This window comes from Tasmannia lanceolata, unplaced genomic scaffold (assembly GCF_043159265.1).
Source record: "Tasmannia lanceolata isolate RefF3 unplaced genomic scaffold, GAP_Taslan_0.1 ptg000015l, whole genome shotgun sequence".
Classification (NCBI taxonomy): Eukaryota; Viridiplantae; Streptophyta; class Magnoliopsida; order Canellales; family Winteraceae; genus Tasmannia; species Tasmannia lanceolata.
In genome coordinates, this window is record NW_027518692.1 from 26225602 (window position 1) to 26276254 (window position 50653).

The 50653-nt window shown below is 39.4% G+C and overlaps 3 protein-coding genes and 2 non-coding genes across 5 annotated transcripts; 2 read left to right on the forward strand and 3 right to left on the reverse strand.

Moving 5' to 3' along the window:
• The first annotated feature begins 1459 nt into the window (after window positions 1-1459).
• LOC143845799 (dicarboxylate transporter 1, chloroplastic-like) lies at window positions 1460-12650 on the forward strand. The gene is made up of 3 exons (XM_077354208.1): window positions 1460-2775; window positions 7172-7393; window positions 12029-12650. The coding sequence occupies exons 1-3, from the start codon at window positions 1657-1659 to the stop codon at window positions 12389-12391; spliced, it is 1704 nt and encodes a 567-aa protein (XP_077210323.1). The 5' UTR covers window positions 1460-1656; the 3' UTR covers window positions 12392-12650.
• A 1650-nt stretch (window positions 12651-14300) lies between these two features.
• TRNAY-GUA (transfer RNA tyrosine (anticodon GUA)) lies at window positions 14301-14385 on the reverse strand. The gene is given in 2 exon segments: window positions 14301-14336; window positions 14349-14385. It is a non-coding gene; the product is annotated as a tRNA-Tyr (tRNA).
• A 1596-nt stretch (window positions 14386-15981) lies between these two features.
• TRNAS-GCU (transfer RNA serine (anticodon GCU)) lies at window positions 15982-16063 on the forward strand. Its single transcript has one exon. It is a non-coding gene; the product is annotated as a tRNA-Ser (tRNA).
• A 2758-nt stretch (window positions 16064-18821) lies between these two features.
• Window positions 18822-22079, reverse strand: LOC143845831 (transcription factor MYB46-like). Its single transcript, XM_077354235.1, has 2 exons — window positions 21729-22079; window positions 18822-20070 (listed from the first exon to the last, which is right to left on the reverse strand). The coding sequence occupies exons 1-2, from the start codon at window positions 22019-22021 to the stop codon at window positions 19419-19421; spliced, it is 945 nt and encodes a 314-aa protein (XP_077210350.1). The 5' UTR covers window positions 22022-22079; the 3' UTR covers window positions 18822-19418.
• A 22935-nt stretch (window positions 22080-45014) lies between these two features.
• Window positions 45015-47025, reverse strand: LOC143845728 (chalcone synthase 1-like). The gene is made up of 2 exons (XM_077354138.1): window positions 46603-47025; window positions 45015-46235 (listed from the first exon to the last, which is right to left on the reverse strand). The coding sequence occupies exons 1-2, from the start codon at window positions 46784-46786 to the stop codon at window positions 45220-45222; spliced, it is 1200 nt and encodes a 399-aa protein (XP_077210253.1). The 5' UTR covers window positions 46787-47025; the 3' UTR covers window positions 45015-45219.
• Between the last annotated feature and the right edge of the window lie 3628 nt (window positions 47026-50653).

A 50653-nucleotide genomic window follows, 5' to 3' on the forward strand; every position in this document is an offset into this window, starting at 1 on the left:
TTGCCTCCGAGGACAGAAAAAAGTCCCATGGGGGGAAGATCTCGATGGTAAGGTTCCGTTGGAGAAGATCTCGTGGTTCCCATTTCTTCCGCATGGAGGGGGAGATTGTTGGGGGTTCCACCTAAAATAAAGATCCCACATCGAAAAAAAATGAGAGGATGTGGTGGGCTTATGAGGGAATGGGCACCATCCCCTTAATAGCTAACTTTTAAGGGTGAGTTCTACCCAGGTCTTGACAGAAATGGTGGACACACAATGACTTCTATTAGTCCGGGCACATATCAGATGACTAACCATCATATGTTTGGCGTTTCATGGAGGTCTTGCTTTTCCTTTTTAGCATGCTTTGGGCATTTTAAAAGTCACATTCAATCAAGAGCGAAGAGCTATAAAATTCCAAAACTAAAATTAGTCCTCCCTTAAATCAAGCAATGCAGGGGTGAACTCAGGTCAGGTTGAGGCCAGCCCTAGCCCCACCCAAGTTAGCATTACCTCAACCCTAACCAGTTCCTTGGGTCGAGGTAGGGGAACCTTAACCCCCACCAAAAAAGTATAACCTTAAGATTTAGAAAATATTGATAAAATTATGATAGTGGGAGTTGGGTTTGGACCGGGTCAAGTTGCCCAAGGCCTCAACCCTAACCCAACTTGAAATTAAATTGGGTTTGCTTTTCGCAACCCAACTCGACCCAATTTCGGGTTGATCCTGGCCCAACCTGCATCCCCAAGCTACAAATTCACCATCTCAATCCTGAACCCTCTTGCAATTGTAATTAGACTAAGTTGATGATGCATTGCCTTAATTGCTCAAATTATTAATAGTTAATGTAAGCAACATTGGAGTCGTGAGGTAACCAATCGATTGATCCAATACAGATAGTTTATACTCTTGATTTTCCATTTTTAGTCTCTAAGCACAATCCTAACCCTCTGTTTTTTACAGGAATTCTATACTCAAGGACGCCCTTGCAAAAATCAGATGAAAGGGTGCCCCTATTGGCTGCACGTCACCACTCTTTGACTTTGCAAGTGCAACCAATGGGCGGCACCTCTTTCAAGTTTCAACTGATTTTTGCCAGGGTTAGAATCATCTGACGACACTGACAAATGAATGGTCTGGATCATCCACATTATTTCCGCTTGAAGACAAAAGAGAGACTTTATGCAGTGGGACCTACATCCACGTGTCAGTCTATTATTGTCGCGTCGTTATTCTATTTCTGTCTACGTTGTAAGTGACGCAAAGTGAAAAACTGAGTTGGGTGGAGCTGTGTGGTGACAAACGAAGGTCATTTCCGTCATTTCACTATTCTCAATTCCCAAGAAAGATCTCCTCCTTTCATTTTATTATTTTATCCGACGCAGAGTCACGCAGAACACCATTCATTCCCCTCCCCCGGCGCATTTTAGTACCCACCCTCGTACAAAATCCTGGCCGGCTCGTAATTTCCGACGGACTTCTCGAGAGGCCAAAAAATAGAAAGAGAATAACAACACCTCTCATTTTCCAAAGCTCCTACATTCCAATCCATCCGATCAAGATCTAACGGTCTAAGTACTTCCCTCGCGTTCCAATATAAATTAGACACACATTTCTCTGTCCTCATTTCCTTCCATGCTTCTTTGAAGTGGAAAAAGCTCTGAAATCCGCCATTAATGGCGTCCATAACCCTAATTTCTTCCTGCAACCTAGAGTTTCGCCCTCTCCCCAATTGCAGATCCAGATCCATCAATTCTCCACTTTCCAAACCTAAAATCCTCCAAAACCTCTCCAGATCTCACCTCTCCCCTCATCAAAATCGCATTTTTTCTCCAAAACCTTGCCCTAATTTTCTCCCTTCCAAACCCTCTCTGCAACTCCCCAATTCCACATCTAATCTCTCTACACGCCTCTTCCAAATCCGTGCCTCCACCTCCTCTCCCGCAATTATACCTTCAGAGCCATGGCAAGGCGCGTCTTTGAAACCCTTACTCGCCTCCATAGCCACCGGAGTAATCCTCTGGTTCGTTCCAGTTCCGGCCGGCGTGTCAAAAAACGCGTGGCAGCTCCTCGCAATCTTCCTCGCCACAATCGTCGGAATCATAACCCAACCCTTACCCCTCGGTGCCGTTGCCCTAATGGGACTCGGCGCCTCAGTCCTCACCAAAACCCTAACTTTCACGGCCGCGTTCTCAGCCTTCGGAGATCCGATCCCATGGCTCATAGCCCTCGCCTTCTTCTTCGCAAGAGGGTTTATCAAAACAGGTTTAGGTAATCGCGTTGCTTATCAATTTGTTAAACTATTTGGTAGTACTTCATTAGGGTTAGGTTACAGTTTAGTTTTCAGCGAGGCGCTTCTGGCCCCTGCAATTCCATCTGTTTCTGCCCGCTCGGGTGGGATTTTTCTTCCTCTTGTTAAGTCCCTTTGTGTGGCTTGTGGTAGTAATGTGGGAGATGGGACTGAGAATAGGTTAGGGTCTTGGTTGATGCTTACTTGTTTTCAGACCTCTGTGATTTCGTCTTCTATGTTTTTGACTGCAATGGCGGCGAACCCGTTGAGTGCGAATCTTACTTTCAACACGATAAACCAGACAATTGGGTGGACTGATTGGGCGGTAGCTGCGAGTGTTCCGGGTTTGGTTTCGTTGATTGTTGTTCCATTTTTATTGTATTTGTTGTATCCGCCGACTGTGAAGAGTAGTCCTGATGCGCCGAGACTTGCAAAGGAGAAGTTAGAGAAGATGGGGCCAATGTCCAAGAATGAGATTATAATGGCTGTGACTTTACTTCTTACGGTATTATAATTCTTCCTTAAAACTTCTTTATTTTCTGTTATTGTTTGTTTACAGTCTCCATCTTCTTTCATGTTTTCACTTGTTTAGATTATGTCATGTACTAGTTTTTTAACCCCCTGTTTGTTTAAGATTATGACAACTGATTGTGAGTGCCAAACCGATTATTGGACTTCAAATTAACGTAATTGGAGTCCAATAATCGGTTTGGCACTCACAATCAGTTGCCATAGTCTTAAAAGAGCAGGGCCTAAGTATAGTTTGCCCATGTTGGGTTGGTGGCTTTAAGATGGGGAATCTAGTTGTATAGGTAAACTGCTTTTGAAATTAGGATGCGATTTTTTATTCCTTTGATTAGAATAAACATGGGTCTAGTGTTACTATGCATTATCAGTATATCCTTTATTATATTATTGATTTATTGGTATGCTAGAGCAAGTTTCTTGGCTTTGGTTTCTTAAAAATCATTTCCTCATGCATCTCAGTAAATTTTCTCCATGGTTAGCCAAAAAATCATCTCATGGCAAAAATTGTATGGAAGACCTTATTTTTAAGTTTTAAATTTAGGAGCAAGTCAAATATTTTGTACAAATAACATGGAGGCACCAAGGAGACTTTAGAGAATCCCTATGTAGATTTTGTATAGCATGGGTGTTTCCATCCAAGATTTCTGAGCTTCTAGAGAATTGGTTGTTTTCTCCATGGAGAAAAAGAGGTAAAATCTTATGGAAATCAATTCTACTCACTACTATTTGGGTGCTATGGAAAGAGAAATGCCAGGGTGCTTAGGGGTCTGGTAAAGACTCCTCGATTCCTTTTCATCAAGGCGATAGCATTGATGATTGCATGGGTAAGGATTCTACCTAGCTTCAGATTCGTATCAGTAGATTCGTATCACCACCCTTGGAGTGACATCTCAAGCTGAATTTCGATGGCTTAGCCTGGGGAATACCAGGAGCAGGTGTCGTCCTTCGTGACCAAGTCGATCGAACTAGCTGGGCGTTGGGCGTTCTCAGGCCCCATTGGAATGGTAGATTCCAACGAGGCGGAGGTTAGAGCCGTGCATCAAGGAATTAGGTTGATTGACCATGACATCCTCAATCAGATAATTGTAGAAGGGGATTCACATAATGTGATAACATGGTTGAGGAAGACTCTTCCTTATCCTTGGCGCTTTTCAACTTGGATGGATGAGATGATTGATCGAGTAGAGGGATCCTCCTCTTTCCATCATGTAAGTAGATCAGCGATTAGTGAGGCAGACAAGCTGATGGAGCCTCTAGGCCCGCCTTGGAATTGTTTGATTTTCTTCCCCCTTGATTTGGGTTCTGTTGTTTTTTTTCTTCTCATTCTTGGGTTGTAGTTTAATCCTCTCGATTGCCGGACTGATCTCCGGTTCTTCATTCATTTAATCCAATTCTTTATCATTCAAAAAAAAAACATGGAGGCACCAAGGAAGACAACAGTCATGGTTGACCAAAGATTTCTCCAGTGTAGCAAGGCAATTGTCCACATCATCACTTACTGGCCCGTTTCAGGGTTTTCAACCTTATCTATGTTTCATTTCTTTTTCTATCTTTTTTGAATGGCAACCCTACTTATGTTTCTTAAGGAAACCATGAAATGTCCAGCTTATCCATTGAGCTTTCCTCATAAAGAAAAAATCTTCCAGACTTATGAGTCTAGCTTCTCTCCACTCTGGTTAAAATTAATGCCCCAGACATAACTTTTGTTATGAGCTGCGAATTTAGTACTAGTAAACTTGCTTCAGAAATGCATACTGGTCTATAACTTTTTGTCTTAAGAAATTCAGTCGAAATTACTGAGTAATTTCTTTTTGGTGAATGACTAAGAGGATAAAGACCAAGCCATTCTCGGTGAGAAGTTAACACAAGAATTCAAGCATTCTTGTCTATTGAGTTGCATTCGTTTTTTCATTCAAACAATTTACCTTTTAAAAAAATTGTCTATTGGGCTCTAATATGCAAGTTCTTTGGCACTCTTGCAATGCAAGACCAACGTCAAAATTCGTAAGGAGATATAGAGGTTCCCATGCGTTAGATAAAAGCAGTGGCTAATATATTCACTTACAAGTGTTCCCTAGATCACTCCCACTGTTGAATCCATTGAAAACCAAGTTGTACTTAGCTTCCGTCATTCTATTGTTCCCACTTAACTTTTTGCTTCTAAGCTTCACACTAAAGTTCAACTTTGATGGTGGCTTATTTGGAAAATATTATTCCCACAGGCATAGGGGTTCTTCATAATGATAGGGGAAACAATCAAGGTATACCTTGATGCATAAGAATCAGATGTTCTAGTGAGGCCGAGGCTTTTGGGCTTCTTATCAGGCTTCAAATCTTTCATGATGAATTTATAGGAAAACTATGGGTTAAGGTTGACTATCTAATGAATTGCTTGGATGAAAGTGCGAAGCTAGGATCTTGGAGGATAGCTCACATTGTTGATAAAAGTTCAGATCATGGTGGAGGAATTGATGATACTAAATCGGATCTTGTCCTTTTTAGTATTCACACATTTTGATAGAAGCCAAAATGAGGCCATCGAAAACTATTGAGGCAGTTGTATCTAGATGGGATTTTAGGTGTGCACAAGCTCTACCCTTCTGTGTTGAAAAGAGAGGAAAGGTTTGAGTTTAAGGGTTTGGCTGCAAGTACTTGACTCTTTGATAACATAATAAAAAATAATATTTCTTGGAAAAATAAAAATAAAACACTTATAAAAGTAATCCATACCCATTTAAAATAGATGTATATTACACTTGCTTTGTAGGGCATCATCATGTTACAAGTTAGCAGTTTATCTTTCCCAACATCCAATTAGTAAGTGCTACTAAAAACGCAGTAACTAAGTCATTATTCTTGTAAATCACTAAATCTCTATCTTGAACCAATCCTCATGAAAACACTATGTAACTTGGAAAAATTGCATGTCTTTAAGCCTAAACCTAACAATAAAAGGCTAATTAAAGCTTATATTCATTTGGAAGAAGGAAATAGATAAAACAGAAGATAAACAATGCTCCTTACAACCATGAGTTGTTAAAAAATCGTAGAAAATGATGATTTGGGCCAGGCTTTACTCAACGGATACTCATACAAACTTGTCAATGCAAATCAAATCAAGCTGATTTGGGCCAGGCTTTACAGGCTACTTGCTAGGGTCACAAATATCATCAGAAGAATATCGGATCAACCACATAACCTATTTATACATCAAAGGAGATGATGTGGTCTTTCTATTTGCAGAGCATTGAGAGGCCATGGTTTTAAATTTCGGTTTCGGCTAAAATTTCGGACTTATCTGAAACCAAAATTTCAGCCGAAATCCCGAAATTTTGGGCGAAATTTGGTATTGCTGCACAAAATTCCGTTTTTTTAGGACGAAATTTCGATCGAAATTACCGAAATTTCTGTAATTTCAACCGAAATTCTCTAACCTAATTTTATTTTATTTTTTATTCGAAATTTCGACGAAATTACTGAAATTTACGAAATTTCGTAGTACCATTTCGTTTCGTTCCTCACTGAAATCCGAAATTTTAGATTTCGGTCGAAATTTAAAACCATGTGAGAGGCATGTTATGGTCACACTGAAGTGGAGAGGCCCCATATTTGGCATTCTAATATTGAACTTTGATGTTTCCTGCCTGGGTAATCTGGAACGAGCAGGTATTTGGGGCATAATAAGAGACCATGAAGGAGTAGTAGGAGTGGTATTCTCTAGGATGATAGGGGAAAGGGGCTCCAATGAGGCTGAAGTGTTCATGTTAAGCAATTAAGCTGCTCATCTTGATCTTGAAGGACCAAGGAAGATTCCCTCAACGTGATAAGATGGATGAGATCAGCTTAGCACTTGTGACACCTTCCTGGACCTGATTTGAAATCCTTCTTACAGCAAGAAAACTTGAATCTCTATCCCAAAGTTCATGACAACAGACGTAAAAATCAGAGAATAATACAAGAAGATATGAATAATACATCTATGTTTATCATGTACTTTTTACCCATGAAGTTTTCGATAGGTAAGGAAGTCGAATTAAGACCTGCATCATTTTGCTTATTTGTAAGTTAAGATGCCCCATTTCTCAAATTTGTTCTGTTGTTCTTTTACTTTTTTTTTCCCAAGAATTTTGCTATTAAGCTTGTTCCCCTACAGTTTATGTTATGACTGTGCTAAACATGTCTGAAAATTTATTAGACAATAGTTCATTTATAGTTGCTGTATGTCACTATGTCTTTGGACACTCATGTAAGACACAACACGCATACATGGACACTCTCACTAGCACATAACACATCCACACATCGAAAGTCTTATCTAGGCTGACAAAAAGGTTCTTTATCTCGGTAATAGTTTCCTTGGTTTTTTCCCGCAGGTGGGGCTCTGGATCTTCGGAGGAATGCTAAAGGTGGATGCTGTTACAGCTGCTATTCTCGGATTATCTGTCCTTCTCATAACTGGGGTTGTGACATGGAAAGAGTGTTTGGCTGAATCAGTGGCCTGGGATACCCTCACCTGGTTTGCTGCACTTATTGCAATGGCTGGCTATCTCAACAAATATGGTCTCATCTCCTGGTTCAGCCAGAGTGTTGTCAAGGTTTGTTTCCTTTATGCATTTCTTGATATTAAACATCTAATCTCCCGTATATAAAATGTGTGCACGTGTGTACGTGTGTGTGTGTGTTAGATAAATGTATCTAAGGGATACCTCAGATAGCTTATCTGAGCTGTCGAGTAGAAATAGGGTAGGTGCCTATGATGTTTGGGTGATGTTAGATATTGATTCTATAGAACCTAACATATATAGGGTGTTCTAAAAAATCATCTCCATAGAATCATGCCAACCCTTGGTTTGTGGAGGTTTAAAATGGACGGCTATAAAATGTGTCCATTTTGTGCCTCCACAAAGTGAATGGTTAGGATGATCCTATGGAGATGATTTTTAAGGAACACACTATCTATGTTAGGTCCTATGGAACGAATGGGTTGGATGAGGCAAACAACATGGGTGATGCCATATTTATACTCGACAGCTCAGATAGGCTATCTAAGGTTCATCACCCCTCTATATTAGATAAATGTATCCCTCGAATAGCTTATCTGAGCTGTCGAGTAGAAATAGGGTAGGTGCCTATGTTGTTTGGCTTATGTTAGATATTGATTCTATAGGACCTAACATAGATAGGTTATATATATATATATATATATATATATATATATAGAGAGAGAGAGAGAGAGAGAGGAAAAGGAGTGTGCGGTCGAGCGCACCTAAGCTTAGGTGTGGTCGAGGGCCCAAACACATGGGTTCCACATTTTTTGTATCAAAACCATTCATTTGCAAGGCCCCGTCATAGATAGGGTGTGTACAAAAAATCAGGTCCATTGGGTCATCCTAACCCCTCCAAAAGTGGAGGGCAAAAATGGGCAGATTTGTGGCAAATGGTGTCTGTCCATTTTGACCTCAACAAATGGATAGGTTAGGATGATCCTATGGAACTGATTTTTTGTACATACCCCATCTATGTAAGGCCTTTCAAATGAATGCTTTGGATCATCCTAACAAAGTGGGCCCACATGAGTTTGGGGCCCTCGACCGCACCTAAGCTTGGTGCGGTCGACCGCACAGTCTTATTCCTCATATATATATATATATATATATATATATATATATGTGGGGAAACGTTTTCTGAGCGATACCTCAGATAAGTTATTTGAGCAAGAGCTCAAAAAATCATGTGGGCCCACATTTTTTGGATGATCCAAAGCATTCATTTGATAGGCCCTTACATAGATAGGGTGTGCCCAAAAAATCAACTCCATAGGATCATCCTAACCCTTCGATTTTTGGAGGTTAAAAATTGACAGATTTGTGGAGGTTTATACCCATCCACTTTAACCTTCACAAATCAAAGGGTTAGGATAATCCTGTGGACCAGATTTTTTGTGCAAACTCTATCTATCTTTGGACTATCCAAATGAATGCTTTGGATCATCCAAACAATGTGGGCCCATATGTTTTTTTGAGCTCTTGCTTAGATAACTTATCTGAGGTATCGGGCAGAAAGCATTTCCCCTGTGTGTATATATATATAGGAAAAGGTTTCTGAGGTATATGGTTATAGTTAGGATTATGGGTTATGGTTAGAGTTATGATTTGTGAAGGTTTTGAAATGGATGGCTAGAGATTAGGCTCCTATAGATCGAATGGTTAGGATTATGGTATGGAGATGGTTTCTTAGGAACACCCTATCTATGTGAGGTCCTATAGAATGAATGGGTTGGATGAGTCAAACTACATGGAGATTGTGTATTTATTGTGGCTTGCTTAGGCTGCGCGATACCTCATAAACCTTTTGCTGATATATATATATATATATATATATATATATATAGAGAGAGAGAGAGAGAGAGAGAGAGAGAGAAGTGTTCCTGCGCAGCTGCTTCAAAAACTCATGTGGCCCCACATTTTCTTGGTGATCCAAAGCATTCATTTGAAAGACCCTTCCATGGATAGGGTGTGTACAAAAAATGAGCCCTTTAGGATCATCCTAACCTTGCCATTTGCGGAGGGAAAAATGGTTAGAAAGTGTATGTCCATTTTCCCTTCCACCTTTGATCAAGTTAGGATGATCCTATAGGGCTAATTTTTTGTACACACCCTATCCATGGAAGGGCCTTTCAAATGAATGCTTTCGATCACCCCAAAAATGTGGGCCACATGAGTCTTTGAAGCAGGAACACTATTCTCATATATATATATATATATATATATATATATATATATACGGAAAAGTGTTGCTACTCGGTCTTGTAGCTAAGCTTATCTACTCGGTCGGGTTAAATACAGTGGGGGCCCACATTTGTTTGGGCGATCCAAACCATTCATTTGAAAGCCCCTTACCTAGATAGGGTGTCCACAAAAAATCAAATCCATAGGATCATCCTAACCCATCCAACAGTGGAGGAAAAATGGACAGACACAGTTTGTCCACAAATCTGCCCATTTTTCCCTCCATTGTTGGATGGGTTAGGATCATCCTATGGGTCTTATTTTTTGCGGACATCCTATCTAGGTAAGGGACTTTCAAATGAATGGTTTGGATCACCCAAACAATGTGGGCCCCCACTGTATTTAACCTGATCGAGTAGATAAGCTTAGCTACAAGACCGAGTAGCAACACTTTTCCTATATATATATATAGCAGAAGAGAAAAGGAGAGAATTATTTGAATTTCTCCCAAAATTCTATGAGAATTACACATCACTTTTTTTACTTTTGAATTTCTCCCAAAATTCTATGAGAATTACAACCTATGATGTGGTCCGTACAGTTCTTTGTGGGCCCGTGCATCGCACGGGGTTTTTTACTAGTATATATATATATATATATATATATATATATATATATATATATGAGAAAAGTGTAGCTACACATACTTGTAGCTAACTTAGCTACACCAACGGCTTAAAATACAGTGGGCCCCACATTGTTTGGGTGATGCAAACCATTCATTTGATGGGCCCTCCCATAGGTAGGGTGTGCCCAAAAAATCAGCTCCATAGGATCATCCCATCCCTTCAAACTGTGGAGGCAAAAATGGACAAATTTGTGAAGGTTTTTACACATCCATTTTTGCCTCCACAAATCGTAGGGTTGGGATGATCCTATGGAGCTGAGTTTCTGGGCACACCCTATCTATGTGAGGGCCCATCAAATGAATGGTTTGCATCACCCAAACAATGTGGGGCCCACTGTATTTTAAGCCATTGGTGTAGCTAAGTTAGCTACACGTATGTATTTTAAGCCGTTGGTGTAGCTATATATATATATATATATATATATATATATATATATATATTCTTTGTTGTTTCTTTCTTGTTGTATGTTAAAATCACATCTACAGGGTCACATAACAATCTAAGCGTATATAAACTTTGTACTAATTCATTATGACATAAAAGCTCCTCAACTTCCACAAGTGATTAAGTCTATGCTTTCTCTAGTAATTGTCTCTGTCATCTTTTGATTATTTCAGCTCAAATTTAGCCTCTTGGTATGCTCCAAAACCATGAAATTGACTGAAGTGGATGAGTTTTCTGAACTGTTAAATATGAACAAAACTGCATTCTAAAGTGTTACTTTTTGGCCTGTGAATAACCTTACCATGCATCATACAATCCATCTGTAATGGCATCTAGAATAAGGAAATTGCCAGTTAATTGATATGCAAATTTTATTCATTGGTACAGGGTCTCATCATAACATCCTAAGGGCATATGAACTTCTTACTATTTCATTATGACTTATGACATAAAAGCTTCCCAACTTTTACAAGTGATGTCTAAAACCGCTAAAAAGTGATGTCTATGCTTTCTCTGCCATTTTTTTTATTTTTTGAAAAAAAGAGATAACAACCCCCCCCCCCACACACACACACGCACGCGCGCACGCAAACACACACAAGTTGCCAATATCAACCATGGTTATTAAGCATTAAGAATGAGGAACATCTCACAAACTTGCAGCCATTAGTGACTGAAGCTGACTGGACTGAATCTCCTCCACACAGTCTGTCCACTCTAGTATTTTCTAATTTTAACAAACCATGATATCCACGGAAGTGGGTGAGTTTTTCTGAACCGTTAAATAGGAACAACACTCCAAATGATTTGAGGATGGTACCTTAATTTATGAAGTTTTTCTGCCTATGGAGAACAACAGGGCTGGGACTATCACTCCCTGCTCTCCGGATTGCACAAGTAGTCTGGTACCTTTATAAAAATAAATTTCTCTGTATTTATTAAATGTCATATACATATAATTTTCTGTTGGGAAATGATTTGAGGATGCTCAGGGAGAACGGAAGGCTGGGACTATTACTCCTTTTTGTGGGCCACAGTGCACAAGTATTTTGGTACCTTGTAATTGTAAATTTTTATATTATTAAATGCCTTGTAGATGTAAATTTTTACCTTACATATCCCCCATTTTTTTAAATGAATAATGTTGATTCATGGTGTCTTCTTGTATAGTGTACCAGACTACAAAAATTATACATGTCCTCAGTGTTGGAGATTATTATTATTTCTATAGACACTCAACAAGCAACACTACACTAGATTTGGATAGAGGAGGGTCATGAAAGCATATATTGTGGCACATTTAGTTTGATTTCTGGCATTTTGTTTGTAAAGTTGCAATTGATTAACAGGAGAATCTGTTTTATCGCAGTTTGTAGGGGGACTTGGGCTGTCGTGGCAGCTCTCATTCGGCATTCTTGTTCTGCTCTACTTCTACTCACACTACTTCTTCGCAAGTGGTGCCGCCCACATTGGTGCCATGTTCACTGCCTTCTTGTCAGTGGCTAGCGCATTAGGAACCCCGCCATTGTTTGGGGCCATGGTCCTTTCCTTCCTCTCGAACCTCATGGGTGGCCTCACCCATTATGGCATTGGGTCTGCCCCAGTTTTCTATGGCGCCAACTATGTCCCCCTGGGCAAATGGTGGGGCTATGGGTTTCTCATCTCCATTGTCAACATTATCATTTGGCTTGGTGTTGGAGGCTTCTGGTGGAAGTTCATTGGCTTGTGGTAATCAACTGATTTTTGTCTGCCCAGGGTACAGTTTCTCTTCTTTTTCCCCCTTATTTTAGTTCCTGAGTCAGATTCCTAGTTTTCACTTTGATTCTTTATTTTCTAAAGAATTGTTTTGGTGGAGAGAGCTTGGAGTGGAAAGGGTACTGTTCTATTATGAAACTTGTACCTGAAATTTTGAATGTGACACTAGAATTCTCTTGCCACTTTGTAGTTTTATATTGTTGCTTGTTCATTTTAAGAGAATGCTTTATCCTTTATCTTTTTGGCTAATTTGAACCTCTGTATCCCACTCTACACGTGGCACATGAATAGATGAGTGGACCTGTTGATCTGATGGTCCACCATTAGGTCGCTACTGGCCCAAGTCACAAGCTGAAATGGGTCTGCATTAATTGAGAGGTTTTTGTTTGGATTGTCAAAATCAGGAATTGGAATTGGCATCCTATTCCAAGTCTTTCCGTTTGTTAATTTGTTTGGGCGTTTCGTTCAAATAAATCAACTGTAAAGTCTGTAATGAAAATTTCTGAATCGGGATAAGGTTGTGATTTTGATATGATGGTCACCTTCTTGCGTCTTTAAGACTGGTTTCTGTTTGGGTCAAGGACGGCACAGTAGCATTAACAAAGTGTGCTTGAGTGATTTTGGTCCTTTGCTGCTTGGGGATGCTTTGCTTTTGCCTTTTGGATGGGTGATCTCTGCTTTTCTTGTTTTGGGATAAATACTCAGATGTGATGGTGGTATAGGTTCCTATGATTGTATTTCTCATGCTTGAGAGGCCTTGGTCTTTCGTGTATTGGGTCATCTTCTACTTTTTGTTTTTCTATTTTTGAATCACAAGGTTAGGGGCAGCCTATCATGGGGTTTTTGTGGGTAGTGGTTCGGTTTTTTGGTTTTTGGTGTTCTTCTTTATATAATGGGGTGGGACTACTGGTCCCCAATCTCTGTAGATATGTTATTACGAATAGGGGAATTGTTAGCGTCCATTGCAAAAGGCTTTTCGTGGCTGGTCTGTCACACGTCAGAGCAGCCACCTCGTGAATGGAGGGGTGGAATTGAACCCGTGGGGGCATAGATGAGGGAATTTATTGTGCCATCTGTTTCCTGTCCAAGAGGTGCTTTTCTGATTCAACTGTATTGGAACGGAGATGCTGATTCTGATTTCTGATTCCGGCAATTCAAATGAAAACCTTATTGGCAAAACCCTAGAAGGATGCCTTTGGATCAAGGGGCTAGATCATCCGATCATGGTGGGATTGGCAGCAGCAGCAACATAACTCTTCGTGCCTAACCAGATCAATGGATCCATAAAATGCAATGGTTGAATTTGGATAATATAATGTCCCAAAAGTTTTTATTTCTTTTTCTAATAGCATAAGGAAAAACAAAATTGGGGTTACTAATTAGCCTAAAAACAGGGAAGCCTTCAAGTTCAAAAGGAACTTTGAAACCCTAACTTGATTACTTTCACTGGTAACTTATGTTTTTATTTATTTATTTACAGAGGGGGAATTACCAGTTATAGATCGGATGCTTAGGATCAACCTACGGAAATGATTTTGGGGGCACAACCTATTTAGGTTGTGGCCCACCTAATGGACGGTTTGGATCATCCGATAGTGTGTACTTTTTGAAAAATAATGGACTATAAGGCCTTTCATCATATAAAAACTCTTTTTGACTTATTATGATATCACCGCAACATTATTTTGATAATTTCACAAATCCAACTCGTCTTTTCTTTATAAATTGGCTTGTGACAAATATCACCTTGTCTTCGAGAAGTGTAATAACCTGTGATAGCTCATTAAATAATAAGACAAGATGGGTTAGCGGAAATATCAAAACCATCATTTCCTCTGCTAGGCAAATTTTGTGGACAAAAGAGGAGGAAAATGAGAAAAAAAGCATCCGACCTGCCGGATTCGAACCAGCGACCTAAGGATATACTGCTAACACTACAGTCCTCCGCTCTACCAACTGAGCTAAGGTCGGTTTGCTGTAGATGTCTCTAAATTAAATATTAAGACTATACTACACCCCGAAATGGATTTCTTTCAAAAGTCTCCCATTCCAAAAAATTGAAACTCTCCAATTGATCATGTGGAACGTTTTTATTTGATATTTAAAATGTTCATTTCCATGTCACTGATTAGTCCCACCTTAAGAAGATAATCTAGACCCTTGATTTTAGGGTTTCATCAAAAAAGAGTTTAGCTGTTATTTTTGTTTAAAAATGAACTATAATAGACCAGATCACCTTCAAATAAAGGATTACAACATTAAGCATGGCTAGGCCATGTTTGTTTTGGATTTTGAGAAACGATCATGAATTGAAAATTGATTATTGGAATCAAAATTAAACGTAAATTTTTCTTATTTTTCTGACCATCTCCTCATCGGTGCCTTCTCTAGTATCTCCTTCTCCCATTCTTTCTTTCCCTCTCTCACCACTTGATAAACTAATATTAAAAATAAAAAAAAGGCCTTAGGGCACGAGGCTTCCCGCCATTGCGGGGTCTGGGGAGGGCTAGGTGTACACAGCCTTGTCACTGCTTTGCAAAGAGGTTATTTTCATGACTTGAACCCATGACCACCAGGTCATAATGGAGCAACCTTACCGTTGCGCCAAGGTAATATCATCTAGTAGGCAGTAGGCCCAACCATTGGTTGATCTGGACCATCTATGGCATGCTCAACCATCTATGACACACTTGTGGATCTTGCGCTGGTGGGGCTGTGCACTATGAAAACATTTTAACTTTTCAAAGGTGACCCTCTCAAAGTTGCCTTTCTTCGCCTAACTCATGGGCCCCTTCATTGATGAAGGCAAAACAACTTATATCACGGAATGCCCAACCCTATCTTTCCTTGGCTCCATTTTCCTTCAACGTGAAATAGACGTATAACAAATTTTTTGCTTAAAATTGTTTGAAGCCCATTTTGCGTTAAAAGAAACGGAGCCTTAAGGAAGATGATATGGAGACTAAGAGTACACCGATGAAAGACCCTAACATTGAGAATGTGCCATGCATGAAAAAAAAGTTACCTTTTTTAAATTTCCTATTCCTTAGAATTGGGCTTACACACTTTGATGTTGTGGCTAAAACCCATTTGAGAAGGGTTTCTTCGACAATTTTAAAAACTCTTTTTCGAAGATTTTCCCAAAAAAGCTGGTCTTTATTTCACTAAAGCCACGTTTGGATACCCACAAGCTTTAGATTTGGGTTTCTCACATTTGCAGTTGAGATTTGGAACTCGATCGGATCATTTGATTTCCAAATCAGCCACAACAGTGAAAGAAAAAATCTGATTTTAAAATCTTTTCTGTGAGGCATTATTTGGAAATCCATATTTATAGCAATTACCTTCACCCTCGTTGCTCCTCGATGTTGCTGCAGCAGGTCAGCAGCAGCAAGACGTCCCTCCCTCCCTTCCCCTCTCGTACAACATGAGCATGAAGATGATTGATGTATTTTGCAGTCAAAACTTAAATCCAAACCCAAATACAAAAACACGAGGTGTCCAAACGTGGCCTAATGGATTTTGAAGAACGTATTACATACTTGATAAAACATGTTATGCATCAAAGTCGCTTTGGCCGAGTGGTTAAGGCGTGTGCCTGCTAAGTACATGGGGTTTCCCCGCGAGAGTTCGAATCTCTCAGGCGACGAATGATTTTTTGATGGTCCCCACAAATAGTGTAAAAAACGAGGCATAAAATACAACAATGTCACTGTCAAAGGTCCTATTATGCAATTTTGGACGTGTTGCATCCTTGCATATCAAACTCATGTGTGACCCATCTAACAACCTACTCTGATCACCTTATGGGGGGGGGGGGGGGGGACATGATTGTATTTGTCGACTTGATCAATGATCCTAATTATTGCTAACTTTGTAAACAAACTAGTTCGAGGCTTTTGTGGTAGAAAATACAAACTCTATTTAAACTAAGTCTTCTACATGATTGTATTTGTCGACTTGATCAATGATCCTAATTATTGCTAACTTTGTAAACAAACTAGTTCGAGGCTTTTGTGGTAGAAAATACAAACTCTATTTAAACTAAGTCTTCTTCAACGTGGCAAACGGGCTGTGCCGGCCTGGCAAGGCAAGGCACGGCACGAAGTCGCGGGCCATGCCGGGCTGTGGGGTTTAGGCCAGCGGCCTGGCACGGTAAAATCAGTGTAAAAGTGAGTATTTAGGGCTATTTTCCCTGGCCAGCACTATACGGGCCGTGGGACGTGCTGTGCCTAACCTTCAACTTTTATGTGCCGTGCCTGGCCCGCGGACCACATCGGGCTAAGAAGTTTCGTGTTGTGCTGGCACGGCACGGCCCGTTTGCCACCTTGAAGTCTTCTTGGTTATGAAGTTTTTTTATTTGGTTTTCTAATTAATAAATAGTTTTTTTGCTGTTAGTTTTCTTTCTCTTTGTGTATTTTTATTAGAAATAGATTGTTCATTATAAGATGTGGGATTTGCTAGGGACCATCACAGAAGGCCTATCGTAACGCTAATGTTTTGATAATGGCAATCTTTTTTTTGTTCTTTTCTTTTATGACATAGGGTATTCCCCACCCTATTTTTAGGGCGGGATTAATCCCTATGGATGCGTGCAATCACTAACTCTCATCACTAGGGAGCATTCCCATGACTTTATGCCAAAGAGCCACACCCGTCCGGGTTAAGCACTCTTTATTTTATTAACTACTATGCTGATGGGTTGTCACGAGCATATTGGAAAGGCTACTGACACTAACATGTTTTGATATTGGGGCGAGCTCAACTTTGTCTTTTCTTTCTTAATTGACTGCACGAAAGCTTTTGGTAATTGTAATAGCCTTTGAAGTACAGCTTGTTAAATGGAAAAGGACAAGGTAAGTTCGTCAACAGCGTATTTGAAAGTGATGCGGGGAGCGTGGAGCGGCAACACAAGCTAAGCCCCATCACCCACGTGAACGAGCCAAGACTTTTCACAAAAGATATTCCAAAAATCTTATTTATTCAAATCTATCTTTCTTTCCTCATGTCATTACATTATATAGATAGTCAAAACAAAAAATTACAAACCCTAAAGCTTGCCTAACAATTATTCCCAATCTTCTACTGAAAGCAACAAAAATAAAAATTAGAATTATGACTAAAATATTCCTACAATAGCAATCCCATAATATAACTAAACCATATCCGTAAAATGCCTATAACTTAGCTAAATTAAGTCCAAATTGTGTAATCTTTTGCTCCTTAGATAGATAATCGAATAACTTTTCTAAAAATACTAAAATCAGACTAAACGGACAAGTTTTGACTACCAAAAATATACTAGAAATAAAATGCAAAAAATGAAAATAAAAAGTAAAAGAATTCTTCATGCCACACCGTTTTGCATCAGAAAGGCTACTATGCTGATGGGTTCTTAAGAGCATATTGGAAAGGATACTGGCACTACCATGTTTTGATATTGGGACGAGCTCTACTTTGTCTTTTCTTTCTTAACCGGCTGCATGAGAGCTTTTGGGAATTGCAATAGCCTTTGAAGTACAGCTTGTTAAATTAAAAGGGACGAGGTAAGTTCGTCTTATTATCTAAATATGGTAGTGCGAATATCAGTAAGCAAAATTGTAACAGCCTTTAAAATCCAACTGGAAAAGTACAAAATAAAGAGTATCATTATTGATACACGATCGAGGATCTAAATTCTGGACCCTGGTTTGTCTTTCTACGTAGTAGGTAAATCATGAGTCCTTTTTCTTTCTTTTTTCCATTCAATCACTTGATGATGATCGATTTGATCTCTTCTTCTATGTCATAATAACTACCACTTGCTCTTATCTCTAATATCAGAGGAATTCTAAACTCAAAGGTTTTGACGTGGATCCAATGGTGGAGCCCTTGTGACCGGTTTCTGCGAGGGCTCCTCGGAGTTTAACATCCCTCCTAACATCAATAGATTTTGACAAAATGGTAATGGTATTATTACAATTTTGGAATCCATGCTACAACCTCTATTATTATGACAAATGGATGTCACAACAAGAAAGACTTGAGTAGTATTTAAGTGCTTCCAAAGTGGATCTTCCATTTCTGGCTTTGAAGCCTTGACCCACTTGAAAACAAGCTCTTCCACAAATCCATGTTTCCTTTTTGCGAGTAAAAACAAGATTAAAAAAAAAGCCTTATTATCAATGTTAAAATCATGGATTTAAATTTCGGCCGAAATCCGGTAAAAAAAAGCATTAATTAATTAATTCGCTAATTTCGGCCGAAATTTCAGAAAAATACAAAGTTTTTTAAAAAAAAAATTGAAATTCTAGAAATTTCGGCCGAAAATTGGGAAATCCAGAATTTCAGTTTCGGTCCCAACTGAAATCCAATTTTGGACGAAATTTAAAACCATGGTTTCAATACATGAGAGAGAGAGAGAGAGAGAGAGAGACTTCACTAAGGTGAAGTAAAGCCTACTTTCCTTACAACCAATTACAATTTGAAAACATTCACCCTAGATTTTTTTTTCTTTTTGTACATGCCACAAGAACTGTATCTCCACCACCAATGTGATGGCCTTCACCTCTTCCTTGAATATGACTATTCACATCTCTGTTCAAGTATTGTTATTTCTCAATGAGATTCCAGTGTCCCCGAACCCATGTATTTTCATGATGTTACAAAAAAGAAAAAAATAATAACCCATCACTTCAAGAAAAACAAATTCGAACAAAACAAAAGCTCTAGAATCTTTCAGACCTTTTATTGAGATCTCATCCCACATTGTCCAAGGATTGGTAAATGGATTTCATGGCTAAAAGGGTCTAAGAACTTAGGGTGACCTATAAACCAGACCTAGCAACCGGCTTCATGTATTTTGGTGGTTTGAAATCATGTTTACTCTCCTTTGCTTTTCTTTGACAAATGATCATGTGGATATTTTTATGAAAAATGGAAGAAAGGTCCCCAAAGAAAAAAAAAATGGAAAAAAAGAAAGGAAAAGAAAAACCATTGGGACCCTACATTCTTGGGGTTGCAAATCATTTAACTTGGAAATCAAGAAAAGGGCAAGAGGAGATGTCTTCCATCAAATCTTCCAAGTCCCACTCCCCAATTCTTAAGTTTTCACCTTGCCAATAATTCCCTTTCTCATCAACATTATCCCCTATATTGTTGTTGTTGTTGATGTTATTAGTGTCGTTGCACTGATGATTTTTTGGGTTTTCACCACTAGTGTAATTAGTAGTGGTATTTTCTTCCAAGCTTATACTCTCCAAGGGAGGAATGAACAGCTCCCCTTCTCCCACCATTTGATCACCCCCTAAGAACCCATGTTCCCCATACAAACCATCCTCCATACCAACTTGTGTCAAGCATGTAGGCATGGAGAAGCAGCCTCCGGCGAAGTCGTAACCGTTCTCGAGCCGAGGCAATGGGTTGAGCTCATTGGTCATAGTCATAGCTTGAATGGATGAGGATGACGAAGACGACGATGAGTCCATGAACATCGCCATGATGTTATGGTCATTGATGGGAGTAAACCCACCCATGGCCTCTCTTGGCTCTGAAGAATCACTATGGTTTGGTGAGGATGATGATGATTTTCTCTGCCTTTTCTTTATTGTAGAATTCCAAAAATTCTTTATTTCGTTGTCGGTCCGCCCAGGCAAACGTGCTGCAATGTGAGACCATCTGCATTGATAGAGAAAAAAAAAAAAAAAACATTTGAGCAACAGTAGAAATAAAATGGATGGCTTCAATGGATATTAGGGTCCAAAACTGAATTGGGTTTTTTATGTGGGTTTTAGTGTATGTACAAGATATTGTGGTGTATGTTAAACACTAAAAGTATTATATTTTTTAGTGCTTAATATACACCATATTATGGATGCATATATGCATGTGCATGCATGCATGTGTATAACATAAAACTACAAGTAGTATCTGTAACTCAAAAGGCAGACGTAAGCCAAACAAAATGTCCTTTTCAATTTTTATTTTCAAATACAAACTACAACCAAAATACAAATTTAAGCAACCCTAGCATGGTAACACCCAATAAAATATCATAGTTGTCATTATCTGTCCAATAACTGAATACGCCATATGTGGTTGCAGCTGACCTAAACCTCGAAATTTATTCTATTTGTCAAGATTGGAAGGTTGAGCTTAAGGTTTATTGGATAGTCGAAATTATCTAATCTACAAAAGAAAAATATTTCAAATATGATGGAGTATCAAACAGGACAAGGGGGTTCTTTCTATGATACAAGCATGTCCATTTCAGAAAACCAACACACATGCACACCTGCATACATGCATATATATAAAAAAAACCATACATATACACACATGAAAATGATATCTTCACTCCGTCGTTTTCATAATGGCTCTCTAAATTCTATGAACTGCTTTTTTTATTAGATGTTGGGAGCCTTTAAAAAATTAAAAAAATGGGTTAAACAAAGATGTAGTGTCATTATTCATAATAGGGACTGCAAATGTGCAAGCATCGATACCTATAATCATGGTTTAAAATTTCGACTGAAATTTCGGATTTCGGTGGAGACCGACACCGAAACCACACAAAACCGAAATGGTCATTTATTTCGGCTGAACTTTTAGGATTTAGGTCGAAATGTTTTTCCGAAATTTGACCCAAAAAATCTGTTTTTTTTTAATTAATTTAATATTTCACCGAAATTTTGGCCGAAATTAAATATTGAATAAAATATTGGTTTCAATTTGTGTACCAGATTTCGACCGAAATTTCAAAATTTCAAGGTCCGAGACTAGTACCAAAACCAAAATTTATGAGGATGATCCTAGAGGAAAATGATTGTACGCTCGAGTGTACCAAGCTTATGGTACGCTCGAGTGCCCAATCACATGTGGGCCCACTTTGTTAGGATGATCCAAAGCATTCATTTAAAAGGCCCTTACATAGATGGGTTGTGTACCAAAAATCAGCTCCATAGGATCATCCTAACACATCCATTTGTGGAGGTCAAAATGGACAGACACTGTTTGTCCACAAATCTGCCCATTTTTGCCCTCCACTTTTGAAGGGGTTAGGATGATTCAATGGAGCTGATTTTTGGTACACACCCTATCTATGATAGAGCCTTGCAAATGAATGCTTTGGATCACCACAAAAATTATGGGACCCATGTGATTGGGCACACGAGCGTACCATAAGCTTGGTACGCTCGAGCGTACAATCCTTTTCCTTATATATATATATATATATATATATATATATATATATATATATATATATATATATATATATATATATATATATATATATATATATATGAGAGAGAGAGAGAGAGAGAGAGAGAGAGAACCTGTTGCCAAGAATGGAATGCAAGTGGATGATGAGGTCTTCTTCCTGATAAGAGAATGCTCCGCGCTTGAGATCAGGTCTCAAGTAATTGATCCAGCGGAGTCTACAACTCTTGCCACATCTCTGCAAGCCCGCGTTTCTCGCAACATCACTCCAACACCCTTGCCCATTGCTAAGCATGTAATTCATCAGCTTGTTATCTTCTTCTGGTGACCACAATCCCTTCCTAAGCTTATTATTCCCATTGTTGTTGTTGAGATTGTTGTGTTTAGCCGGGGAATCCGGCTTCCTCATCGCGAACTCCAGAGTCCTTGCACAAACTTGTCTTCCCAACTGGTTTAATTGAGAGGAGAGAGAGTGTGTTATAGAGGAGAAGAGAAAGGTGGAGGGATAAACAAGGCTTCATCGAGTGGGGATGTTGATAATGATGGTGATGGTTGTGGGGTTTGCTTAGAAAATGGAGAAGAGAGAGAGAGAGAGAGAGAGAGAGAGAGAGATATTTAATGTTTGTTTGTTGTTGGGTCGAGTGGAAAACGGTTTGGAGGGGGACCTTTAGAAAGTGAGAGAGATGGGTGGTCTTCTTGTCTTTGACTCCAGCTCTTGTCTTTTTCGTTGCATTTTTCTTCACTCACAAGGTAATCATCATAGAGAGAGAGAGAGAGAGAGAGATTATGTGAAACCCAAGCAATAATATCTAGCTTGTTTATCAAACAAACCCTCTCTATCTCTCTCTTCCCCAGTACGCATCCATCTACACTTATACAACATATAGACTATATAAAAATATATGGCAATTGATATCTCCACTAACCTTTTAAGCTTTTTACCTCCTTTTGTTTGTCTTTTCTTGAAAATAGAGTCATTTTCTTATACTATAAAAATATATGCACTTTTTGCGAACGAACGTTATTCATGCTTGAAATGTGTTTTTGTGACTAAAATTTTATGAAGTAAAAATAAAGTCAAACTTTAAAAGTGTGACTTATTCAATAGCTCTACAACTATAAGATATCTAATAACTACAGTAATTTTACTTGGGAAATGTTATCAGCACTACTGTATTTTGATGAGGGCACTCCTCACTTTATTCAAAGTACGGTCTAGCCCCCACCATAGGATGATCCAAACCATCCATTAAATGGGCCACAGTCTAAATAGGTTGTGCCCCAAAGATTATTACCATAGGTTGATCCTAACCCTCCAATCTATAGAGGGTTAGGATCAACACTCTAACAGTCAAATCAGAAGGTTAGGATCAACCTGTGGAAATGATTTTTGGGGCACAACCTATTTAGTCATTGGCCCATCTAATGGACGGTTTGGATCATCCTATGGTGCGGGCCATACCGTACTTTGAATAAAGCGAGGAGTGCCCTCATCATCAAAATAAAGTAGTGCTGATAGCATTTCCCTTTTACTTTTATCAGATATTTAATAACTATGAAGAAATTTTCATTTATAAGCTATTCATACTTAAAATAAAAATTCCAATTTATAGTGTTTTTAATAACCTCGACACCCAAGATTTCCTAGTATGGGAAATGATATCAGCACCATTTTTTATAATGTCAATGTCTAATCTTATCTTTTATTATTTAAAGAGCTGTCAAAGGTAATTATGGTTCCCAAAATGCTATCCCAAGCCAATTTAAAAATAAAAGACAAGGTGAGTTTGTGTAATTATTAAAACATGGTAGTGCCAATATCACTAGCCATCGTATATATTATGCATGTGAATGAGAGTCCGTTATTATATGTGTTTACGTATGTATGTATTCGTATCACTATACACGTAATGAATAGGGAAGGACTGCATTTCTTATGTTGTGCCAATATGAAGAGATACCAGGTGAAATTTCACGTTGAAAATGCAAAAGTGTGAAAGAGGAGATGAATTGGGTCTTAAGCAAATGTTTCCGTGTACGTCCGAAGATATGTAGGGACTCATCTTACCAAAAGGTGAATCTCAGACAAAAACAGAAACAACGTGACAAATCTCTTTAAAATGTGTGAGAATTTGTGGATAAAAAAGAGGTTTGATATGCCTACTTTCAGCCTCATCTGTTTTTTATCCAAGTTGTGGGTCCCATCCTAGATTATCTAAATGCCAAGAATGGGATTGAAGCCATCATTCTAACCCCTTGATCGATGCCATTGAATGAGGACCGTTGATTGGTTTTACTCTTACCCAAGGATTGGGATTGTCTGATCATTATAATTCTTAGCCCATGATCATCCACAATCAGCCCTGAAATTGGTTAATCTGGATCATGCAAGGAGCGGGTGTGGGTGTGGGTGTTATGTTTCCATGTGGCCTCTGAGGAAAAAGACTGAAAAATTCTATTGAAGGAGATTTAGAATGGCAAATCGAAATAAATTTATCTACTGTCAGATCAGCACCAATGTACACAACCCAAATCATCTAATCTGATGGGCCAATTCCCTAAATCATACCGAATCATTCATGGACCTTTTTTGTGGGCCCTCAATAATTTTGGGCCACCTAGATTCTTTTATGCAATTAAGGCTATTTTGATTTAATCTCATTTGAAATTGACGTTAACCCCTCTTTGGAAGCCATTAACTCTACAATTTCTAATCCTATTCTAACCATTATTTCCATAGAATCATCATATTTAACTTTAAAACCACTTGAATATGAGCCTTCCTAAATGAGGTACGCTTTGTGGGCCTGCTGCTGCCTCGTGCACACAATCAGATCCGTTGATCAAAAAGTCCGGGCAAATGCCATAAAGAAAGCCTTGATCAGATGTTCCTAGCTAGGCACTTGATCCATCAAACCTTACTTAAAAGTTCGGCCAAGAATAGCTAAACCATTGATTTTTTTTTTCCTAGTGCGTCATCTAATAATGTTCTGCAAGATAAACAGTCTTGATTTCACATACACATTCCTCGGTGGGACCCAAAAAATTGTCTATTACTATTCACCGTGAAAATCTGATCTCATGAGATTATATAAATGAAAACTAACCCAATGGCTGCTCTGGATTGATTGCCATGTTTGCTAACTGAAAATCAGAGATGGTTTATGAATACCAGAATTTATACCCTAGTTAATATAGTACACCAGAGTTTGAGTGTATATTTATCTGTTCATTGAGTTATTTCTGTTAGGAATCTTAACAGGGTAGAACTCCCCTCTAAAAGCTAGCTGTTAGAGGGAGGGTGCTCATCCCTTATAAGTAAATCCACATCCATTGACTTTCCTGATGTGGGACTATTTTTGCTTTCACGTGGAACCCCCAACAATCTCCCCCTCCACGTGGAAGCCACGTGGACAATCTCGCAACTACGAGATCTACCCCGAGGGATTTTTCCGTCCTCGCAGGCATTATCGGGGTTACCAAGATCTTCCTCGAGGGACATTCCCGCCCTCGGAAGTAAACCGGGGTTACCACGCCCTAGCTCTGATACCACTTGTTGGGAATCTTAACAGGGTAGAACTCACCCCTAAAAGCTCTCTGTTAGAGGGAGGGTGCCCATCCCTTATAAGCAAATTCACATCCATTGACTTTTCCGATGCAGGACTATTTTTGCTTTCACGTGGAACCCCCAACAATTTCTTCCACATGAAAATAGAGGGGATGATAATCCTTCAAGGGTTCATTCTCCATTAATATGGGATTATCGAAAGGAGAGTTTCAAAATTAGAGTGGGAATTTAAAATTTCAGATAAAGTCATATGAGTTCAGATAAAGTCTTATGAGCTAAATTTCATAATAAAGATTAAGTGGCATCAAAATGCATTTACTTCTTTGAAATGATGTGTTACTTCCAAAGAAAGGTCATCATGTTTGTGAAATGAAAGAGAATAGATTAACAAGTATACACAGGTTCAAGTGGCTCTTAATGCCCAAAGGCATAGAGTAAGCTTACTCTAATGTGTGTCTTGTTAGTTGATGTTATTCACCAATCGCGTAAAGCGTTCATTTATCTGATCCAAACTTCATAAATCATAATAGGTCAAAATCAGAATAGGATGTCGATTCCCGCGCCTTATTCAGGCAATCCAAACGCACCCAAATTTTTATTAAAAAAAGAAAAAGAAAAAAAAAAAGCATGAAGGCCATTCCTTTGTTTTGGAGGCAAGATATACAGCAGCTGCTGCCACCAGACCATCCCAAAACACGGACCCAAAGTTCTTGCTTCTATAACACACAAAAATCTCCCACAATAGGAAAACGAATAAAGTTAAAGAATCCCAAGTTACAAAACTCTTCTAGTTTTGACATTGATATCCATCTTTAGTGTAAACTTGGTAAGTTATTGGGAATTGTAGCAGCCATTGGTAGAAGTTTAAAATAGGAGGGGTGTTAGTAATAAAGCAGAGCTGTGCAAATTTCAATTCCATTTCCTTTTAGCCTCTTGACAGAGAAGACTCTGGCCCAAGAAAAAAGGTATTTTTCCATCAATAGGGACAATGGAAATGTTCTTATTGATTTATGATTGGAAAGAAAAAATAAAAAATGGACACCTCAGATGGATTATACCCCACAAGAGTGAGGAAAAGGGAGTAACCTTCTGCATGTTAGTTTTATTTTAGGATGGAGACCCAGCCTCATAAAAAAGAGAAACCAAGCGTACCAAGAAAGGATCTCTGCCCAAATGCAGCAAAAATATCCAAACAAAGAGTTGCAGTAGGTTGATGCCATGCTACACCAATTTGAGGCTTCTATATGTTGTCAAAGTTGACAGGCTCCTCAGGAACTTCTCCATCTGCCTATCCCTTGTCCTTATCGACATATCGAAGACATTTTGCGAGAATTCAGCCACCAAACCACTGAGAATGCTCTGATCGATCTGTTGACAATGCGAGGGATATGTTGAGTCAAGCAAGGATTGCTTGAATCATTACACCCTAGGTATCTAGTTTGGAATACCTAGTTTGTTGCCCCCAGCCCCTATATATAGAGAGATATACACAAGGGTTATTGAGTGGTTAATGGAGTCTAGCCCATGTAGGCCCACTACACCGATCCATTATCTTATTGGACTTATATTAGAACATAATTAGGGTTATACTATATACCCAACAGGATATGTTTCCGTTAGAACATTAAAAATAATAAAATACTATACTACTACGAAGAACGGTTAATAGCCTAATAGGAGATAAAGAATCAAACAAATGAGAAAAATAATAGAACGGTTATATTAGAACATAATAAGAATCAAATGGAAATAAGCATCGTGACACAACCAATGTTACCTAGAACCATGGTTTTAAATTTCAGTTTCGTGTATAATTTTGGTGTTCACCAAAACAGAAATTTCTGCTGAAATCCTGAAATTTTGGTCAAAATTTGGTAGAAGCTCACAAAATGTCGGTTTTTTGTCTCGAAATTTCAGCCGAAATTCTGTAAAGAAATAAAATATTAGTATTTTATCAAAATTTCAACCGAAATTTGGTGCATTTCGGCAATTTCGGTTTCGGTGTTTTCGGATTTCGGTCGAAATTTAAAACCATGCCTGGAACACGGTTCATTCTGGAACACGGTAGTTAGCCCGGTTTACAGTATGATGGGGGTATGTCATACGTATTTATTCAAAAAGAAACTTTCAGTTTCAAACTAAAATATATAAAATTTGAAGATCTCTTTATTGCTGCTACTTTATTTAGTGATATTTTGAGATCTTCAAAAAAAAAAAATTGAAGATCTCAAAATATCTCTAAATAAAGTATCAGCATATATTATATACTCAATCCAGCATATATTATATACTCAATCCTAAAAGAAAGCAAACAGAAGGAGGATGCCCTTACAAAGACAAGCATATTCCAATTCCCATCATTCCCCAACTTTGCTTGAAATGTTGAAATTACTTCTTCCTATTCATCCAGGATTTCCTATATCGACATGTAATCTATATCCTCAGTTGCTGATTGAATTATCTCTATATTCATTTATCTACTATTTGATTTGTGGCTGGGCTCTTGCCAAACCCAGCTTGGTCATAAAAAATAAAAAACAAATAGAAAACCACAACCTAGTTCTGAATCAAAAACAAAAAACAAGATAAATTATCAAACTAATAAGCTAGTGTTCAGCTGTGTTTCTCTTGATCACAAAGTGTTCCCTCTTGCAAAGCGAGAAATGTGAGTTTTTGTATTCCAGGATGACATGATAGTCATTTTTAGCCATCCGGATAGTGAACGTACCTACCAAGTTTGGGGTTGTGAGGCTTAGATAGCGGGACGAGATCTCACAAAAATTTCTGAAGGTTTTGGAAGATGTGATTTTATTCTACCTAATCAAACCATAGTTGCCTAATCTAACCTATTGGTGAGATCTCACATATTCTAACATGCCCCCTCAAACGTATATGGATTGAAAATCGATATACGTTTGATTACAATAAAATTGCCAAATATGGAAAATAGAATTCCCAAATTACAAATTTAATTAAAAGCCACCAATTTGATGCACACTTCAGAAAGTTGATGGTGAAGACTGATGTTGCTGTCAATGATCACTAACGATGGTTGCCGAAGAAGACGCTGCTTGTTGATGTGTCGCAAAGAGGGTTAAAAACAAAAAAAATAAAACAAATGGGTCAATAGATCACAACCTCAATGGGCTAGACAAGACTCAAGCCTCGATGGGCAAGTAAGATTGGGTCACTATGGGCCGATGCCAGAATGGACAAGAATGGGCCTCGATGAGCATGACAACATGGGTTGGTTTTAGAATACCAGTCTTCAAGGGAATTTCAAATTGCTCTCTCACACACGAACCTCGAGAGAGAGGCCCCTCAACTGAGTAGAGCTCCTATTTCAGGCACGCACCTCGAAGAGGTACTTCAACTGAAATGGATCGAGGAATTAAGGAGAGAAAAAAATGGAAGTATAGAGATGGGCGACGAATAATAGTGGAAAAGCTAACGGCACATTAAAAAAAAGCCAATGACTTTACGGATAAAAATGGTGCATGAATAGGAGGGTGCTAATATCAAAATTTAGGAGAAAGATTGAAGAGATGGGGTGCATTGAAAACAGAGAAAAAGTTAGCCGTGTCTACACCATAGGCTTCTGTGTTCCGTGGGCATCCCCCATCTTCTCTTCATGATGTTGGAATTCAAGGCTTGATATTTGGACAAAACATTGAAGACTTCATTTTCTTTCCATGAGGCTGATCAAATGAACCTAAGGGGAGATGGCTGCGAGTGCAGTGAAGTCATGGATGAAAACCCATGGATGGAACATGGGAAGGTAGAGATGAAAATGAGGCAAACACAAAGGAAGCGAATTCTAAGAGTTGGGATTTAGATTTGCAGGGGCTGTTTTTGCAGCGGATAAATTGGAGAGCTATGTTGGCCTGGCGAACGGCTAACTCGGCCGTCCGCCGGAAAACGAAACTGCGAAAACTGTGGTCAAGGACGGATCGGATCGTCCCGCTTTGATACCATGATAAACTTCAGAAATTTCACTAATTCTTAGATGCTATTACAGTAATCAAAGGGTGCTTATATAAAGCACTTACATGATAAGCATAGAAGGGAAATCAAGATAATTATGGAAGGGAAGGAATCCTAAATAAATCTACTTTCCTAATCTTTCTTGCTTGTCTCTTCTTATCCACTCGCCTAATTTATCTAGTCTCCTCATTTAGCCAACTTACCCAATCTACCTCCAAGATGATCCAACGGTGAGATCTTAACCCAATCCAACAGTTGGATCCCACATATTCTAACAGGTAATGACCCTAATAACATTCACCATAACCACCTTCGGGTTGGAGGTTAAATCCTAGCTCACTGACCAAGCACAAATTAGCATTTGGACAGTTTAGCATTGATATGAAAATTAGCATTTGGACAATGTTAGGATGGATATGCTCCTGTTAAAACATTGAAATATATAAATATTATTCAGAATTATCAGTTCATGATGAATGACTGTAAACAAGGAAATGAAAGTTCTAGAATGATGTAATGGCCCATTTGGATACCTTCCATTTTGTATTTGGTTTGGAATTGAGTTTTGGATACAAATTGAATAGATCCAGCAGCTCATGTAGAGTGAGACAGAGAGGGAAGGGGGTACTTCCTAGTGGAGGGGAGAGGTTGAGGAGCAAAGAGGGTGAAGGAAACTCACAGATCCATGGATTTTCAATTTCTTATTTCCACAGCAAACTTAGAAATCTGATTTTTTTCACTGTCATCTGCTGAATTAGAATTCCAAGAATTTGATCCGATCCAAATTACAATGCAAAAAGGGCTGAAAATGTGAGAAATCCAAATCCAAATCTTCTCGGCATCCAAACGGGCCCTAATGGTGATTCTCTCCTCGTTTCTTCACGTCATTTGTAAATAAGCATCTTAGAGATTCTGCTCTGGGTCATCACCTTCAGGTTGGAGGCTTAATCTCAGCTTACATATCAAGATAGGGGTAAGGTGTACTTTATGAGCAAAAGACAAGCAACAGGGACCATCCCACGCACCAAAGGAGAGGGACCAAAAATGGCTTTATATATGAAAAGACAAAAAACTAATTACCTTGTAAAAAAATCGACCAAAATACTTGTAACACTAACTCCCGTTTGGATGCCGAGAAGAATTTGATTTGGATTTCTCACATTTGCAGCCCTTTTTGCATTGTAATTTGGATCGGATCAAATTCTTGGATTTCTAATTCAGCAGCTAACAGTAGAAAAAAATTAGATTTCTAAATTTGTTGTGGAAATAAGAAATTGAAAATCCACAGATCTAGCAGTTTCCTTCACCCTCTTTGCTCCTCAACCTCTCCCCTCCACTAGAAAGTACCCCCTTCCCTCTATGTCTCCCTCTACATGAGCTGCCGGATCTATTCAATTTGTATTCAAAACTCAATTCCGAATCCAAATACAAAATGGGAGGTATCCAAACAGGCCCTTATATGTTTTGATAGGGTGAGTCCCACCAACTCAACTCAAACCCATCCATCAGGTGGGGCCACTTTTTACCTCATGTTTTAAAATAGGGTAGGTCCCATGATTTCCAACTGAGCCATGTGTACGGTGGGGCCCACCATTTTACACCTCATGTTTTGATAGGGTGTGTCCCAATTTTTTACATGTATTCAGAGCATGGGCCAAGAGTGTTAGTTTAATATAGAGAGAGGGGTGCAACTTGAGTCGAACCCAACCGGTTTACCCCAATTTTGGCTCGGGTTGGGTTGGATTGGGTTAGGGTTGGTAAAAGCCAACTTGATTTAAATTCAGGTTGGGTTAGGGTTGAGGCCATCACCACCCGGTTGCCTTCTGTCCTCTAATTTTTTGGAAATGGGTGATTTTTTGGAATCCCTTTGTTTTTGGTTTTTTTATTTTTATTTTTATGCATGCAAAAGTTGCTATTTTGTTTCCTTTGTTGTCTTGCTAGGGTGAGTTTTTTTTGGAAATTGAGTGATGTTGTTTAGTTTAGGGTTTTTCTTGATCATAAAAGGGTTGTGTTAAAAATTGCTTATTTGAGTTCATTTCCCCCAATCTAATCCTTAATTGCTGCCTCGTTTCTAAAACCTGGGTAGTACTAAAACATCCTTGCCTTTCATCGACATCATGTCTGCTCTTTGTGATTTTGGGATTGATTTTGTTTATGACTTTTCATCTTTGAAACTGGGCTTTTTTCCCGCTCTTTTTGTCTGTTTGCTTCTTTTTTTTCCTCTTTTTTTTTTGGGATATTGAGAATGTTATTTTGAGTGATTCATGTTTTTTTAAATGGAAAAGTTCTATTTTACTTAGTAGGTACTAATAAGTTATTTTTGGTTTCCATTTATGAAAGTTGTTTCTATTAAAGTTCTGTCTAATTTTCATGTTTAGAATTTGGTTTGGGTTGTTTTTATTAGTTTTTTATTCATATGGGTAACTGGTCTTTTTTTTCCCCACTTCTCTCTTCTATGATGCTGATTTTCTTTGCCCTGGTAGCACAAATATATTTTTTAGGTAATCCATGGTTGAACATGTCTTTTTTTTAATTTTTGTTGTGGCTTGTTTCTGACACTCTGGTAACTGCAAAAAAAAAAAAAAAATCTTGTTTAGAGCTGATCATCTTTGGAACTGTGTTGACATGTGCTGTTGGAACTTGTATACTAGTATTAAAATGGAGACAGAGAGAAGATCTTTGTGGGTTTTTCTTTGTTTGATATTTTTTTTCTCTCACTTGTTATTTCTGCCTCATTTCTAAAACATGGGTACAATTTACATTGATTTCATATAGGACTCCACCTATCGGGGGTCTTTTAATATGGAGATACGGTTCTGTTTCTGGAGCATGGATACTGCAAAATCCTATTTCCTTTTAGGTTGTTTATTGTGTACAAGTTGCTTTTCTGTATTTGACAAAACTTAGATGCCCTTGTTGTCTTCATGGGAACTACGAGATCTACCCCGAGGGATTTTTCCGTCCTCGCAGGCATTATCGGGTTTACCGAGATCTTCCTCGAGGGACATTCCCGCCCTCGGAAGTAAACCGGGGTTACCACGCCCTAGCTCTGATACCACTTGTTGGGAATCTTAACAGGGTAGAACTCGCCCCTAAAAGCTAGCTGTTAGAGGGAGGGTGCCCATCCCTTATAAGCAAATTCACATCCATTGACTTTTCCGATGCAGGACTATTTTTGCTTTCACGTGGAACCCCCAACAATTTCTTCCACATGAAAATAGAGGGGATGATAATCCTTCAAGGGTTCATTCTCCATTAATATGGGATTATCGAAAGGAGAGTTTCAAAATTTGAGTGGGAATTTAAAATTTCAGATAAAGTCTTATGAGCTAAATTTCATAATAAAGATTAAGTGGCATCAAAATGCATTTACTTCTTTGAAATGATGTGTTACTTCCAAAGAAAGGTCATCATGTTTGTGAAATGAAAGAGAATAGATTAACAAGTATACACAGGTTCAAGTGGCTCTTAATGCCCAAAGGCATAGAGTAAGCTTACTCTAATGTGTGTCTTGTTAGTTGATGTTATTCACCAATCGCGTAAAGCGTTCATTTATCTGATCCAAACTTCATAAATCATAATAGGTCAAAATCAGAATAGGATGTCGATTCCCGCGCCTTATTCAGGCAATCCAAACGCACCCAAATTTTTATTAAAAAAAGAAAAAAAAAAAAAAAAAAGAAGCATGAAGGCCATTCCTTTGTTTTGGAGGCAAGATATACAGCAGCTGCTGCCACCAGACCATCCCAAAACACGGACCCAAAGTTCTTGCTTCTATAACACACAAAAATCTCCCACAATAGGAAAACGAATAAAGTTAAAGAATCCCAAGTTACAAAACTCTTCTAGTTTTGACATTGATATCCATCCTTAGTGTAAACTTGGTAAGTTATTGGGAATTGTAGCAGCCATTGGTAGAAGTTTAAAACAAACAGGAGGGGTGTTAGTAATAAAGCAGAGCTGTGCAAATTTCAATTCCATTTCCTTTTAGCCTCTTGACAGAGAAGACTCTGGCCCAAGAAAAAAGGTATTTTTCATCAATAGGGACAATGGAAATGTTCTTATTGATTTATGATTGGAAAGAAAAAATAAAAAATGGACACCTCAGATGGATTATACCCCAGAAGTGTGAGGAAAAGGGAGTAACCCTTCTGCATGTTAGTTTTATTTTAGGATGGAGACCCAGCCTCATAAAAAAGAGAAACCAAGCCTACCAAGAAAGGATCTCTGCCCAAATGCAGCAAAAATATCCAAACAAAGAGTTGCAGTAGGTTGATGCCATGCTACACCAATTTGAGGCTTCTATATGTTGTCAAAGTTGACAGGCCCCTCCTTATCGACTCATCGAAGACCTTTTGCGAGAATTCAGCCACCAAACCACTGAGAATGCTCTGACCGATCTGTTGACAATGCGAGGGATATGTTGAGTCAAGCAAGGATTGCTTGAATCATTACACCCTAGGTTTCTAGTTTGGAATACCTAGTTTGTTGCCCCCAACCCCTATATATAGAGAGATACACAAGGGTTATTGACTGGTTAATGGACTCTAGCCCATAAAGGCCCACTACACCGATCCATTATCTTATTGGACTTATATTAGAACATAATTAGGGTTATACTATATACCCAACATGATATCTTTCCGTTAGAACAGTAAAAAGAATAAAATACTATACTACTACGAAGAACGGTTAATAGCCTAATAGGAGATAAAGAATCAAACAAATGAGAAGAATAATAGAACGGTTATATTAGAACATAATAAGAATCACGATGCTTATTTCCATTGGAAATAAGCATCGTGACACAACCAATGTTACCTGGAACCATGGCTTTAAATTTCAGTTTCGTGTATAATTTTGGTGTTCACCGAAACAGAAATTTCAGTTGAAATTCCGAAATTTTGGTCAAAATTTGGTAGAAGCTCACAAAATGTCGGTTTTTTGTCTCGAAATTTCAGCCGAAATTCTGTAAAGAAATAAAATATTAGTATTTTATCAAAATTTCAACCGAAATTTGGTACATTTCGGCAATTTCGGTTTCAGTGTTTTCGGATTTCGGTCGAAATTTAAAACCATGCCTGGAACACGGTTCATTCTGGAACGCGGTAGTTAGCCCGGTTTACAGTATGATGGGGGTATGTCATACGTATTTATTCAAAAAGAAACTTTCAGTTTCAAACTAAAATATATAAAATTTGAAGATCTCTTTAGTGCTGCTACTTTATTTAGTGATATTTTGAGATCTTCGAGAAAAAAAATTTTGAAGATCTCAAAATAAAGTATCAGCATATATTGTATACTCAATCCTAAAAGGCAAACAGAAGGAGGATGCCCTTGCAAAGACAAGCATATTCCAATTCCCCTCATTCCCCAACTTTGCTTGAAAAGTTGAAATTACTTCTTCCTATTCATCCAGGATTTCCTATATCGGCATGTAATCTATATCCTCAGTTGCTGATTGGATTATCTGTATTCATTTATCTACTATTTGATTTGTGGATGGGCTCTTGCCAAACCCAGCTTGGTCATAAAAATAAAAAAAACAAATAGAAAACCACAACCTAGTTCTGAATCAAAAACAAAAAAACAAGATAAATTATCAAACTAATAAGCTAGTGTTCAGCTGTGTTTCTCTTGATCACAAAGTGTTCCCTCTTGCAAAGCGAGAAATGTGAGTTTTTGTATTCCAGGATGACATGATAGTCATTTTTAGCCATCCGGATAGTGAACGTATCTACCAAGTTTGGGGTTGTGAGGCTTAGATCGCGGGACGAGATCTCACAAAAATTTATGAAGGTTTTGGAAGATGTGATTTTATTCTCCCTAATTAAACCATAGTTGCCTAATCTAACCTATTGGTGAGATCTCACATATTCTAACATACCCCCTCAAACGCATATGGATTGAAAATCGATATACGTTTGATTACAATAAAATTGCCAAATATGGAAAATAGAATTCCCAAATTACAAATTTATTCAAAATCCACCAATTTGATGCACACTTCCGAAAGTTGATGGTGAAGACTGATGTTGCTGTCAATGATCACCAACAATGGCTTGTTGATGTGTCGCAAAGAGGGTTAAAAACAAAAAAACAAAACAAATGGGTCAATAGATCACAACCTCAAAGAGCTAGACAAGACTCAAGCCTCGATGGGCGAGTGAGATTGGGTCACTACGGACCAATGCCGGAATAGACAAGAATGGGCCTCGATGGGCATGACAACATGGGTTGGTTTTAGAATACCAATCTTCATGGGAATTTCATATTGCTCTCTCACGCACGAACCTCGAGGAGAGAGGCCCCTCAACTGAGTAGAACTCCTATTTCAGGCACGCACCTCGAAGAGGTACCTCAACTGAAATGGATCGAGGAATTAAAGAGGGAAAAAAATGGAAGTATAGAGATGGGCGACGAATAATAGTGGAAAAGCTAACGGCACATTAAAAAAAAGCCAATGACTTTACGGATAAAAATGGTGCATGAATAGGAGGGTGCTAATATCAAAATTTAGGAGAAAGATTGAAGAGATGGGGTGCATTGAAAACAGAGAAAAAGTTAGCCGTGTCTACACCATAGGCTTCTGTGTTCCGTGGGCATCCCCCATCTTCTCTTCATGATGTTGGAATTCAAGGCTTGATATTTGGACAAAACATTGAAGACTTCATTTTCTTTCCATGAGGCTGATCAAATGAACCTAAGGGGAGATGGCTGCGAGTGCAGTGAAGGCATGGATGAAAACCCATGGATGGAACATGGGAAGGTAGAGATGAAAATGAGGCAAACACAAAGGAAGCGAATTCTAAGAGTTGGGATTTAGATTTGCAGGGGCTGTTTTTGCAGCGGATAAATTGGAGAGCTATGTTGGCCTGGCGGACGGCCGAGTTATCCGTCCGCCGGAAATCGGAACTGCGAAAACTGTGGTCAAGGACGGGTCGGATCGTCCCGCTTTGATACCATGATAAACTTCAGAAATTTCACTAATTCTTAGATGCTATTACAATAATCAAAGGGTGCTTATATAAAGCACTTACATGATAAGCATAGAAGGGAAATCAAGATAATTATGGAAGGGAAGGAATCCTAATTAAATCTACTTTCCTAATCTTTCTTGCTTGTCTCTTCTTATCCACTCGCCTAATTTATCTAGTCTCCTCATTTAGCCAACTTACCCAATCTACCTCCAAGATGATCCAACTGTGAGATCTTAACCCAATCCAACCAGATCTTAACCCAATCTAACCGTTGGATCCCACATATTCTAACAGGTAATGACCCTAATAACATTCGCCATAACCACCTTCGGGTTGGAGGTTAAATCCTAGCTCACTGACCAAGCACAAATTAGCATTTGGACAGTTTAGTATTGATATGAAAATTAGCATTTGGACAATGTTAGGATGGATATGCTTCTGTTAAAACACTGAAATATATAAATATTATTCAGAATTATCAGTTCATGATGAATGACGGTAAACAAGGAAATGAAAGTTCTAGAATGATGTAAGGGCCCATTTGGATACCTTCCATTTTGTATTTGGATTTGGAATTGAGTTTTGGATACAAATTGAATAGATCCAGCAGCTCATGTAGAGTGAGACAGAGAGGGAAGGGGGTACTTCCTAGTGGAGGGGAGAGGTTGAGGAGCAAAGAGGGTGAAGGAAACTCCCAGATCCGTGGATTTTCAATTTCTTATTTCCACAGCAAACTTAGAAATCTGATTTTTTTCACTGTCATCTGCTGAATTAGAAATCCAAGAATTTGATCCGATCCAAATTACAATGCAAAAAGGGCTGAAAATGTGAGAAATCCAAATCCAAATCTTATCGGCATCCAAACGGGCCCTAATGGTGATTCTCTCCTCGTTTCTTCACGTCATTTGTAAATAAGCATCTTAGAGATTCTGCTCTGGGTCATCACCTTCAGGTTGGAGGCTTAATCTCAGCTTACATATCAAGATAGGGGTAAGGTGTACTTTATGAGCAATAGACCAGCAACAGGGACCATCCCACGCACCAAAGGAGAGGGACCAAAAATGGCTTTATATATGAAAAGACAAAAAACTAATTACCTTGTAAAAAAATCGACCAAAATACTTGTAACACTCACTTAGGGCCCGTTTGGATGCCGAGAAGAATTTGATTTGGATTTCTCACATTTGCAGCCCTTTTTGCATTGTAATTTGGATCGGATCAAATTCTTGGATTTCTAATTCAGCAGCTAACAGTGAAAAAAATTCAGATTTCTAAATTTGCTGTGGAAATAAGAAATTGGAAATTCACAGATCTAGCAGTTTCCTTCACCCTCTTTGCTCATCAACCTCTCCCCTCCACTAGAAAGTACCCCCTTCCCTCTATGTCTCCATCTACATGAGCTGCCGGATCTATTCAATTTGTATTCAAAACTCAATTCCGAATCCAAATACAAAATGGGAGGTATCCAAACAGGCCCTTAGATGTTTTGATAGGGTGAGTCCCACCAACTCAACTCAAACCCATCCATCAGGTGGGGCCACTTGTACCTCATGTTTTAAAATAGGGTAGGTCCCATGATTTCCAACTGAGCCCATGTGTACGGTGGGGCCCACCATTTTACACCTCATGTTTTGATAGGGTGTGTCCCAATTCTTTACATGTATTCAGAGCATGGGCCAAGAATGTTAGTCTAATATAGAGAGACGGGTGCAACTTGAGTCGAACCCGACCGGTTTACCCCAATTTTGGCTCAGGTTGGGTTGGGTTGGATTGGGTTAGGGTTGCTAAAAGCCAACTTGATTTAAATTCAGGTTGGGTTAGTGTTGAGGCCATGACCACCCGGTTGCCTTGCTTCCTCTAATTTTATCTTGATTTTCTTTGGGTTACTGTATTTTCCTGTTTTGGCACAAGGTGAACCCGATTCAACCCGCCCTGATTTCGGGTTAGATGTGTTGGATTAGGGTTGAGAAATTTTGAGTTGGGTTGGGTTGGGTTGACCATCTCAACCCGAGATTCGGGTTCGGTTGGGTTCTGGTTGTGAGAATGCTATCTCGGGTTGGGTTAGGGTTGGCCTCAACCCATCCAACCCGACCCGAGTTGCATCCCTAAATATGGAGGAATGCTAAAACTCAGGGTCTCATTGCAAAAATGGGATGAAAGGGAGCCCCCAAAGTGCAATTAATGTTGTTTGATTTTTGCATATTATAATAGCTTCAAAACAAAAGGGAACAAAACAGATCTCTCGCTCTCTCTCTCTCTCTCTCTCTCTCTCTCCAGTGACCAGATGTTGCATCTCTTCTTTGCCGTAGCCTTTTCCGTGGCTCCATTAACAGTCTACATCCCGCCTGTAAGGAGCTTAAATCTCTTCATAGAGAGTTTAGAAACCATCGTTCGACAGACTGCCATGTATACAAACAGTGCGTATCAGCGTACCCGCCATGTCTGCTCTACTATCTTGGCTTCCCTACTAAGTCTCTGGGGGGTAGATTAAGATTCCTAGATAGAATTCCTCTCTTTTTTCACTTTTCTTTTATGAATCCGCCTTGTTAATTGCTGATTTGTTGATCTGAGCTGTATTATATATGGTTGATGTAAATGAAAGGTTTTTGCCCATGGGAATTATAATAATGTCTGTGATGTGAATTCAAATTTGGGTTTATTTCTTTGATTCAGGGGATAATTAGTCAACTACTTGGGTTTTTTAACTTCTGAAGTTTTGGTTTGTTTTGGGTTATTAGAGATGATTATGGTTTTAATTTTTAACATTATCTTATAATTTATTGGCATTTTTTTTTGGCGTTAGAATTTTGGGTTAGGTGTGATTTAGGAGAAATTATACGGTGGCGGCCCTTTACATATAAACAGCGGAGAGAGAAAATATCAGCTCCCTTGATCAAAGATCAAGGGGAAAGTCAAAAAAAGGACTTTGACATCAAAAATCAAAGTGGGGGGGGGGGGGGGGGGAGTTGTTTTTTTCTCTCTGCCCTTGTTGTTTGACGGTTGGCCACCATAAATTCTCATGTTTTAGTTTCATTTCTCTTTTTTTTCTTTCTTTCTATTGATCTTCTTCTGGATACTGATCATTGGTTTTGCAACCTCATTTGTGTTTCTGGGACTGATCTGAACTTTTTGAATTGTCGGTTGAATTTAATGATTGAGCCACAAAAACGCAGTGTTTTGTTATTCATTGAATTTTATATTTTTCTGTGCCAAAATAAATGATGGGTTCATTAAATTTTGTACATGCTTCTGATATTAGCACTACCATGTTTTGATCTTGATCTTCCATGCTTTGATTATAGGGTTTTGTTAACGAGTGCCCTTACGACATTGGAAATGATATTTTACACATCTTTTGATAATAAACCCATCAAAAAAAATCCACACAATATGAGTATTTTTATCAAACAATGTGTAAAGTGATTGTAAAAAATCATTTCCAATGCATCTTAACGCGTGCCCGTTAACAAAACCCTTGATAATAAGGCCTACTCATCTTATACTTTCTTATCTTATATTTTTACGGAAGTGATACATTTGCCCCTTTTTTCTACTTGGGACAGCAAACTCTAGTGTATCTATGACTGCAGATGTGCTAATTTACTTCACGGGAGAAGGACTCAACGGCCCTAATTGCCACGTACGCTAGAGTTGGCTGTCCCATGTAAAGAAAAGGGGTGAATTTATCATTTCCCTTTTTGTAACCCGGAAAGTTAACAGCCCAGACCAAACCGGCAAATGTATATAAAAGTAGGGACCATACAAGAGGAGGCCAGTTCTTTTAGACTAAAAAACAATATGCGAAAGCTCTAGAAAAGACCAAAAGCAGCCATTACTAGGAAAGGTGAGAGCCGCCCACGTTAATCTTGCTTCTGATATTGGGGAGACCAAGGGTGCCCTACACAAAAGCGAGAGGGACCCGCGGGAAAGCCCTAGAAAAGACCACTCACCTTGTATTTTCCTTATTATGTTATCTTATTTAAATAGCAGTCAAAATTAGCAATTAAAATTTCCAATAGGGAAGATATATATGCCCCTTGTGATTACTTGGGACACCCAGCAGTAGTGTTTCAGTGACTGCAAAGAGGCTGATGTACTTCACGTCAGAATGATTCAATGGTTCTGATTGCCACGTATTGCTGCTGCGTGTACCAAGTAGTCAGAAGGGGTGGAAATATCACTTCCCTTTCCAAAAAGCTCTCAGCAGCCCATTAAAAAAAGAATTGATAATGAGTCGTGTGGACCCCGATCCCGAGGACGATGAGCGAGGGACACGAGGTCCCACGTCGATCCTCTAAGATCTCCACAATGTGAAGGAGAGCTCTACCAATGAACTCTCGAAATGATGCCACTCACAGGATGGGTGGCGATATAAATGAGATACCTCTCGATTCAAGGACCAGCCCGGAACCAAGATGTACCTATAACAAAGAAGAGTCGCCATCCAAGGAAGTAGGCCCTGGATCCCATGAAATACTCTGTTGCAACGGATAACCAGAGATACAAAAGTCCGTGCCTGATGACGAATGGGGAAGGTATTAAGCGCCCCAAATTCGCCCAAGTGCAAGCACCTGGTCTCTTATGCCATTTTTAATTAATTTTGAAGAGTTTTGGGCTAAAATCATGTGAAATGGGAACGAGCACCCCCGAAGAAACGTCTATCTAAGCATGCATGACTCGGGGATGGGCAAAAGAAAATAAACATCCAAATCCTAACTCACCGCATCTACTCCTAACCCATCACATCTAGGAAAGCAATAACATCTGCATGCACAGTTACCGCTAAGCAAGTAATAGCAGATATGATAAACAGAAAAGCAGTAAATATCTACAGCTAAGCATGTGAAACTAAACGCACGAGGAATAAGCAAGCTGAAAGTAAACACACAAGGAACTAAAGACGAACACACAATAAACTAAAAGATGTGAGGGAAGAAAGGAATCAGAAAATAGACGGTATGCGCAAACCCAAAATGCCAGGAAAAAGAAAATGGGACATACGATAGACTCAGGGAGCGATTCTAAGGAAATCGAGCTCAGTGATCCTAATCCGCTAAAGATCGGACAAGTCTCGCGATCGTCATAGCCTATCGTTGGGCTCAGCGAGGACAATGCCAGGTAAGAAAATGGGGGGAAAGTGTACCATCCTTCTCATCTTTTGGAATGATATTGGCACAATTATGTTTTGATAATCGCACCAACCCAGTCCACCTTTTCTTCCATCTCTTTTCCGATTTCTCTGAAAAATTGCAGAAATACTCTCGGAGATGTCAACCACCCTGGGAAAATTTGTACCAATTAGGGAACATTGTGAGTCAGCAAAACTTTGGGGTTTCTTCGCATTTGGGTTTGGTCCTTTGCAGATTTCGGAATTTGAAACTTGGCTTCTGGGGGATTCTGAGGTTGACTTTAAGACTCGAGTTTCGGGATATTTGGGAATCGGAATTTTATTCGATCTCGGGAATTTATTCGATTTGGGAAATTGGGGGTCAGGTCAAAATGGGGTGTCTACAAGTCGTCATCAAAACATGGTCGTGCAAATACAATGTCATTTCACATCTGGCTGTTGCATGATGCGAAGGCGTACCTTTCAGCAGATTTTGTCTTATTCATTTAATTCATCTGAGAGGCTTTTCCATCAAAATTTTTACTAGAATCTTTTGTGTTGTAAATTTCTATTAGGGCTGCAACTCGGGTCGGGTTTTGGAGAACCCAACCCTACCCGAGAAATATCTTGGGTCGGGTTTTTTTTTCAGAAAACCCACGATTCCCAAACCCGGCCCTACCCATGATAAATCTTGGGTCGGGTTGGGTTTTTTCACGTTGACGCAATTGTTTAAGGAAAATTCTTGTTTGGCAAGGCAACTCAACTCATAGAAGCAGAAATTACACTCATATTACACTTGAATCAAACAATGATGTAATTACACTCACATTACACTTGAATCAAACAATGATGTAATCAAACAATGTTGTAATTACAATCAAACAATGCTGAATCAAACACTTGAATCAACTCAACTCATAGAAGTAGAAATTACACTCACATACAATAACAGTGGGTGCGTGGGTTTTCACTTTTAACTTTTAACTAACAATAGAAAAAAATGTACATACTATAACTTATGTAACTCGGGTCGGGTCGGGTCGGGTCGGGCCCCTTCAAACCCGGCTCGACCCGAGATTCATGCGGGCTTTTAAATGCTCAACCCGGCTCGACCCGAAACCCATGAAACCTTAACCCAACCCAGGCTATTTTCGGGTCGGGTCAATGCGGGTCGGGTAAAACCCGGCTCGAGTTGCAACCCTAATTTCTATACACCTTATACATAACACGGGTAGGGCTATCATTTTACAACACATGCATAACGTGAGTGGAGCCTTTCATTTCACACTCATGCATATCATGAGTGGAACCCAGCATTTTGCACCTCAGATTTTGATATGTGAAGGCCCACCATCTATACCCAAACCCATGCATATGATGGGGCCCACAATTTTGCACCCATGAGTGGTGGGACCTACTATCTCATGTTTTGATGGGATGGGTCCCACCATCTCCACTCATGCACTAGGGTGAGTCCCACTGTCTTACATCTCATTTTTTATGGGAGAAGGCCCACGCATAACATGGACCATGAAGGGATTTGCTAGGGGCTTTCCCACAAACGCATTTTCCACCGTTAGCTGTTGCATGAGAGAGCAGCCACACAGGCTCACTTTTCAGCAGATTTTGTCTTATTAATTTAATTCATCTGAGGTGAATGCTCTCATGCAACAGTCAGCTGCAAAATGCCTTTCTGCGAGTCCCTAGCAAATCTTGGCCAGCTGGAATGCTAGTTTCCTTTTATATATATATATACTAGTAAAAAACCCCATGCGATGCACGGGCCGACAAAGAACTGTACAGACCACGTCATAGGTTGATCCAAACCGTCCATGTGATGGAACACAACATAAATAGGTGTGCCCCAAAAATCATTTCCATAGGCTGATCCTAGCCCTCCAATCTATAGAGGTTTCATAATTCCTTTTAAATCGGATGGTTAAGATCACCCTATAGATTTTTTATTAAAAAACCATAAAGGATGGAGGTAAGATTGAAATTATGTGGCTTTAATGGGTGCCTTTGTTAAAAAGCATAAATGAGGGCGTAAGATTGAAAATATATGAGTTGAATGGGTGCATTTGTTAAAAAAAGTCAAAAAAAGTGATATGTAATTCTCATAGAATTTTCAAAAAAAAAAAATCTCTTCTTTTCTCTTCTGTTATATATATATATATATATATATATATATATATATATATATATATATACTAGTAAAAAACCCGTGTGATGCACGGGCCGACAAAGAACTGTACAGACCACGTCATAGGTTGATCCAAACCGTCCATGTGATGGAACACAACATAAATAGGTTGTGCCCCAAAAATCATTTCCATAGGCTGATCCTAGCCCTCCAATCTATAGATGTTTCCATAATTCCTCTTAAATCGGATGGTTAAGATCACCCTATAGATTTTTTATTAAAAAACCATAAAGGAGGGGGGTAAGATTGAAATTATATGGCTTTAATAGGTGCCTTTGTTAAAAGCATAAAGGAGGGGGTAGGATTGAAAATATGTGAGTTGGATGGGTGCATTTATTAAAAAAAGTGATGTGTAATTCTCATATAATTTTCAAAAAAATCAAAAAATTCACTTCTTTTCCTCCCAGCTTATAGTAGTACTAGTAAAAAAACCCGTGCGATGCACGGGCCGACAAAGAACTGTACGGACCACGTCATAGGTTGATCCAAACCGTCCATGTGATGGAACACAACATAAATAGGTTGTGCCCCAGAAATCATTTCCATAGGCCGATCCTAGCCCTCCAATCTATAGATGTTTCCATAATTCTTCTTATCTTAAATCGGATGGTCAAGATCACCCTATAGTTTTTTAATTAAAAAACCATAAAGGAGGGGGGTAAGATCGAAATTATATGGCTTTAATGGGTGCCTTTGTTAAAAGCATAAAGGAGGGGGTAGGATTGAAATTATATGATTTAATGGGTGCCTTTGTTAAAAGCATAAGGGGGCGAGGGGGGGTGAGGGGGGTATGATTGAAATTATATGAGTTGAATGGGTGCATTTGTTCAAAAAAGTCAAAAAAATATGACGTGTAATTCTCACGTGATTTTCAAAAAATGGAAAAAACTCTCCTCTTTTCATCCCAGCTTATTGTATTAGATACTAGTAAAAAACTCGTGCGATGCACGGGCCGACAAAGAACTATACGGACCACGTCATAGGTTGATCCAAACCGTCCATGTGATGGAACACAGCATAAATAGGTTGTGCCCCAAAAATCATTTCCATAGGCTGATCCTAGCCCTCCAATCTATAGATGTTTTCATAATTCTTCTTAAATCGGATGGTTAAGATCACCCTATAGATTTTTATTAAAAAACCATAAGGGAGGGGGGTAAGATTGAAATTATATGGCTTTAATGGGTGCCTTTGTTAAAAGCATAAAGGAGGGGGTAGGATTGAAAATATGTGAGTTGAATGGGTGCATTTGTTAAAAAAAGTCAAAAAAAGTGATGTGTAATTCTCATATAATTTTCAAAAAAAATAAAAAAATTCACTTCTTTTCCTCCGGCTTATAGTAGCATATATATATATATATATATATATATATATATATATATATATATATATATATAGTTTAAATTGGACTTGTTTTTAGAGATTTACGGATTGGGTCCATGTAAGTAATTCATAGATTTTACCTTTTTACTACAATTTGCATAATGAAATCGATGGCTGCATTCATAAATTGTTTATTTATTTTTTGCTAACATTTTTTGGAAGGATTGATTTGACAATTTTGCAATTGGAAGTGATGCATTATTAAAATTGAAGAGATACACATGAAGCTTGAAAAGCAAACGCTCTACATGCAGAGGGATCAACAACAAAGAGACAGAGAACCAAAATGGCCAAAACAACAAGACCAAGCAACAACACTGCCAGTGGCAAGAGACCTCCACAACCCAAGAGGAGCATAACAACCCAAAACACATCACACATATCATGCATTTTTTTTCAGGACTTTGAGCTTGGGGGCGCATCGAAGGACGATGGTCTCAGCCTTGAGCCCTGGTCCGAACCCAAAGAGCACACCCCACTCGAGTCCTTCCCCCACTGTGTCGAGTCCTTCCCGAACCGATCTCTTCCGCATTGCATCCATCACGAAGAGGACGGAAGCGCTCAACGTGTTCCCATACTCTTTTAACACCTTCCTTGCACTACTCAACTTATCTGGCCTCAATCCCAATTCCGTCTCCATCCCGTCGAGGATCGCTCGCCCTCCAGGGTGCACCACCCAAAACAATGAGTTCCAATCAGAAATTCCGAACGGCTCGAACGCGTCGGCCAATACCTTTCCTACATTTGTAGCAATATGTGTGGGGATCTCCGGTTGCAGGCTAAACACAAGCCCATCCTCCCTTAGGTGACCCTCTATGTCACCTTCAGTCCCATGTAACAACTTTTGTGAGGCCTTAACTAGCTCAAACAAAGCACACTCCACCATGACAAGTGGGTCCACCCCCACGATCACCGCCGCAGCCCCATCACCGAAAATTGCATGGCCCACAAGGTTATCCACGTGAGTTTCACTCGGGCCACGGAATCCAATGCCGGTGATCTCTGAGCAAACTACGAGAATTCGGGCCCCGCGATTATTTTCAGCTATATCCTTAGCAAGCCGAAGAACTGTGCCCCCAGCATAACAACCTAGTTGGTAGAGCATGAACCGGTTTGTAGATGGGGAGAGGCCTAACAACTTGACCAACTCGTAATCTGCACCGGGCATGGAGGCCCCACCACTGTTACAAAATATGAGATGGGTAATGTCGGTCTTTGGTCGGCCCCACTCTTCGATGGCCTTGATGGCTGCTTCATGGCCTAGTTTGGGCACCTCTGTGTCCATCAGGTCTTGGCGCACATTGAGTGAGGGTGCACTATAAGCGCAAATGTTGGGGTTCGCCTTCATTATCTCCTCCGTCAAGCATAGATGACGTTTCTTTATCATTGATCTCTCACCTGCAAGTAAAATGTGTGTTGTTAAACTCGGAAAGACTCGGCTCCTTTATTATAAACATGCAACTCAGTGAGTTGACTCGTGACTCTTTGATCTTGAAAGCAAGTCAACTGGAAAGGGATGTAGACCAAGTTAATTACTCAAATAAAGGAAAATAGGGGAAAAAAAAAAAAAAAAAACTTAAAAAGTGGGAGTGGCAATATCAATGATCTGGGAATTTAGATGAAACTAAGAGATAAAAACTCAAGGGAGAATATTTTTTCACCCCCTGTAGGTCTATGCGCCCCCCTGTTAACTTGATTTGACATAAAAAATGGGGGCTCATAATGGGCGAAAAAAAATTGTCTCCCAAACTCAAAGTCTACTCACACATTCTCTTGAACTTATCCTTTAGATCTACCATGTGCTCGCTCACAGTCATCTTGAAGTAGTAATCAGGGTATGTGTCCTGCTCCACCACCATGGGCGGAGTTGCGGTCCCAATTGCGAGTACACATGCTCGGCCAAATGATCGAGTCACTACACATGGGGGTGCATTTGCCTCCGAGCTCATGGTGGTAGTGGACGATCCTTCAAAGCTCCCCTGCAAGTCCTTTTATAACTAGTCTCTGAAGTTTAAAATAAAGAGAGGGCTGCCAATATCAAAACTTTGGCGTTTCACCTCCCTCACAAAGAGGACTGCCAATGTGTACGGGAGGTACTATTTCCAAGCTGTTGAATCTTGTTATTATATTCCTCAAACAACAGCAAATTGTATCAAGAATTAAGAAAAAATCTCTCACTTGGGATCTGTTCTATACAGATATTTGAATTATATTACTGTAAAATATGGCAAATCTGCTTTGTGAACACTCCATTGATCTGGTGGGCCATCTCCGAAAATAATTTCATTAAAAAAGTGGCCTCCACTTATATTTCTGTGTGCCCATGTTTACCCCATGTCTCCTTTGTTGAGAGTATGTTCAATGAAGTCGTTGGAGGTTATGTTTCAAGAGATTTTTTTCTTTCTATGGTTCTTCTTCTTAACACTGATCGTTGGTTTTGGAACCTCATTTGTGTTTCTGGAACTGATCTGAACTTTTTGAATTTTGATTAATTTTTTTCATTGGAATTGTCGGTTGAATTTAATGATTGAGCCACAAGGCGCAGTGTTTTGCTATTCATTGAATTTTAGGGCTGGCAATTTCACCCGAAAAAGCGGGGATCCGCCCCGCCCCGCCCCGTTTGGGGAGGGGATTCCCCGATTTGAAAGGGGAAGGGGAAGGGGAAGGGGATTATAAAAATTCCCCGGTGCGGGGAGGGGAAGGGGAAGGGGATGGAGTTGTCCCCGCCCCGCCCCGCCCCGCCCCGCCCCGCCCCGCTACGCCTAGGGGTGGCAACGGGGCGGGTCGGGGCCGGATGTTGGGGTCCCCTTACCCTTCCCCTTTGCGGGGAATTTTCCCTCTCCCCTTCCCCTTCCCCTCTGCGGGGATGGTGGGGAATCCCCCTCCCCTCCCCGCGGGGAATATCTAATCCCCTTCCCCTTCCCCTTCCCCTTCCCCTCCCCGCATCCTTCGGGGACAAAATCCCCACCCCGCCCTCTCTTTGGAACCCAACCAAACCAGCAAACAGAGCTTCTTTCTTCTACGTCCATTACAAACAATATTGTGATGAATGCTATGATTCTATTCATGTGATCAACAAACAGATGGACAAAATCAGAAATGCATGGATGAGACAACAAATATAAATAACAACAGGACCTCATCTTTCAGCAATTTTCTGCATAAATTATGGAATGATAAATAGGAAATGAGCACCAGGATTACCTTCATTAACAGGCAGCCAATGTGCAAAAAGTAACTATTTCAGTAGTCACAATGAACTTTAAAAGTCCATAAGTGGGCGCTCACACACGCAAAATAATGTTCATTAGTTCATTATGTATAGCATGTTAACCCCCAGATGAGCATGAGAAATGAGAATGGAGAAGAGAACAAAATCAACAAATGACTTATTTCTTTAATTGCAATTCAGTCTAGTGCTGACATGAAACAAATTTCTAGTAGCTAAATTTTTCTTGTTGAAAATTAAAACCTGCAATCCAACCCTAAAATTCTGTTGGCACTACGATTTTTTGATAATTGCATACACTCAGCGTCTCAGGCTCTCAGATTGTCTTTATTATTTCAACATCTGTGAAAAGGTTATTATAGTTCTCAAAATGCTCTCAGAAGCTAATTAAAAGGAAAAGACAAGCTAAGTTTATGTTTGGGGGAATCTTGTAGCCGATCCACAGAGTTTCTAGTCGTATTTCTTTAAAAAAACACTTAAAAATTTACAAAAAATGGCATTGATTAGCGGGGCGTAGCGGGGCGGGTCGGGGCGGGGCGGGGACAACTCCATCCCCTTCCCCTTCCCCTCCCCGCACCGGGGAATTTTTATATTCCCCTTCCCCTTCCCCTTCCCCTTTCAAATCGGGGAATCCCCTCCCCAAACGGGGCGGGGCGGGGCGGATCCCCTCTTTTTCGGGTGAAATTGCCAGCCCTAGCTACGCCCCGCTAATCAATGCCATTTTTTTGTAAATTTTTAAGTGTTTTTTTTAAGGAAAACTACTAGAAACTCTGTGGATCGACTACAAGATTCCCCCAAACATAAACTTAGCTTGTCTTTTCCTTTTAATTAGCTTCTGAGAGCATTTTGGGAACTATAATAACCTTTTCACAGATGTTGAAATAATAAAGACAAGCTGAGAGCCTGAGACGCTGAGTGTATGCAATTATCAAAAAATCGTAGTGCCAACAAAATTTTAGGGTTGGATTACAGGTTTTAATTTTCAACAAGAAAAATTTAGCTACTAGAAATTTGTTTCATGTCAGCACTAGACTGAATTGCAGTTAAAGAAATAAGTCATTTGTTGATTTTGTTCTCTTCTCCATTCTCATTTCTCATGCTCATCTGGGGGTTAACATGCTATACAGAATGAACTAATGAACATTATTTTGCGTGTGTGAGCGCCCACTTATGGACTTTTAAAGTTCATTGTGACTACTGAAATAGTTACTTTTGCACATTGGCTGTCTGTTAATGAAGGTAATCCTGGTGCTCATTTCCTATTTATCATTCCATAATTTATGCAGAAAATTGCTGAAAGATGAGGTCCTGTTATTATTTATGTTTGTTGTCTCATCCATGCATTTCTGATTTTGTCCATCTGTTTGTTGATCACATGAATAGAATCATAGCATTCATCACAATATTGTCTGTAATGGACGTAGAAGAAAGAAGCTCTATTTGCTGGTTTGATTGGGTTCCAAAGAGGGGGCGGGGCGGGGATTTTGTCCCCGAAGGATGCGGGGAGGGGAAGGGGAAGGGGATTAGATATTCCCCGCGGGGAGGGGAGGGGGATTCCCCACCATCCCCGCAGAGGGGAAGGGGAAGGGGAGGGGGAAAATTCCCCGCAGAGGGGAAGGGGAAGGGGACCCCAACATCCGGCCCCGACCCGCCCCGTTGCCACCCCTATTGAATTTTATATTTTTCTGTGCCAACATAAATGTTGGGTTCATTAAATTAAATTTCGTACAGGCTTCTGTTATCAGCACTACCATGTTTTGATCTTGATCTTCCATGCTTTGATTATAGGGTTTTGTTAACGAGTGCCCTTACATTGGAAATGATTTTTTACACATCTTTTGATAATAAACCCATCGAAAAGAAAATCCACACAATATGAGTATTTTTATCAAACAATGAAAATCATTTCCAATGCACCTTAGCACGGGCACCCGTTAACAAAACCCTTGATAATAAGGCCTGCCCACCTTATACTTTCTTATCTTATTTTTTTAGGGAAGTGATACATCTGCCCCTTTTTTCTACTTGGGACAGCAAACTCTAGTGTATCTATGACTGCAGATGTGCTAATTTACTTCACGGGAGAAGGACTCAACGGCCCTAATTGCCACGTACGCTGGAGTTGGCTGTCCCATGTAAAGAAAAGGGGTGAATTTATCATTTCCCTTTTTAGGCCGGTTCTTTTAGACTAAAAAACAATATGCGAAAGCTCTAGAAAAGACCAAAAGCAGCCATTACTAGGAAATGTGAGAGCCCCCCACGTTAATCTTGCTTCTGATATTGGGGAGACCAAGGGTGCCCTACACAAAAGCGAGAGGGACCCGCGGGAAAGCCCTAGAGAAGACCACTCACCTTATCTTTTCCTTATTATGTTATCTTATTTAAACAGCAGTCAAAATTAGCAATTAAAATTTCCAATAGGGAAGGATATATCCGCCCCTTGTGATTACTTGGGACACCCAGCAGTAGTGTTTCAGTGACTGCAGAGAGGCTGATGTACTTCACGTCAGAATGATTCAATGGTCCTGATTGCCACGCATTGCTTCTGCGTGTCCCAAGTAGTCAGAAGGGGTGGAAATATCACTTC

What these genes read in the sequence shown, in the direction of transcription:
- LOC143845799 (XM_077354208.1), top strand. Translation starts at nt 1,657, where the DNA reads ATGGCGTCCATAACCCTAATTTCTTCCTGCAACCTAGAGTTTCGCCCT. An exon ending in CTGTGACTTTACTTCTTACG is followed by an intron (nt 2,776 to 7,171) that starts GTATTATAATTC and finishes TTTTTCCCGCAG; the next exon opens with GTGGGGCTCTGGATCTTCGG. An exon ending in TCAGCCAGAGTGTTGTCAAG is followed by an intron (nt 7,394 to 12,028) that starts GTTTGTTTCCTT and finishes GTTTTATCGCAG; the next exon opens with TTTGTAGGGGGACTTGGGCT.
- LOC143845831 (XM_077354235.1), bottom strand. Translation starts at nt 22,021, where the DNA reads ATGAGGAAGCCGGATTCCCCGGCTAAACACAACAATCTCAACAACAAC. An exon ending in CATTCCATTCTTGGCAACAG is followed by an intron (nt 20,071 to 21,728) that starts GTTCTCTCTCTC and finishes CTATCAATGCAG; the next exon opens with ATGGTCTCACATTGCAGCAC.
- LOC143845728 (XM_077354138.1), bottom strand. Translation starts at nt 46,786, where the DNA reads ATGAGCTCGGAGGCAAATGCACCCCCATGTGTAGTGACTCGATCATTT. An exon ending in GGATAAGTTCAAGAGAATGT is followed by an intron (nt 46,236 to 46,602) that starts GTGAGTAGACTT and finishes TTTTACTTGCAG; the next exon opens with GTGAGAGATCAATGATAAAG.